The sequence below is a fragment of the Xenopus laevis genome, chromosome 1L (genome assembly GCF_017654675.1).
Source record: "Xenopus laevis strain J_2021 chromosome 1L, Xenopus_laevis_v10.1, whole genome shotgun sequence".
Taxonomy (NCBI): Eukaryota; Metazoa; Chordata; class Amphibia; order Anura; family Pipidae; genus Xenopus; species Xenopus laevis.
In genome coordinates this window covers 216396753-216468841 of record NC_054371.1, presented here as the reverse complement: position 1 = coordinate 216468841, position 72089 = coordinate 216396753, and the positions used below count along the sequence as shown (strand labels likewise).

General features: G+C 40.2%; 1 protein-coding gene and 1 long non-coding RNA gene across 2 annotated transcripts; one reads left to right on the top strand and one right to left on the bottom strand.

The window, feature by feature from the left end:
• Positions 1–14150: 14150 nt before the first annotated feature.
• prlr.L (prolactin receptor L homeolog) lies at positions 14151–51416 on the bottom strand. Its single transcript, NM_001085616.1, is given in 9 exon segments — positions 14151–15950; positions 16383–16452; positions 16906–17005; positions 20511–20652; positions 21252–21412; positions 31729–31898; positions 37240–37372; positions 41691–41818; positions 51267–51416. Coding segments are annotated over 8 exon segments (1836 nt in total). The 5' UTR covers positions 41770–41818; positions 51267–51416; the 3' UTR covers positions 14151–14969.
• On the top strand, positions 24939–39600 carry LOC121395634. Its single transcript, XR_005962603.1, has 2 exons — positions 24939–25227; positions 39086–39600. It is a non-coding gene; the product is annotated as an uncharacterized LOC121395634 (long non-coding RNA).
• Positions 51417–72089: the final 20673 nt, after the last annotated feature.

Below are 72089 nucleotides of genomic sequence, written 5' to 3'. Positions count from 1 at the left end.
AGAGATCAAACCTCTTTTCTATTGTTCTGTTCATTGGGGATTAACTTGGCTTTCAGACAACCAATGGAAACAATCTAGCAGGACCGATAATCCTCCATCCACAAGGACAGCAGAATTATTTGGTCAATTAGGCACCCAACTGGCCATTCATGACCAAATTGTTGGGCACAATGTTTGAAATTGGCCAAACTGGCTGACCACATCTGGGTATGCGTGACCTGCTTAAAGGGCATGTAAAGCCAAAAAAAATCCCATTTTTACTTTCTTCAATGAAAAAGAAACCTATCTCCAATATACTTTAATTAAAAAATGTGTACCGTTTTTATAAGAAACCTGATTGTATGCAGTGAAATTCTCCCTTCATTCACTGCTGTGGGAAGGAATTGTTAGACGGTCCCTAACTGCTGAGCAGGGAAACAATCATACTTATTATGAACAGCAGGGGGAGTCCCCGCCTTACTTCCCAGCCATGCAGAACTCAAGCTGCTTTGTTTATGACGATCCCTAAGCAGCCCAGACCACACTGAGCATGTGCACAGTCTTGTTCTTGCAAAGATGTTTAACAAAGTTACAAGATGGTGACCCCCTGTGGCCAACTTTGAAAGCATAAATTATTTGTTTGATTAGGCTTGGGGTGCAGTAAGTTCAAGTTTATATTTTATATACAAAATACAGCATTTCTAGCCTTATTCTATTTTAGACTTTACATGCCCTTTAAAGGGATTGCTCACCTTTAAATTAAATTTTAGGATGATATTCTGAGACAATTTGCAATTTGTTAATTTTTTATTATTTGTGTGTTTTTTTTTAAGTTATTTAGCTTTTTATTCAGCAGCTCTCTAGTTTGCAATTTCAGCAATCCGGTTGCTGAGGTCAAAATTACCCTAGCAATGCATTGAATAAGACAGGAATATGAATAGGAGAGGCCTGAATAGAAAGACAAAGAATAAAAAGTAGCAATGATAATACAGAGCATTTGTTTTTTTAGATGGGGTCAGTGACTCTCATTTGAAAGCTGGAAAGAGTCAGAAGATGAAGGCAAATAATTCAAAAAGTTTAAAAAAAGAAAAAATGAAGGAAAACAAAGTTTGCTTAGAATTGATCATTTTCAAACTTAAAGGTGAACCACCCAGTTTAGACCTGATATTGCAGCTTTTGCTTAAATTATAGCAATGACTTCCTTGTTCTAGTTTAGGGCATCTAAGGGGTAAATTTACTAAGCGGTGAGAATTTGCCAGTGACGGCTTTGCAGCCATCACAACACTTCGCTAGGCGAAAATTTGCTCAGGCAACACTAATTTACTAAAATGCGAAGTTGCGTCCAGGGCGCTGAACACTGGCGAATTCTCGCTAGCGTTACTTCGGCAATGAGAGCAAATCAAAGCGAAGATGCGCTAGCGTTCAACTCTCCCTTGCGCAACTTCGTTAGAGGTCATTCGCTCAGGCTAATTTGCATACGTGGGAAATTTAAAGCGGAATGGACGTATATGTTGCAGCAAATACATTACATTACACAAGTCCAGGGAACCTTAATAAAGAAAATAGAGTTGTTATATTGCCCTACACATGAGCCCAATGTATTGTTTATGTTCCATATGTTAGAAAATGTAGGGGGGAACCCTGTTACCCCAAAAAAAATTTAAGGACTTTTGCAGCCTATCACTCTGAAAAAAGGAAAATACGCCTGAGTTTTTTTGGACTTTTCCACTAAAAAATATGATGTAAGTAACAGAGGATTGAGGAAGATCTATGCACTCCAATGCACTTCTCCTGGTCTGAGCTGGCGAAGGCAAGTCCGGTGAAAGAGGTAACGTTCAGTAAAATCCGCATCTTAATGAACTTGCAGAGTAACGTCCATTCGCCAGAGTGAAAATTTGTCTGGCGATAGAGTGTGAATCACCGCTAGCGTCTGTCTCCTTCAATAGCGAATTTACCCCTGCGCCCCTTAGTAAATCTGTGAAGTCCCTGAAAACAGTAACGCTGGCGAATCTTCGTCAGCGTTAGTCACTTCGCCCTTTAGTAAATCTGCCGCTTAGTCTATGTTTAACTGAATTCACAGATAGATCCCATCATTTATAAACACTACATCCCGTAAGGAATCCAGGCAATGGTAGCTTGAATTGCATTGCTGGACACAAACCACTGCTTTGTTGTTTTGGTAGCAAGATACATGTTTTCCCTTTACCTATAAATGAAAATACAATCTCAAACCCTTATCACTGGGGGTGACTGCCAAAAGGTTCTTTATTACTGGTACTATCCCTATATAATGACAAAGCAGAAGAATACCTGTGTTGGGTAATTGTTATATCTCCAGTAAGTGTAACATTTTAACCCTTCTTGTGCCCAGTTGACAGCACCAGCATCCTGCAAAGTATGCTCCAAATATGCCGCAGAGCCTTCTACAAAGCTTTCTTGCCATTGTAGACTGATTGTGTGTCTCATTAACTTCCATTTTTAGATTGTGAGCTCTTTTGCACAGGGCCTTCCTCACTTTTTATACCAGTACTGGTGGCTATGTTTGTAACTCTCTATGTTCTATGTATGCAATTTCTTTGTATAAACACATTTATTTTACAGCGCTATGCAATATGTTAATATGTTATTAATAATTATAATAATAATAAAAAAAAATGTTTTCCTTTACATAATTAAGCATCTCAACAAGCTCCTACCAGCAATCTTCAGCAAACTGGTTCCCTGTGATTCTGTTGCAGCAACTCATTCCTTAATAGAGCTTTAGTGTCCTCTGCTGGATAGAACTGGGTTTACAGTAATACACTGTTACCGTTAAAATGTATGGTGATTTATATAGGTATGGGATTTATTACTTGGGAACTGAGGATTCCCACATATAGGGTTTTGCCATAATTTGAATGATGAGTGAAATTTTTCGCCAAGATTTCGTGCAAAAATGACGCCCATAGACTCCAATGGGAGAGAAAAAAAATGATGCGCGTCAACATTTTTTTGACACGAGTCAAAAACATTTGACCTCCATAGACTCTAATTTTTGAGAAACGGTCAGATTCGCCCATCACTAATCACTATACCTTAAAGGATAAGTAAACCTTAAAAATAAGTGAATGTAAAATTAACGAGGGTGATATTCTAAGCACTTTTGCAATGTACATTCATTCTTTTTTTTTTTTTTTTAAATTTGAGAAACTTGAGAAAGCTTGTGGCTTTTAAGAGAGAGAGAGAGTCTGCCCAGACCAACACCCATTTTTAAAGGCATGGGACCACCCATATTTGTATTGTAGCAGAGTTATTCTGCCAGAAGACTAGCAGTTATACTGTAGGCCAAGCTTCTATGTGGTTGTAGCACCCCCCACACGTGTCCCTTTAAATGGTGGTCCCATGCCTTTAAAAATGGGCGTTGGGCTGGGCAGTGTCTCTCTCTCTCTCTCAAAAGCCACAAGTGGGGGAGGATTAAGCCTGTGGAACCATTGCTGTGGTCTTGGCAATCCCTCTTCTAAAAGCTACTGGTGGGGGAGGACTAAGCCCTTTGACTAAAACCAATGCCCAGTTCAGGAGATACTTATCCCTAGACATGCTTCCATGCAGGGAGGTGCCAGCATTTGAATACTATGACTAGAGGTAAATAGTTAGGGACCACTATATGGGATTTACCTTGATGTGGTATGGTGGCTTATCAATTTTCAATCAATCATAACTTTGTAACTCAAAAACCCTGTTTTTGTAAATACTGTACATGCAATTGCATAGAGACTAGATTACTTATGAGACAGGGGACCCTCTTTTTCTGTATTTTTGATCACCACCAAGTGGTTCATAAGAAACAAGTTGCTCCCCAACCCCTTGGATGTTGCTCCCAGAGGCCTCAAAGCTTGGAGGCAAGTTTTGGTTGAATTAAAGGAGAAGGAAAGTCGTTAACCACTTGGGGGTTGTTAGGCACCCAATAGTGAATGTATTTACTTACCTGAAACCCCGGCCGGTGCTCCTATCACTATCAGCAGAAAACTTCTCCAGCCCGGGTTTATTCCAGTGAGCATAATGGAGCGCTTCTCTTTCAGGTTCTTCTGTCTTCAAATTTCCCTGGGCAGACACATGCGCAGTAGAATGAAAAAGCCAAATTTTTAGTTAAAGTTCAGCGTTTCACTCTAATGTGCATGTGCAGCCGCAAGAAGAAGCCGGAAGAGGATTGCGCCTTGGTGCTCGCTTGAATAACCCCTGGCCGGTGCAGTTTTCTGCTGATTGGAGCACTTGGGGGTGTCTAACATTTGGCACCCCCAAGAGGCTAACAACTTCCCTTCTCCTTTAAAACCAGGTGTACTGCCAAACAGAGCCTCCTGTTGGCTGCCAGTCCATATAGAGACTACTAAATAGCCAATCACAGCCCCAGGAACCTTTTTCATGTTTGTGTTGCTCCCCAACTCTTTTTACATATGAATGTGGTATGAAAGGTTTGAGGCCCCTGGTCTAGATGGACATACACTCCCTAGCCACGCTTATAAACATTTTTATACCCAGGGCAGCCAGTGGGAGGGAGAGGGGAAGGACAGGATTCCTATCAGAGGATCAGTCAGTATATCGCCCATGAAGGATGGAGTGTGAGCAGGTGTACACAAGGTTACATATGGGGCAATCCTGAATATACCAGTCTTTCTTCTAACCTAAAGGGATGCCCTTATGTCCTCTGGAAGGTCTGTCATTTCATACATTTACAAAGTAACAGTGAGAGGCCAATTTATCAAAGGTTGAATTTGTGTGAATTTTTTAAAATTTGAATATACTCACAATTCGACTAGGAGGTTATTTTAGAAAATTTTTTAATGGCTAATATTCGATCGAATGGTTCCAACCCGAAAATTCGAATCATATACGATTCGTGTTTTCTCCTGAAAAAAAAACTTGAATGTCAGTATGGCTATTAACATCTCCAAATGGGTCAGCGGTAGTGATGGGTGAATTAATTTGCCCGCCATGGATTCGCGGTCGAATCTTCACATTTTGCCGCACGCGAAAGTGTTTGCAAAAATTTTTCCGCATGTCAAAATTGTCATGTTCATAAAAATTACAATTATTCGGACGCCCATTGACTTTAATGCATTTGGACAAAATAGTTGCGTGCATAAAAACAGTCGCTTGTGTCGTGGGTCAAAATAATTTTGATGCCCATTGACTTCAATGCATTTGGGGATTTATTCGCCTTTTTCACAAATTTTTTCGCTGTTTCGTAAATTTTTCAGGATAGGTTCGACCATCACTAGTCAACGAACCTCTGCCATTGACTTGTAAATGAAATCGTCAGGTTTTAGGTGGAGAATATTCGAGTTAGGACTGTTTCCATGGCCGAGGCGTGATACATCTCACATTTGAATTTACATTTGAATTTACATTCGAATAGTGGAATTAAAATTCGAATGTGTGAATTTAGAAACTCTAAGGGGCACATTTACTAATGGTTGAATATCGAGGGTTAATTAACCTTCAATATTCGACTATGGAAGTTAAATCCTTCGACTTCGAATATCGAAGGATTTAGCGCTATTCGTTCGATCAAAGGAATAATCGTTTGATCGAACGATTAAATCCTTCGAATCGAACGATTCGAAGGATTTTAATCCATCAATTGAACGATTTTCCTTCGATCAGAAATTTGCTAGAAAGCCTATGGGGACCTTCCCCATAGGCTAACATTGATGCTCGGTAGGTTTTAGGTGGCGAAGTAAGAGGTTGAAGTTTTTTTTAAAGAGACAGTACTTCGACTATCTAATGGTCAAATAGTCGAACGATTTTTAGTTTGAATCGTTCGATTCGAAGTCGTAGTCGAAATTCGAAGTAGCCAATTCAATGGTCGAAGTAGCCAAAAAAATACTTCGAAATTCTAAGTATTTTTTATTCTATTTCTTCACTCATGCCAAGTAAATGTGCCCCTAAAATTCAAATGTATTATTCGACCCTTGATAAATCTGCCCATAAATTTCCAGAGCAATTAAAAATTCATTGAAATACAACGAATCAAGCCAAACAAAACAAGAAGCCAGCATTTATTTCTTATATTAGGATTTTATTTTGTTTTACAACAAAAAGAATAATCTCATTTCAATGTAAAACCTGCATTTGTGGAACCCCCTGTCACCCCGTTTAAAGCCATTCATCCAACCATATACTCCCGGCCATCGATTCAGTCTCGGCATTACGTTCATCAGACCATCCACGCGCTTTAACATTTACAGAAAATAATACTTTGCCACCAAAGTGCCACAATAAAGTTCTTTTTTTTTTTTTTACATAGATGCAGGATTTTATGATGTGAAAACTATACTTTATATTCTGAATATTTATATTATATTACAACGACCTTGTACACTCTCTGAAGAGGAGATTGAAGGGACGACATCTGGTCAAACAGTTGTAAAGTGCCTTCTTACTGATAACAGACAGTCGGTACAAGCTCAAAGCATATCAAGGTTATATATTTACATTTTTACATTAATATCTGTACAATGGCAATTCATTGATAATTCAACTGAAAAACACTGACATGATTTACATTATGATCTAGGTTTGCAAGAAGGATTTATCTAGCCGTTCTTTCTTAAAGGGACTGTAAAACAGGAGGGCAAAGCTTGTAAAATATGTATTTTATATGAATATTTGGACAATACGTCTTTATGCATTATTCAATCTCTCACAGTCGCATTATTTCAAAATTGTGCATGTTGCATTTAGAAAAAAGCAATGGATGGAAAAGCTTGTATTGCTCAATTTACTGCGAATTGCACGATTTACAGTAGAAATGCATCTTCTCTACACTAAGGGGCAGATTTATCAAAGGTCGAGGTGAATTTTCGAATGAAAATTTTTTTTTTGTGTTCTTCGACTAGGGAATAGTCCAAATTTGATTTGAATTTGAAAAAAATTAAAAAATTTGAATTTCTGTCTCTTTAAAAATTCGAATTCGACCATTTGCCATCATAAACCTGCCGTATTGCTGTTTTAGCCTATGGGGGACCTCCTAGAACCTATTTGGAGTCAATTGGTGGACTTTGAAAAATCAAAGTTTTTTTCGGGAAAAACTTTGAATCGAATTCGATCGAATGCGCTATTCCTTCGATTCGTATTCAGACCTATATGATTGAAAACGGACCTATTCAACCATAAAAAACTTTGACTTAATTTCGGTTGGGCTTTTTGAATTCGAATTTTTCAAAGTTTTTTCAATACGAAATATGATAAATATGCCCCTAATCTTCTGCCCCTGAAAGGGGACCCCCCCCAATCTCTCTCTCTTGGCAACGATATTGTCAAAATAATTTGTCCAAAATAATTGAAAAAGGATAAAGGACATGTCAGGGGCGTAACTATAGAGGAAGCAGACCCCACAGTTGCAGGGGGGTCTGGGGAACAGGAGGGCCCCAGACTGTGAGTTCTGCTTCCTCTATAGCTAATAAAAATTCCCAGCCGCTGTCTTACTTGTGGCAGGAAGGGGGGGAACAAGTCGGGCAGGGAATGGGTGGGGCAGAGGCCGGACATGGGCGGGACAGAACGGGAAGTGGGCGGGAGGATGGGGATCAGAATGTGCCTGGCCCCACTGAAATTTCTTTGCAAGGAGGCCTGGCACACTCTAGTTACACCACTGTCTGGGGTGTTTTAGAGGAATTTCAAAAATAGAATAAATTATGGTTTTGTACATCAGATCTTCACAGCTTTTTTTTTATACAATATTAAATCACTGACCATTTTTTGAGCTTTGGATTGTCATAACAAGAGGGCAGGATCTTTTATGAAGCCCTAAAGTCACACAGTTATATAAATATTGATCCTTCTAACACGACAGTAACGAATTCAAGCAGTTCCTAAGTATTTTCCTTAATCCTTCGAAGTCGCCAATATTTATGATTTGTAGCCAATATTTATGATTGTATACAGAATAAATGTATTAAGTTTCTCTTAGAACTTTCGTGTTTATAAAAGGCATGAATGCACGATCACGAGGCACGAGTGGCAATCAAACATCGTTTATATTCTACATAAGTGCAGATACGGGTTTAGTCATGGGCGGAATTTTTTTTTTGCCAGGTTTTGCAGATTCAAAAACACCTCTAGACTCTAATATATGATTAAAAAGAAAAAGTTGCGTGCAGTGACGGGCGAATCTGACCCATTTCGATTTGCCAAAATTTGCGAAACAGCAAAAAAGTTGCCAAAATGCATTGAAGTCAATGGGCGTTTTTTTCATGCAACTATTTTTCAAACTACACAACATTTTTTTTAACTGTCAGTTATAGTCTTTGGGCATTTTTTCTTGGTGAATCAGGCCGAACTATTTCACTCGCATTTAGTTGCGTGGTTTCGAAAATTTGTGTCAAAAAACGCCCATTCAAATCTATATTTTATTTTAGCCAAAACAAGTTGTATTGGTGCGCCTCATTGTACATCTTTGATCTATTGTTAAAATCCTGCTGGTTTAATTGGAAAATAATAAAAACATTTCCCCCCAAAAAAACACCCATTGACTATAATACGTTTTGCAAAGTTTTGCGGTTTCATTAATTTTTGGTGGAGTGAACGGGAGAAATTTGCCTGCCATTACGGGGTGAGCTTAACAAAGGAAATAAACATACACTACGCTGTGTATGTATATATATATATATATACCAAAGCATAGTATAAATGGATAATTAAAGGACATTAAGGGAGGTATTTACTAAAACTCAAATCTATCCCATTTTTTTTATTAGAACAAAGTCGACCTAACTCCCATCCACAAATTTAAAGGGGTTGTTCACCTTTAAATTAACTGTTAGTATGATGTAGAGAGGGATATTCTGAGACAATTTGCAATTGGTTTTCATTTTTTACTATTTGTGGTTTTTGAGTTATTTAGCTTTTTATTCAGCATCTCTCCAGTTTACAATTTCTGCCATCTGGTTGCTAGGGTCAACATTACCCTAGCAACCATGCATTGATTTGAATAAGAGACTGGAATATGAATAGGAGAGGCCTGAATAGAAAGATGAGTAATAAAAAGTAGCATTAAGAATAAATGTGTAGCCTTACAGAACATTTGATTTTTGGGGTCAGTGACCTCATCAGTGACCTGTGAAAGAACATTGCAACAAAAATCGGACATCAATTCGAAACATGTGACTTTTTCAAATTGACGCTCCAAAAATGTGACTTAATCAAATGGACTCCGACAAAACAATCCAGTCTATACTATAATATAGAAGGCATGTGAATCAACAGTGCCACCTGCTGTTCATTTTGACTGACCGCACGAAAATGAAGTTAGCGAGGGGAGGAAGTCATGTGATATTGCTTTGCACTTCTCTGCTCACTAACTTAATTTCCCACGCAGAGCAACATCACGCGGCTTATAATTTCTCACTAACTTGATTTTCGACTGACTGTATCCATTAGGCGGAAATAAACAGCTGGCGGTGCTGTCGTTTCAAATTCATTCTGTCAGCTGTGAGAAAATGCCTAAAGAAAACTCGAATAATGTAAATGCATACTTGAGAAATTTTACCTTGATTTGTGTTTACATTTCCTTTAATGCATGAAAACATATCTTGAAATATAGGGCTACACATAACCCATATCCGTCCCTTGCTATGTTTTTTCCCAATATAGGCTCATTTCTTTTTATCTCAGTTCTACTTTGCAGAACTCTACAACAGCATGGCATAAAATGATAAAGGAACAGAATATCAGGATCTATCTGGGAATTAAGAATTAGACTTAGATGCTCTAATCTAGCACAGGGAGGTCATTGTTACAAATGATGCAAAAGCTACAATATTGGGTCATTTTTTTCTTTTTTACAGTTTTTGAATGATTTGCCTTCTTCTTTTAACTCCAGCTTTCAAATGGGGGGTCACTGACCCCATCTAAAAAACAAATGCTCTGTAAGGCTTTAACTTTATTTTTATTGCCATTTTTTATTACTCCTCTTTCTATCCAGGCCTCTCTTATTCTTATTCCAGTCTCTTATTCAAATCAACGCATGGTTGCTAGGGGAATTTGGACCCTAGCAACCAGGCTGCTGACATTGCAAACTGGAGAGCTGCTGAATAAAAAGATAAATAACTCAAAAACCACAAATAATAACTAGTTGCCGTTTGTATTAGAATATCAATCTCTACATCATACTAAGGGGTAGGGATAGGCGAATTTTTTCGCCTTGATTTGCCGAAAAAATTACGCCCATAGACTTTTATGGCAGTGTGCGTCAAAATAAAAAAACGGGCATCAAAAACATTTCGCAGCGCAACAACATTTTTTTGACGCCCATAGACTTTAATGGCCGTCGGCGACAAATTTTTGGCGAAACAAAACGGGCCAAATTCGCCCATCCCTACTAAGGGGGCCAGATAGGACATAACTGTTCAGTGAGTTTGCAATTGATCCTCAGCATTCAGCTCAGATTCAAAAGCAACAGTTATGACCCATGTGCCCCCCCCTGAAGTCTCTGATTGGTTACTGCCTGGTAACCAATCAACGAAAACCAAGAGAGCTGCAAAGCAGGAAGTAGTGTTCTGTTATGTTAGACATCCTGTTACTCCAGCCTTTATACATTACATTTTTGGCTAATTAACTATATTCCTCTTATTGGTAACATTTTTTATTTTGCACAGTTTTTATGTTTATACTGAACAATTCCTTTAATGGATGGGTTACAGCTTTCTACATCTAAATAGTATACCAATTACTGATAGATAAAGCACTACAATAACAAAACAACAAAAAAACACCATTAAGACTTGGAGTTGCCTGTCGTTTTTTTTTTGTGTTTGAAGTGCTTTACAACTGCAATTTGGAACATACACTACAATAAGATGCTGAGAGTTCCCTGTCCTTAAAGGACTTACATTCTAAAGAAGTGCAGAAGAACATACAGGTACGAGCCAGAAGTGGCCTGCATATTATAATTCATATTATGAATCCAAACATTACTTCTGTTTGTCCCTGAATTCACATTTATGTAATAGACTTCCAAAATAGAACCTTTCCAAGAGCTTCCGAGAAGAGACACAACTTGAGTGTTTCCTACTAGAGGAATACAGTGGATAAAGCTCACATTCTTTAATAGGAAGAATAAACCAAGTGGGGCAGCAGGAGGGTGACAGCAAGGAAGTAACAAAAAACAGAGGCATAGATGGAGCTGTGATAACCGGTGCACAAGGGACACCATGATTGTGACATTCATAAAACATTGTACAGGCATGAGACCTGTTATCCAGAATTATTGGGGTTTTCTGGATAAGGAGTCTTTCCTTAATTGCAATTAAGTCTTCTTGCCTTAAGTCTACTAAAAATCATTTAGGGGCAGATTTATCAAGAGTCAAAGTGAATTTGAGGGCATTTTCGAAGTTAAAAAATTTGAAATAACTTTTTGGATACTTCGACCATCGAACAGGATACTAAGACTTTGATTCGAAGTAAAATAGTTAGAATATTCGACCATTCGATAATCGAAGTACTGTCTCTTTAAAAAAACTTCAACTTTAATACTTTGCCAAATGAAACCTGCTGAAGTGCTATGTTAGCCTATGGGGACCTTCTACAGCATTTTTCTACGTTTTTTGAAGTCGAAGTAAAATCGTTCGATCGTACGTTAAAATCGACCGAACGATTTTACTTCGACCGCAGAATACCCAAATTCGATGAAAAAAATATTTTAAGAGTATTTTAATTCGATGGTCGAAATCCGAAGTATTTTTTACTTCGAAATTCGACCCTTGATAAATCTGCCCCTTAGAGTCAGGGCACACAGGCAAATTCTCCTCTTCTTCGGGCGACTAATCTCACTGAATTGCATCCCCTGCCTTTCCACCGGCTAAAATGTAAATTGCCAGTGGGAGGGCACTCAGTGCGATTTGTTTTCTGAAGTCGCCTGAAGTTTCCACTTCGGGAAGGTCAATTCAGGAAGATTAGTCGCCCCGAAGAAGAAGAGATTTGTCGTTGGGCGTCTAATCTCCCTGAATCTGTCAGTGTGCCCTGACCCTTAAACATTTCTTAAACCCAAAAAGGGTTGATTAATTATATCTTAGTTGAGATCAAGCACAAAGTACTGTTTTAGGCAGAGAAAAAGGAAATCATTTTCAAAAATTTTAATTACTTGATTAAAATGGAGTGTAAGGGAGACGGCCTTCCTGTAATTCACAGCTTTTCTGTATAATGGGTTTCCGGATAACGGTTCCCATCCCTGTACAAATACCCTTGTATAAACAGTGCTCCATCTGTAGCAAAACAGGGAAATGAACGATACGGGTATCGGCGCTTCACTTCAAACTTCAATTCACTTTTTTTGACTAGTTGAAAACACCAGACGGTATATGCGTGTCTCATATTAATCACAGAAATACAAATATTGTATGCGTGTTGCATGCAAGTTGACCAAGTAACATTTGCATTAACTATAAGTTCCCTGATATCTAGAAGTTGGCAACCTGCTCCTCACCAAAAATCTGGTTCATAAATTATTATGAACCAGAAAGGCCCTGATTTCAGCATAATAGAAAATAATATATATATATATATATATATATATATATATATATATATATATATATATATATATATATATATATATATATATGTGAGTGTATTAGCTGTACAAAAATAGTCTCTAGTTCCCCTTGAGAGGCTAATTTCTTAAAACTGGATTTACAATAAGGCATTATGTTATTGACTAACGTTTGTTTCTCTTTTAGAGTGTAAAAGTCAGAACAATGGAAAAGGTATTATGCTCCCTGAAAGTAGGACTGAATTCTGACCAGTGTTGGGGAGTCCAGTAACCACAAACTATGAGTTTTTAAGGTCTACTAAAGAGGCTTTCCAGGTTACCCTTCCTTGAGTCTGTGAAGTATTCTGTATATTTCATAATCATAAAAAAATAGTTCTTAATATTATTTCTTGTTAAAATAATCCTGGCAGGCTATACTCCAAGAATAAAAATAAATAGATTTAACTTTATGGATTCATAACTAACGACAATCCTATATTTTCAAGTCATGGCAGGGGGTTGTTTATGTGATATCAGGAGGCAAGTCTGCTTCATGCCTGGTGACACAGCGCAACCAATCAGATATTTGCTTTCATATTTGCTATGTAGTAAATCTATTATTGGCTTCATCCTTGGATGGGATGTTTTATTTGAATTCAAGATCCTAAGAAAACAAAACCCATTTAACTGTTCCCTGGGTTGTCACTTAAATCAGCCTTCGGATTGTAGCTGGGGAGGCCCATTTATCAAAGGTGGAATTTCGAATTCATGCATTTTTTTTTAAATTCGAATATACTCACAATTTGACTGGGAGTTTATTTAAGAAAAGAATAGAATGGCTAATATTCGATCGAATGGTTCCGACCCGAACATTCGAATCGTGTACGGATCTTATTCGATTCGTACGAATCTAATTTTTCTCCCTAAAATAAAAACTTGAATGTCAGGAAGGCTTTTAACTAGGGATGCACCGAATTCACTATTTTGGACTCGGTCGAACCCCTGAATCCTTTGTGAAAGAAAAGGCCGAATACCGAACCGAATTTGCATATGCAAATTTGGGGTGGGAAGGGGAAAACATTTTTTACTTCCTTGTTTTGGGTCAAAAAGTCACACAATTTCCCTTCCCACCTCTAATTTGCATATGCAAAGTAGGATTCGGATTCGGCCGAATCTTTCACGGCCGAATCCTGCTGAAAAAGGCTGAATCCTGGCCGAATACCGAACCAAACCCTGGATTCGGTGCATCCCTACTATTACCATCTCCAAATGGCTCAACGGACCTCTGCCATTGACTTGTACATGAACTCGGCAGGTTTTAGGTGCCGAATATTCGAATTAGGACTGTTCCATGGCCGAAGTGTGATTTATATTCGAATAGGGGGATTACAATTCAAATGGGTGAATTTTTAAACTCAGAAATTCGATTGACTATTCGACCCTTGATAAGTCTGCCCCTTAGTGTTACAGCTGCAGACAAAATGGTATAATTGTATTTAATATATGGTTCTTATTAAACAATACCATGAACTTGTCATCTACTCTCCATTCTGATCTTCTATCCTGAGGAATGTTCCTTCTAAGAAGAACAGGATCCTGTCTTTTGCTGTTATAAGGCTTTTGTAAACGAAAATGACCAAGCAAAAGCACATTGATTTCAAATATATTCTGTTGTTGAAAAGTAAAAGCTTTATACTGTATATATATATAAGAGGAACATATACTTTAGCCATGGAAAGACATTCAGTCTATACAGCTGAAATGAAATACCTGGCAGCTTTCATAGGCAACCAATCCAAGAAAAATAGCAAATCTGCATATATATATATTAAATATGAACAAATAAAATGGTTTCTGTATCTTACCACATGGCACTTCAGTTATTTTGCCGTATAAAGTGCTTTAGTTAGAGTTAGTGATTTAGATGAAAATTTTCATTTGCACGTGAAGAGGAAAGGAACAACGCCACTAAAATCATGAAAGAATAGCAAATAAAGATACAACCTCTCGGCTTTCGGGGTTTCACATTTCTAAAATTCTGTTATTCATTTTCATTGTGTGAGTGACAGTTCTAGGGCAGAAAACGACTGAAATATGTAACATTTTCACGCCTGGCTGTACAGAAAAATAAAACCATATATATTGCTATACACAGTCGTATTTCTTTTTGTTTTTGTTTTTTTAAGTGCTTTTTTTTGTTTTTGGCGATTGCAACAATCCCTTTTATACCTCCAGTAACAGAAGAGAGTCCATCAAATTTATATAAAGTGACAAAATAATAAAAGCAGCTATGAAAGAACCAAAAAAAAAAAAAAAAATAAGATTAAATTATTCATTTGTTCTGTCTTGATCTTAAAATATCTGAGAAGTTCTAAATACGAAGCGGAGGTCTCTGTGCAAGTAGCGTTGAAGTCGTATTTAGTGCTAGGAATCCAACGGTTTTGATTACCTGATTGGGGGGGAATAGTACAAAAAAGTCTCAACTGGATTAAGAAAGAAAAGCTGAAGGATCCATGTAACCCATCCCACCAGCTTGAGTTCGACTTTCCCCATTCTGCGCTAGAGAGAACATGTTCATAGGATTCGCCGATTGGCTTTGCTGGAACTTCAGTTTTGTTGATTCGATGGTTACAGGATTGACCTGATTGACCATCTCTTGCATTAACACTAACACATTGTTACCCTCCACCCTCTCCACTTTTGTATATTCCCTGTTGGGGACAAGAACTGAATATTGGTCAGTCCTGACGCTGTTTTCATTGTGTTTTGGTATGAGTGCTAGTGCATTGTTTTGGCTGACTTTGTGGACTTCCACATAGTCCATCGTTCTAGCAGGCAGAAAGGGAGGCTTATCATTGGGTACCAAGTGCACTGTGTCTGCTTCAACACCTTTGGATCGCAAGTCTTCAAAGTCACTAGGCTTTGTGGTTTTTTCTTCATCAATGATCTCTATGGTTTTAAAGCATCTTAGCTGGTTCTTGTCATTGCATGGGATCAAAAGCTCATGCTGGCTGGCGGTCATGGCACTGATAGCCAGATTCGTAATATCTTTTATATCCTGATAGGATGACTTCGAAATTTGGTTCCCAGTCGACGGAACATCTGGCCACATGTTTGACTTGTTGTCACTAAAATTTGTAAAGGACCCATCCATCACTGTATTCTGAGGTGGCCAATGGTCATGGATTCCTCTGTCTGTACTATCAACACCTGGTTGAAGGTTCCGAAGTTCTTTACAACCTTCGGAATGGGAAAAGGGGCTGTCACAGCTTCCTCTTCCGGAGTCATTGTCTGTATCGGCCGGGCAGACTTTTATATTCTGCTTTTGTTGACTCTGATCGCGACTCGCTATGAGATGCTGCTTGCTGTCGTCTACTTCTAGGAACTCCACTAGAAGATCATCATAGTCTGAGGTTGGGGGAAAACCTTGACAGCCAAGAGCACTCAAAAGCTCATCAGATTTCCCGCTCTGTTAAATAAAAAATACTGTTACTTATATTTTTGATATTTTTCATTAATATAGCAACAGCGTCCCCAAAAGCACCCTACTCTCTGGACTTTTTAATAAACAGTGTTTTTGTTTTATATTAAATAAGTGCAGGACCGGATTTGCGGCAAGACCGCATAGGCCCGGGCCTAGGGCGGCAAAAAATAGGGGCGGCATGCCGCCCAGCCACATTATGGGGACGTGTGCGTCCCCATTCAATTACACCAGCTGCGCCGGCGCGCTGGGAAGGGGATGTGTAGGTGGGCGCTAGGACCGTGCGGCCGTCTGGTCGGACCGCGCGGCCTAGGGGCGGCCCGCAAAGAAATCCGGCGCTGAATAAGTGTCTTATACATGAATAACTAAGGTGGGATTGGTAGAAGTTAAATAGAGCATTTTGCAAAAATAAACAGTTACCTTCAGGAGCTGAGTGTCAAATCCCATAATTTTTGGTCCAGGCACAGGTGGCAATATACAAGACATCAAACTAGATGAATCAAAGAAAACAAATATATTTAAAAGAAGTCCGTTGCAGCAGAGGGAGGAAGGAGATCATTAAATAAAAAATATAACCCCAAGTTAAAGAGGGAGAGCTGCAGTGCAAGGGAATTAAAGTATTTATGAAGCAGAGGTTGGTGGGTAACACTCTGCAATTCCACTGCATGGAAACATGCCATGTTCTGTCACCCAGGCTATTCCATTAGAAAAGCCAGTTCCAAGACACTGGGTAATGTCTCAATAATCTGGTGGAAGTCATGTGCCGTGATTGGTTTGATAGATATGGTATGTTGGTTTAGAGAAGAGATGTACATTTTAGAAAAGACGGTGGCGTGTCTGTGCCCAAAGCAGACTGTAGATCCAAAACGTTTCTGATTTTAGTATTGTAGGGTCAGGCACTATACACAAGAGATGGGTTACCATATAGAAACTCTCAATTTACCTGCATCTTTTTAATGCCATAGTCCAGATCATTGTCAAGCAAATCACAGCTGATAATGCACCAATTGATATCCACAGTGTCAAGTCAGTTTTCTTTCCCCCTGTACAAACAGATGGAGGGATACAAACTTATTTTGTGTCAGTGCAATGATTAGCACATAGAAGGATATTTTGTGAGTCTTGATTAGACATTAAATAGAGCAGGGCAAGATAGACATCTGGCACAAACAACCAGCAGTGAAACTCAACCCATGTTAAAATTTTGGGGAACCTCCAATTCCTTCTGGGGCATGACTTTTCTTGGCCCCTATATACCGGTGCCCCAACTACCTTAGGATCTATTTCCCCATTGTTACGCACCTGTAAGAAGCCATAACTTATAACTTTCACTGCATATAGGGTCACCCTTCACACCTTGTGGTTCTTGTAGATAATAAACTTACAAGTAACAAGCAATGCCAATCAGCAGATGCATGGGCAACAAGGTTCTGAGCTGTGTTATAAGGGACATAGATTTGTGGGAGAAGAGGGTCTTTTTCCACTTTACAAAGTAATGGTTAGGCCCCATCTAGAATATGGTCTCCAGTGCTCAAACAGGTATTATTGAATCAGAGACAGAGTCAAAATAAGGGCTGTTAAAGGGTACGGAAAGTTTCAGTTATGAAGAAATACTGGCTAAGTTGGGGTTGTTCAATCAACTAGCTGACACTTTTATTTACTAGTAAATTCTTCCAACTGACACAAAGGAATTCATTCATATTAGATGAAAGGAGGTTCCATCTTAATATTTGTAAAGGGTTTTTTTTACAGTGAAGTTAAATTGAGGAATTATCAACCTGAATTGGTTGTACTGGCAGAAACATTAGATTAGTTGAAAGAAGGTTCCGATGCCATTTTTAGCATATGAGGAAATACAGTGTTGCTGAAATAGATTAGAACAAAACTGATACAGGGACTGGTCCGATTGTAAGCTTGGAATCAGAAAGAAATAATCCCCCCCCCCTCTGAAGCAAATTGGAGAGGCTACAGACAGGTTTTATTTGCTTTCCTCTGGATCAGATTGGCAGGTTTCACTTAAAGGAGAAGGAAAGTCATCTTGCACTTGGGGTGCCAAATGTTAGGCACCCCCAAGTGATTGTATTTACTTACCTGAAACCCTGGGCCAGTGCTCCTATCAGCAGAAAACTGCACCGGCCCGGGGTTATACCAGTGAGCACCACGGAGCGATCCTCTTCCGGCTTCTTCTTTCTTCATATTCCTGGGGCAGACGCATGGGCAGTAAAACGAAATAGTCGACTTTTTATTTAAAGTTCGACTTTTCGCTCAACTGCGCATGTGCAGCCGCGCAAAGAAAGAGTATGTCTCCATGGTGCTCGCTGGAAGAACCCCGGGCCGGTGAAATTTTCTGCTGATAGGAGCACTGGCCCAGGGTTTCAGGTAAGTCAATACCATCACTTGGGGATGCCTAACATTTGGCACCCCAACTGCAAGATGACTTTCCTTCTCCAGGAGCACTGGCCGGGGGTTTCAGGCAACTAAATGCTAAGATTTGGCCCCCAAGTGCAAGAACACTTTCCTTCTCCTTTAAGGCCGAGTCGGCAGCTTATTGGCCTGTGTGTGGGGCCCTCCGTCGGGCTTTCCCGATTGATATCTGGCAGAAAGTCGTCCAGATGTCGATCGGGCAGGGTAAAAAATCCTGTTGGAACGCGTCCACATCTGTTTGCTGATGCAGTCCCGTGATCCGACCGATCAGCCCGATATCGCCCACCTCAATATGGGCATATAGCAGAGAGATCCCCTCATCTGGCGAAGTTGCCAAACAAGCGGATCTCCCTGTGTATGGCCACCTTAAGACATAAAAGGTTGAACTCGATGGACAAGTGTCTTTTTTTTTAAAACTATGTTACAAAGTACTAAGCAAATAAACAATATGCTGTGTGTTTTCAGCACATCAGATACATCAGGTCTGCTCCATCTGTATAACTCTCATCAGCATTTGCATTAAAGAATATGCCATGATCATGGGAGCTGCCTGAAGCCTAATCCCTACTCATCTGGAATGCTGTAATACAGGTATCTACTGCCTTTCACACCCTAGAGAGATATAGTGAACAAGGTAGATGTGTTTCTTTTAACAGATTGCTGAGCAACACCCTTCTTAATACATGAGTTGTAAACATTTTATACGCATCTTAAAGAAAGACAACACCAGCTTTTGTTTCCTTTATGCAATCTGAAACCAACTGCAATGCTTAAACGCCTGTGATTTCACAGATAATTTGTGATCACACTTAAATTCTAATAATTTAAAACATTGCTTTCTGTGGTTACCATGTGAAATAGGTTTTGGGTTTTTTAACTTTGAGCAATAAACAACTTCCAAACAGACAGAGAAGACATAGGAACGAATTTGAATATCCTCTGGATATCTTACTATGAAGCAGTAGAGGTACAGCACCAAGAAACCAAAAATGTTATCTTTATTTTCTACTGCATAAAGGTTATATAGTGAATAAAGTACCCCCTCTTGTAAATTATAAGGATAACTATATAAAAACACGAGGCCGAAGGATAAATGCACTGGCTAAATGCACAGGCCTCTGTATGACATTTTATACTTTAAACACAAGGAGAATAATTTTCCAAATTGATTTTAAGGGGCAGATTTATCAAGGGTCGAATTTCAACGTAAAAAATACTTCGAAATTCGACCATCGCATTGAAATACTTCGAATTCTAATATCGAATTCAAACTTTTTTCATCGAATTTGGATATTCTGCGGTCGAAGTAAAATCGTTCGATCGAACAATTAAATCTTTCGAATCGAACGATTTTATCGTACGATCGAACAATTTTACTTCGACTTCAAAAAACTGTAGAAGGTTCCCATAGACTAACGTAGCACTTCGGCAGGTTTAATTTAGCAAAGTATTGAAGTCGAAGTTTTTTTAAAGAGACAGTACTTCGATTATTGAATGGTCGATTATTTGAACTATTTTACTTCGAATCGAATACGAAGTAGTAGTATCCTATTCGATGGTCGAAGTATCCAAAAAATTACTTTGAATTTCAAATTTTTTTTCCTTCGAAAATTCCCTCGAATTCACTTCGACCCTTGATAAATCTACCCCCAAGAGTAGTCTAACTGACCCCTTTCTTGCTGTGTCACTGAATGAATTTCACTCTTCATCTGAGACAGGCATGTTCAACACTACAATTGGGGATTAACTCCAGTTTAGGCACAAGCAGGCCAGGGAAATATCTATAGAGTACATGGTGGTGGAGGCTCTTACCTTGCTTCTGACCAACAACTGGGAGAGCAGTTGCAGGTCTCAAAATTACCTAACCTTGCTATAAAAGAACAATAACCATAAAACAACATGGAAGAACAGCTGGAAGATTGGGCAATGTTGCTTCAAACAAACAAGGTTGGATAACCCCGTTCCACCAATACCCGGCAGCTATCTGAAAAGCAACCAAGATGGGAAAATGGCTAGAGAGTGGAAGGATATCTAACCTTTACACACACAAACCCCCTACAACTAAATGTCAAACATAGGTCGGCAGCTGAGATATTGCTCCGTATTATTTGAAATGATACATACCACCAGGGATCTGTATATAACTTTCTGTGCTCCATTCACTCCAATGCCCTGAATCTGGTTTGCATCGGACTTGGACAACATAGTTCCCTCCTGGAGTTAAACCAAACAGCTTGAGTTTTAACTGATTGCCAACTAAATGTGCCTAAAAGACAAGCAGAAACAAGATATGTTGTAAGTGCAAGAAAATCCCATGTCTGCATTTTTATTATTGATGTTATAATGTCAGTTTATGTTTCCTTGAATGCACAATGAAGCATGAGGGTACAGTTTATTGTGTAATATCACACGGGGCATGCACAAAGCTAAGACATTGCTCAAATGAAGGAGATTACAGTTTTGGGTTCCTGATAGTAACATCCCTCAAATGATCTACAAAACCACATTTGGAAAAACAACAACAGAGAGCTGTTGTTTGTATAGTAGCTTCTTTTTAAAGGTATACATGTCAATGTGCAGCGGAGAAATACTTTGCATGCAGAAAAACTGATGCCCTCACTATTTTGGGGTAATGCCAGCCCTACATATCAAGGACAAGTAGATATTCTGTGTAAGAACCAGCCATGGTATACGTGAATCTGTGTGGCAGTTTAGCTGTTGTGAACAAAATACTTCCAGGAGCCTCAGGAAGATTCTAAGAAACGTATCTTGACAGTGCTATATAAATAAATGATGATGAAGAAACTTGTTCTCAAGAGCCACAGGAGGACAACATTTCATATCATAAAGTGCTATTGCCCTCACCTCCCATTCCTGCTCTTTCTCTTCTTTATATCTCACTTCGTACTTGAGGGTTAACCATCCTGATTGCACATCAACCATGGCAGGTGGAAGCCACTTCAATAACAGGTCATGGTGTCCACTTTCAACAGCAAGCGACACATTTGTAGGAGGGTATGGCTGAACTGGAAACAAAAAAGGAAAGAATGCGGTTTAGTTTCTCATTCCCCGGTTCTATTCTTCATGTGATTATTATGTATACAAAACTGCCATACTTTGTGCTTTGTGTCAGGAATATTTTCAAGGTGGTGACTTGTGCTATGGCATCAAATCTGTACTAGTGCACCAGGCACCCAGTGATCTCCTCAAAACAACTACTTAGCACTATGTCGGTGTAGCTGGTGCAAACAGTACAACTAGTGGTTCAACAAACCAAAATATTTATGGCAATTTCAGCAAAGTCCCACCCACATGCAGGCCTGGACTGGCAATCTGTGGGTTCTGGCATATGCCAGAGGGGCTGCTGTATGGTTCCATAGAAAGTTACCATATAGTGGGCTGGTAGGGGGCTATTTGGGCTGGTAGGGGGCTGTTTGGGCCTCTGTATACTTGGATTGGCAGGGCCTATTTTGACTCCCAGTCCAGGCCTGCCCACATGGGCGTAAAACGACAAGGAAAGGTTTAATCACTGGGCAGTGCCAAATTGTTCGGCACCCCTCGCTGATGATTATAAATAGAGATGAGTGAAATTGTTCACAAGTTTCGCTGCGACAATGACGCTGATAGACTCCAATGGGTGAAAAAAAATGTTGCTCTTTGTAGTGCGTCAAAAGAATGTTGTCGCCCATCGAATGCATTTCGGGAATTTTTGCAGTTTTTAAGCCAAGCGAAAAAGTTCATATTCACCCATCACTAATTATAATCACTAAACTCCCGGTCTGGCACTCGTCTTCACTCTTGGGTACTATTTTAGTGAATTTGCCCTCTTATTTCTTATTCCAGCTATCCCTTGCAGCAGCCCCGGTCTTTGCACACATGCAGTAAAGTATTGACTTCTACCATCTAAATTATGATTTTACTCTACTGTGCATGGACAGAGCCAAGGGCTGCCACTTGGGATAGGAGGCAAACTTACTACATAAGTACCGGTACCCCAAGCAAAGAAAAGTTCCAGGTTTGAGGTTAGTGATTATAATCACAGAGGGGAGCCTAAGATGTAATTTAACATAAATTTCTTCTTCTTCTTTTTCTTTGAGTATGGGTACCTAGTGATTACAATTAACAAAAATTCAAAAACGTAGTAATTGTAACTCGTCAAAAAAATTTGGTTCATTGACATTTGTCCATTTGCCATGCTGTTAGAAATTCACATTTATAGGCCGGATCTTAGTAAAAATGTTTTATGCAGAACAAGTCCCTCAGGGAGATAAGGGGCCCAGGCATCAGAACACGGAACCACCAGTTGGACAGTAAATTTGAGTTTACAATAAACATCATGTACTAGAGTTCTATGGAAATATTTTGGGTCATTGCAAGCAACCTCTTTCCATTCCCAGGGCTGGACACATGGCAATATGTATCCCCATGGGCTTTATGTGGAACAGAGTTGATGTTATGGGAATAAATCTGTGAAATTCTACCTTGTACAGCTTGTAAGTAAATACCCTTGTCTCTCCAGCTGTCTTGGGGTGATCAATCCTTAAAGGGATACTGTCATGGGGAAACATTTTTTTTTTCAAAATGAATCAGTTAATAGTGCTGCTCCAGCATAATTCTTTACTGAAATCCATTTCTCAAAATAGCAAACAGATTTTTTTACATTCAATTTTGAAATCTGACATGTGGCTAGACATATTGTCAATTTCCCAGCTGCCCCAAGTCATGTGACTTGTGCTCTGATAAACTTCAATCACTATTTACTGCTGTACTGCAAGTTAGAGTGATATCACCCCCCTCCCTTTTCCCCCCCAGCAGCCAAACAAAAGAACAATGGGAAGGTAACCAGATAACAGCTCCCTAACACAAGATAACAGCTGCCTGGTAGATCTAAGAACAGCACTCAATAGTAAAAACCCATGTCCCACTGAGACACATTCAGTTACATTGAGAAGGGAAAACAGCAGCCTGCCAGAAAGCATTTCTCTCCTGAAGTGCAGGCACACGTCACATGACTTGGGGCAGCTGGGAAATTGACAAAATGCCTAGCCCCATGTCAGATTTTAAAATTAAATATAAAAAAATCTATTTGCTCTTTTGAGAAATGAATTTCAGTGCAGAATTCTGCTGGAACAACACTATTAACTGATTCATTTTGAAAAATTTTTTTTTCCCATGACAGTATCCCTTTAAAGGAAACATTTCGTGTAAATGTACCAGTGCGTTATACTTATTTAGATATAGAAGAATTGCGCTTCAGGCTGGTTTATTGAATATTTCAGCCTCTCTTCCACTTCCTGTTCCCTGAATTCCGAGGCTGTGTAGGGGAGTGGCACTCAGCTCACTGCACTGTAGGACAAGAACCAATCAGCAGCTAGCAGGACCTGATAGGGAACTGAAACATATCTTTGCTTGTGTGACTGCAGGGCTTTGATTGGCTGTCCCCCTCCTACTGTGCTTCTGGCAGGGACCGTTAGGACACGCCCACTACTCATTCGAAACAGGGACCAGTGAACATCTATTGGGAGCTCCAATAAAAGGGGCCATTTTTAAAGATAATATTCATTTTTAGAAGCATGTAAAAGCGACACCATATTTTAATTATAATTGGCGACAACATTTTTTCATTCATCCTATATGTCTCCTTTAAGTACAGCAATTATCATCATGCCATGAAGAATATAAACTGTATGTCCTAAGCTGGTGATACACAGGTAAGATCACAAGCAGATATTTGACTGATTTGGCCACCTCTGGACAGGAGCAAGTTATGTTGATCTGACTGTTGGGCCCCTCTGATGTGATTTTTAAACTTGCAGAACAAATAAGAGATAATGATTCAATTTGCCGATATCCTCTAATCGGTCAGTGAACAAAATTAGGAGCAGCCTGGAGAACAGACTAACATATCAACTTGGCACCGCTACTCCTGTTTGTAAATTTGTGAATAGTTAAACTCCAGCCCCTAGTTAATCTAAAGATTGCAAGCTCTTGGCCAGTATCTCAATTCATTTTTAGCTATCTGAGGTTTGACCATGGTTGTGAGTGCATGCATCTAGTCTAGTAATTCAACCAAACAAAATATGCTTTCAAAAAGGGGAATCTTCCCTAATGATTAGTTGCTACGGGTTACTAGACCTGGTGACATTTCTTATATTACTGCAAATGTTTCCCCTCTGCCATTACTCAGCAGGATTTGTGCTATGAGCTACATGTACTTGTGGTTAAACACTGACATGGGCTTAATGGTTAATTTATAACCTGTCATTTTTTCCAAGTATGGAATTTTCAGACACATCACAGTTGAGGGAAAAAGCAAACACTACTCCAGTACCGCCAAGCAGGCCCGGACTGGCAATCTGTGGGGTCGGGCATTTGCCCTAGGGGCCGCTCTATATTTTGCTTAAGTGGGCCGCTCCTCAGAAATAATACTAATTAGAATTTACTTTCCTTTCAATGCATCTGGAGGGCTCTAGGACCGCTCCTCCGTCCTAGCTCCCACTGTGGCTCCGCCCCTCCCACTTCTCTCGTTCTCTGCTGCTGCTGTTGCTGCTGTTGCTGCCGTTCACAGTGGAAGCCGGATGAACAGGGCCTTCAGCAGGGCATGTCAGTCCCCTGTCTCTGCGCTCCTGCATCAGCACAGACAGCTGCAGCACACTACTGGAGAGGTGCGGATTATATTTTTTATGCTGATTGCTGGCCTGCCTGTGCTGAGCCTGAACGCAATGCTCCCAAAAGCATCCAGGCACAGCAAAACCTACAGTAACTACTGCTCCACTGCAATGAGACGCAGCTTAAATATACCGTGGAAGACTACCAAATCATCTACCTCTTGCAAATTTCGGTGGGTCTCTAAATCTTAGTGTTCCTTATAGTAAATGTTTTGTACTATACATAATGGGGGGTCACTTAACAGGGAAAGGCCTTTGATATTTGAATAAACCCCCTTACTTGCTCAAGTTATATAAACAGGGTATTGCATTAGAGATAGCAGGGGCCCAGGAGTACAGCTGGCCTGCCTAATACAGTACTAAGTTTCAAAAATGTGTCAGGGTTGCGTCTTTATACCTAATCAAGGGATACCCCAAATATGTTGCAGATGACACAATGAAACACAGGGGAGCTCCCTTTAATATATTATCGTCCTGCAGAGGTTATCTATCAGAGGGGTGCTGGTCCCCCTGACTGAGCACCAGGCTATTTATTTATAGGATGCCTGGGGAGGCTGACACATAAACATTAACATAACAACTGGAGAAATAAAACTGTATGTTTACGCACAAACAACACAGTAAATTGCCAGGTTTTAATGGTTACCCTATAATCCCAAACCAAACACAAATATTGACGTAAACAGAATCTGACAGTTAATGAATAAGTATACTTTTTATTATGGGACATTAACAGAAATCCATTAAGCTTTATGGTGGTTCTATAATTCATGCTATGTATCTAGGCATTTTAACACAAATACACCAACACAGGCACAGGTCACACTCTACAGAGAATCTTCCCACACTGTTTGACCCTGCCCCATGCCACCAGCCTATTCCCTCCCGTGGCCCTATGACAGTGTGGGCTCCCTCTGCAGAGCTTGGCTGTGGCATCATACGTTTTAACAGTAAGAGCTGTCATCTTGCATCCACCAGAAGGTAGGCTCTGGGGTCATGGAGATGAGGAGTTTACTAAAGGGGCCCTGCTGAGGAAAGAGACAGGGAAGGTGAGAGTGTGTATGTTCTGCTCTGGAAAATGAAGTAATGTTCTATTCATGTGTCTTGTGGAGTTAAGAAAAATGTTTATTTTTGTGTCTACATTCATGGGAAAATCATGGTATTTAGCTGGAAGGCCCTATATTCCTTTTGTGCACAGCTTCCTGACAATTTGTCTTCTGGGCCAGGAATCAATAGAAACAGATGAAGTGAGAGTTTGGCCAGGTGGATCCCAATTGGCATGGTTTAAAGGAGAACTAAAGCTTAACTAAAGACGTTGGCTAGAAATGTTGTACATTATGTTTTGGGCTTCTGTACCGGCCCAAGGCAACCACACCCCAGTAAAGATCTGTGTCTCCAAAGATGCCCCAGTAGCTCCCCAACTTCTTTTCTGCTGATTCACTGCACATGCTCTGTGCTGCTGTCACTTACTGAGCTTAGTGACCCCCTCACAACATACAGTACATATAGACTATCAATGTCACAATATTAGACGGATTAGTAATTAATAAAGATAAATACTACAGAACTGCACAGAAACCAGTGCAATTAGCATCAGAATTAAATAATCATCTTATATAACAGGCCAACCTAATTTTCTGCTTGATAATTTGTGACAACCTCTAAGTTTAGCTTCTCAACAGCTGCTCAGAGCCCACTGAGCATGTGAGTGTCACAGACACTTTCCAAGATGGTGACCCCCTGTGACAAGTTTGAAGTCCTGCATCATTGCTGCTATTGACAAGCTGAAACTGTAGGCTGGTGTCAGAAGTCCAGTATATAAAATATGGCATTTTTTAGGGGTTAGTTCTCCTTTAAAGAAGCATTTTCCCCAGAGAGCTGTTATTTGCTCAGGTTTGTGGCAAAGCCACAAAGGCCCGGGCCTAAGGCGGCATTCCTACAGTTATAGGGGGATCGCGGGAGACAACAGAATAGGGGAAGCCGGAAGCCAGAAGCCGGCAGTACTTGGTCGGCTGGGAGAGCAGCAGAAGAGCTCAACCCACACCCTCCCGCGACCAGCACATTTTGTCCAGGGGTCGGCCTGAACCCGCCCGACCCACGGGTTCCGTGGGCCTCGGGTCGGCCCGCAACATCACTAAAAGGCAGGGTTACAGCAACAGTTAGCAGGAGAGAAGCAGAGACAGGCACTGGAGTCCCGACCAAAATAGCCCCACCAAAAGGGTTCCACACCAAAATAGCCCCACACTTGATAAGACCGGCCCTGCGGTGCTGCACTTGCATACCTTTAGAACTGCTGCCGGCTGAGTTATACAGGGAACTCTGAGTATCACTCATGTATTATAAGGGATAATGTACCCCCTACTGTAAATGATAAGGATATTAGAAGTCACTGAGGGGTTGTTCTGTGACCATATAAAGGCACAAGGCTGCAGGCTGAGTTATACAGGGAACTCTGAGTATCACTCATGTATTATAAGGGATAATGTACCCCCTACTGTAAATGATAAGGATATTAGAAGTCACGGAGGGGTTCTGTGACCATATAAAGGCACAAGGCTGCAGGCTGAGTTATACAGGGAACTCTGAGTATCACTCATGTATTATAAGGGATAATGTACCCCCTACTGTAAATGATAAGGATATTTGAAGTCACTGAGGGGTTCTGTGACCATATAAAGGCACAAGGCTGCAGGTTGAGTTATACAGGGAACTCTGAGTATCACTCATGTATTATAAGGGATAATGTATACACTAATGTAAATTATAAGGATATTAGAAGTCACGGAGGGGTTCTGTGACCATATAAAGGCACAAGGCTGCAGGCTGAGTTATACAGGGAACTCTGAGTATCACTCATGTATTATAAGGAATAATGTACCCCCTACTGTAAATGATAAGGATATTAGAAGTCACTGAGGGGTTGTTCTGTGACCATATAAAGGCACAAGGCTGCAGGCTGAGTTATACAAGGAACTCTGAGTATCACTCATGTATTATAAGGAATAATGTACCCCCTACTGTAAATGATAAGGATATTAGAAGTCACTGAGGGGTTGTTCTGTGACCATATAAAGGCACAAGGCTGCAGGCTGAGTTATACAGGGAACTCTGAGTATCACTCATGTATTATAAGGAATAATGTACCCCCTACTGTAAATGATAAGGATATTAGAAGTCACTGAGGGGTTGTTCTTTGACCATATAAAGGCACAAGGCTGCAGGCTGAGTTATACAAGGAACTCTGAGTATCACTCATGTATTATAAGGAATAATGTACCCCCTACTGTAAATGATAAGGATATTAGAAGTCACTGAGGGGTTGTTCTGTGACCATATAAAGACACAAGGCTGCAGGCTGAGTTATACAGGGAACTCTGAGTATCACTCATGTATTATAAGGGATAATGTACCCCCTACTGTAAATGATAAGGATATTAGAAGTCACTGAGGGGTTGTTCTGTGACCATATAAAGGCACAAGGCTGCAGGCTGAGTTATACAGGGAACTCTGAGTATCACTCATGTATTATAAGGGATAATGTACCCCTACTGTAAATGATAAGGATATTAGAAGTCACTGAGGGGTTGTTCTGTGACCATATAAAGGCACAAGGCTGCAGGCTGAGTTATACAGGGAACTCTGAGTATCACTCATGTATTATAAGGAATAATGTACCCCCTACTGTAAATGATAAGGATATTAGAAGTCACTGAGGGGTTGTTCTGTGACCATATAAAGGCACAAGGCTGCAGGCTGAGTTATACAAGGAACTCTGAGTATCACTCATGTATTATAAGGAATAATGTACCCCCTACTGTAAATGATAAGGATATTAGAAGTCACTGAGGGGTTGTTCTGTGACCATATAAAGACACAAGGCTGCAGGCTGAGTTATACAGGGAACTCTGAGTATCACTCATGTATTATAAGGGATAATGTACCCCCTACTGTAAATGATAAGGATATTAGAAGTCACTGAGGGGTTGTTCTGTGACCATATAAAGGAACAAGGCTGCAGGCTGAGTTATACAGGGAACTCTGAGTATCACTCATGTATTATAAGGGATAATGTACCCCTACTGTAAATGATAAGGATATTAGAAGTCACTGAGGGGTTGTTCTGTGACCATATAAAGGCACAAGGCTGCAGGCTGAGTTATACAGGGAACTCTGAGTATCACTCATGTATTATAAGGAATAATGTACCCCCTACTGTAAATGATAAGGATATTAGAAGTCACTGAGGGGTTGTTCTGTGACCATATAAAGGCACAAGGCTGCAGGCTGAGTTATACAAGGAACTCTGAGTATCACTCATGTATTATAAGGAATAATGTACCCCCTACTGTAAATGATAAGGATATTAGAAGTCACTGAGGGGTTGTTCTGTGACCATATAAAGACACAAGGCTGCAGGCTGAGTTATACAGGGAACTCTGAGTATCACTCATGTATTATAAGGGATAATGTACCCCCTACTGTAAATGATAAGGATATTAGAAGTCACTGAGGGGTTGTTCTGTGACCATATAAAGGCACAAGGCTGCAGGCTGAGTTATACAGGGAACTCTGAGTATCACTCATGTATTATAAGGGATAATGTACCCCCTACTGTAAATGATAAGCAAACATAAATTTTAAAATTGGTATGTATCTTATAGGATGCATTATTAGAAACTAAAATGTACTCCTTTTGTATTTATTTATGACTATATATATATATATATATATATTTAAAATATGCTCGTGTTTAAATAAAAGACCAGCACGCATTTCTGTGTGGGCTGCTTTGATTTTTTTTTGCCAGGGCTGCTTTTTACTCCCAGTCCGGCCCTGCCGCCAAGCAGAGTCAATATTTGTTCGGTCATTTCCCTTCTGTAAATCCATCTATCAATAAGCAGGTACTTTACTTTCCCTTGATATTCTCGCCGTCATATTTACAAGGACAAACATTCGACAGGAATGAAGTGAGAGTGGGAATAGAGACGCAGTGATATGAAGTAGACAGGTGGCAGGAGAAGTCTCTTGAGACCATGTCAATGCCTCTACTTGGTAAATCAGAGCAACAGTCTCAGAAGAAATATATATATATTCCAAACAAAATGCAACTTGTCTTAGAATAGCACTGCCTAAAAGATAATATTCATATAATATAAACTTGTAGGGGCCCTGGTCACCATTTTTCTACATAACTTGTACGGGTCCTTGCCACCAATTTTTATTTTATAAAACTTATAGGGGACCTTGCCACCAGTTTTTTTATATAACTTGTAGGGCGTTGCCAGGAATTTCCATTATTTAACTTTTTTTATACTGTATTTTTATTATTTTTAATAATTTGTAGGGGCCCAATCACTAATTTTTTTATAACTTGTAGGGGGGGTCCTGGCTAGAGTCCTGCAGCGGGTGGGGTACCCGCAAAAACCTGCGGTACCCTGCGGGTAGAAGTTTCGGGTGTGGGTATTGATGCAGATCGGGGGTTCTGTGGGTTTGCAGGTTGCGGGTCTTCTCTGTATCGATTTTTACTCCTTTTTTCTGATCACGCCTACTTCCGATGATGTCACTTCCGGTTTACAATGACAGCAGTTCCCGATTCTTGATGGTCAGCGGGTCACGGGTCTGGGTTGTGGATAAGGTACTTGTGGTCGGGTTGGAGGTCCAAGCGGGCAAGAATTAGGGTTCTGGGTCCAGGTTGCGGATTGCAGGTTCCAAAAAATGGACCCGCGCAGGACTCTAGTCCTGGCCACTAATTTTTTAATAACTTGTAGTGGCCACCAATTTTTTTTCTTTAACTTGTAGGTGGGCCTTAAATGTTATAGCACTTGTGCCTGTGTAGCCTTTGTACTGATGGGTGGGGAGGGTGAGGGTGGTCCAAAAGATTTTAATGTTTAGGGCCCTGCGATTTCTGATGGCAGCCCTGCTTCCCCTTCAAACAGACCATAATAAAGGGGCTTCAAATGCAGCCCTATGTTGATACTGGGTCCAGCTTCAGAAATAAGCATTTCTTTTATATAAATGAAGCAGGTTAACGGGGGACATGGGTCCCCAACCTTTTGTACTCATGAGCCACATTCAAATGTAAAAAGAGTTGGGGGGCAACACAAACATGCAAAACATTCCTGAGGGTACCAAATAAGGGCTGTGATTGGCTATTTAGTAGTCCCTATGTGGAGAGAGAGTCTACAGGAAATTCTTTTTGGCAGGGCAACTGTTTTTTATGCAACCAATAACTTGCCTGGAATTCAAAAATAAGCACCTGCTTTGAGGCCACTGGGAGAAACATCCAATGGGTTGGTGAGCAGCATGTTGCTCGAGAGTCACTGGATGGTGATCACTGCCTTAGGGGCAGCAGGACTGTAGAAGAGATGGGATGGATCATTTGGGATATAAACATATTCACCATGACTAGTTTAGCCTTGACAAACGTAAGCCTAGCGTGAGAGACTGGGATTTCCTGGCGCCGGCAGAGGAACAGGGCAACCTTGTGAGCTGAAAAGCTTATGATAAAGGATGTTTAGCTGAAAGAGGACTTTGTGGCTCATTAGGCTTAATCTATGGTGTTTTCATCTGGTTAGAGATAAAAGCATCTTCCATGTCAGAAATTGCACGGTACAAAGCAAACACATAAGATCCACGTGACCGCAAAGCTTGCACAACAGTTAAATCAAGCTCACCTATGTAAGTTGTATCCACGCTCTCTTCGTCAGACACATTGCTTCCCAGGGCATTGGTAGCATTCACATAGATGTGATAAAAGATCCAAAACGAGGTGTGCGCTTTGTCAAAGAAGCAAGAGTTTAGGCCGGAGGTCACGTAGTCCGGGCATTCATAAATCTTTGGGTCACTGTAAAAAACAAGAAGGACAGAGCAGGGTTACTATACAGATATTTCACATTGCTAGCTCCCTCAGCAGAAAACTGCACTGGCCCGGACTATTCCAGTGAGGACCACAGAGCGATCCTCTTTTTGCTTCTTCACTTGTCAATTTTTCCGGGGCAGACGCATGTGCAGTAGCAGTGTCGGACTGGGCCGGCGGGAAAAAGGGAAAAAACCCGGTGGGCCCCCACCGGCCCAGACCTGGTCCTAGATTGGCCCCCCCAAACGGAAAAAAGTTTTGCCGGTGCTCTATATTGCGTATGCGCACAATGGGCCTAAGGTTCGCTCATGCGCATGGTGGGCCTGGCATTCACGCAGTGCGTCTGCCATTCACACACGTGCACAAGCTTTTGCGCACGGGGCCCCCGAGGTTCAGAACCTGGTGGGGCCCGACTGCGCCAGTCCGAACCTGTGCAGTAAATTTTGACTTGTTGCTCTATTGCGCATGTGTAGCCGCGAGCTAAAGGAAGAAGCAAGGAGGAGGATCATTCCGTGGTGCTCGCTGGAAGAACTTTGGGCCAGTGCAGTTTTCTGCTCATAGGAGCACCGGCCCGGAGTGTCAGGTGAATCCAATTGCTTGGGAGTGCCTAACATTTGGCACACTCAAGTGTCAAATGACTCTCCTTTTCCTTTAATAGCCTTCATTTTTTTCGGTGGGTTTTGCTAGAAAACTCAATTTTGAGTAGGGATGCACCGTATCCAGGATTGGTTCGGGATTCGGCCAGGATTCGGCATTTTTCAGCAGGATTCGGCCGAATCCTTAAACCTGGCTGAACCAAATCTGAATTCTAATTTGCATATGCAAATTAGGAGCGGGGAGGGAAATCACGTGACTTTTTGTCACAAGGAAGTACATTTTTCCCCACCCCTAATTTGCATATGCAAATTCGGATTCGGATTCGGTTCGGTATTCGGCCAAATCTTTCTCGAAGGATTCAGGGGTTCGGCCGAATCCAAAATAGTGGACTCGGTGCATCCCTAATTTTGAGTGATTCAAGTTTTTTTTCACAGAAAACTCGATTCATTCGAGTTTTAGGGTTGTTAACCCCGAATTCACTGATTCGAGTTTTTTTGCATTCAAGTTTTTTATTAAATTAGAAACCATTCCAGTTGTGAGTTCATTCGAGGTATAAAAAACCTCACGAAGCTCTAAAATTCGACCTTTGATAAATATCCCCCTAACAGTTTATATCACAGTTGCCCAATCCATAGCTTCTCAGTTGCGGTGGGTGGCAATACACTTGAAATCCCCCTTCATTTCACTAAATGCTAATCGTCTGGAACCTGCTGATACACTTGTGGGTCAGGTAACTATTTCTCAGAAATGTTTCCCACTGATGATCGCCTGACCTGCAAGTGCACTGTGGGGTCTAAGTGATTCCAATTCAAGGCAATGGAGGGCACACACGAGTCCCTACAGCATAACCTTGTGTTTTAGACCAATCTGCTCTTTATAACTGACCAAGTATAATCTTCTTTTGGATTTATATTGTGTCAGACTAATGTGTGGCCATGTTTTACATTGACTTTACAAGATAAGGGTCCAGGGCCACATTCCTGTTTCAGAGAATTAGAAGGGATGAGTAAAAAGGACATTTTTTTCCCTAGTAAACACTAGATATAAATCGGACAAAGGTTACAATTGTACAGAAATAGCTTCTATCTACTGCAGCAGTTGCCTTGAAGGCAAATCTTTCATATGAACTGTAAGCTCTTCTCCACTGTCTATAAGCACAATGACTGCACTGCTTTTCCTCTGCTCAGAACTGAAACTGCTCTACCTGATGCACTTGTACTGGGAGATACATTAGATAGCTTCTCAGAAAGGGTTGGGTCCCTTTTCAACAAGGTAGAAAATACAAGGTTACTGAAATAAAAAAAACGGAAAGTTGATCTTCAGACAGTGAAGAATTTGTTTCCACTCTGAGGCAAAGTCTCTGAATCCGATTATACAGGTTTAATTTAGATAAAAAAGGTTCAACGTAATTGAAGTGTCTTTTTTCAGCCTCAGCTGCAATGTTATGTTTTCCAGAATGCATGGGACCTGGGGTTTTCCTGATAACGGATCTTTCTGTAATTTGGATCTTTATACCCTAAAGGAACAGTAACGTCAAAAAATAAAAGTGTTTTAAAGTAATGAAAATATAATGTAGTGTTGCCGTGAACTGGTAAAACTGATGTGTTTGCTTCAGAAACACTACTATTGTTTATATAAATAAGCTGCTGTGTAGCAATGGTGACAGCTATTTAAAGGAAAAAAAGCTCAAGTTACACAGCAGATAGCAAAAAAGCTCTGTCTGTCTAATGGTCTTATCTGTTATCCATTAGTTAACCTGACCCATATCGCTGTTTTTTCAATTTCTGCCATTGCTCCACAGCAGCTTGTTTACATGAACTATAGTAGTGTTTCTGAAGCAAACACATCGTTTTACCAGTGCAGGGCAACAGTACATGATATTTTCATTACTTTAAAACACTTACAGTTTTTGGTGTTACTGTTCCTTTAAGACTACCAGAAAATCATGGAAAGATTAAATAAACCCAATAGGCTGGTTTTGCTTCCAATAAGGATTGATTATATCTTAGTTTGGCTCAAGTACAAGCTACGGTTTTATTATTACAGAGAAAAATAATTTTTACAATTTTGGACTATTTAGATAAAATGGAGTCTATGGGAGATGGCCATAATTCGGAGCTTTCTGGATAACGGGTTTCCAGATAATGTATCCCATACCTGTACTATAGTTTCTTCCTGCTTCGCTTTTCCTGACTCACTGACAACAGCACTTTATCGTATTTACAGACTGTAAAATATATGTGTGCCGGAGCAAGCAGTGTGCACACTCATAAGTAACCCTTTCCCGCTGACCCCGGCTTGCCAGCCGAGACAGGAATGAAAATACTGGTGGACTGGCAGGGGAAGTGTTTTTCCTTACAGCAAATAAACCATTCGTATTCATTACATGTCAGCCTGGCCTCAGAAACAGACTGCTCATATGGCAAGTGCACTAGAGATTTGTGGCTGCTTGCCCCAGGGATCCTGCATGGGGTCACACACAGTGCCATATACTAGATAGCTACAAGCCAGAGACATTATACGACATTGCATTTAAAAACTCAGTTTAGCAATAGACAAAAATGCAGAAATCATGAAGCAAGCTTTTAAAGTATATCTCCCACTTTTCCTGGGTTCATCCTGTGCATCCCAGTGCCCCAACAGTTTTCCTTTTTCCAGTCACAAACATGAAAAAACAAAAAAATAAGGGGTTCATTTTTAGATACTCCACCCCTTATTATTTTTTTTTTTTTACAATCATTTGTGCCCCCCTTCATTAAATGCAACAGTCTGGGATCACTGTTCTTTCTCCTGATAACTTCCTTGACTACTTGGTGGTCAGACTGGTGGGAAAATTACCAGCAGGTGGCGCTGTTGTAACAAAATTCATTCATGTTAACAGTACATGTATCCTTTAATATCTTGCAATTAAAAATAAATAATGAATGTACATAGCAAAAGTGCTTAGAATAGCACCCTCATTAATTTTACATTCACTTATTTTTAAGGTATACTTATCCTTTAAGGGAATGTCCAATGATATTAGAAATATATATTTTTAGATTGTATTTACCAGCTATATGCCAGGTTCCATTAATATATACGTTGTTTTAGGTTTTCCAATTGTTTTTGTAGTTTAACTTTGATTTTGGTTTCGAATTACCAAACGATAGGGTTTATATTTTTGAGTTTTGTCAGTGATAAAATGCCTTGTCTGTATTCCACATGGAAGATACATTGGTTTATTAAAGGAACAGTAACACCAAAAAAAATTAAAGCGTTTTAAAGTAATTAACATGTAATATACTGTGAGCATGCACTGGTGAAAGCTGTGTGTTTGCTTCAGAAAGACAACTATAGTTTATATAAAAAGCTGTAGAGTAGCCATGGGGGCAGCCATTCAAGCACAGGATACACAGTAGATAACAGATAAGTACTACTATAGTTTATATAACAAGCTGTAGAGTAGCCATGGGGGCAGCCATTCAAGCACAGGATACACAGTAGATAGATAAGTACTACTATAGTTTATATAAACAAGCTGCTGTGTAGCCATGGGGGCAGCCATTCAAGCACAGGATACACAGTAGATAACAGATAAGTACTACTATAGTTTATATAAACAAGCTGCTGTGTAGCCATGGGGGCAGCCATTCAAGCACAGGATACACAGTAGATAACAGATAAGTACTACTATAGTTTATATAAACAAGCTGCTGTGTAGCCATGGGGGCAGCCATTCAAGCACAGGATACACAGTAGATAACAGATAAGTACTACTATAGATTATAGAAACAAGCTGCTGTGTATCCATGGGGGCAGCCATTCAAGCACAGGATACACAGTAGATAACAGATAAGTACTACTATAGTTTATAGAAACAAGCTGATGTGTAGCCATGGGGGCAATTCAAGCACAGGATACACAGTAGATAACAGATAAGTACTACTATAGTTTATATAAACAAGCTGCTGTGTAGCCATGGGGGCAGCCATTCAAGCACAGGATACACAGTAGATAACAGATAAGTACTACTATAGTTTATATAAACAAGCTGCTGTGTAGCCATGGGGGCAGCCATTCAAGCACAGGATACACAGTAGATAACAGATAAGTACTACTATAGATTATAGAAACAAGCTGCTGTGTATCCATGGAGGCAGCCATTCAAGCACAGGATACACAGTAGATAACAGATAAGTACTACTATAGTTTATAGAAACAAGCTGATGTGTAGCCATGGGGGCAATTCAAGCACAGGATACACAGTAGATAACAGATAAGTACTACTATAGTTTATATAAACAAGCTGCTGTGTAGCCATGGGGGCAGCCATTCAAGCACAGGATACACAGTAGATAACAGATAAGTACTACTATAGTTTATATAAACAAGCTGCTGTGTAGCCATGGGGGCAGCCATTCAAGCTGTAAAAAAGGAGAAAACAAACAGGTTACGTAGCACATAACATATCAGCCCTGTCCAGTACAATGGTGTTTTATTTGTTATCTGCTACATAATCTGTTCCTTTTCCAGTGCAGTCCCCTTTCGTTTTGACCAAGAACAAGTCAAAGATGTATGGCCGTACTTAGAGAATAAACTCATCCCACTGTTCTCAAACATTGAACAAAAAGACATTTGCAGGGCTAAAATGAGCATAAAATGCAGAATTGAGCTGACATTGCACTCCCAGAATCCTCTAGTTGCACAGATAGCATTTACAAATGTGACCAAAAATAGGCAAAGACCTTACTTTTCTTTTCTGTAGAGGAGGCTGTAGTTGGTCGGAAGTCCTCCATCTGAGCCTGGTTTCCACCAGCAGGAAAAAGTCACTTTTTCGTAAGAGCGGCATTTATCGATCACGGGTTTCCCAGGTAGAGACTGCGCTGTAGGATTAAATTTTGAGTATTACTGGCACATACATTCACTATCAGCAGAAGAAAATAAACATGCACTTAAAACTCATCATTATGATGTAACTTATTTATGAAGGAATATGTTGCACGACTGCTGCCATATTGATTTATTGATTGCCTCCCTAAGCACCGTAGCAGGTGTTGATAAGATGGAAAAGGTTTAAAGGGGGCTGTTCACCTTTAAAATAACTTTTAGTATGATGAGTGATATTTTGAGACAATTTGCAATTGGTTTTCATGATTTATTTGTGGTTATTTAGCTTTTTATTCAGCAGCTCTCCAGTTTACAATTTCAGCAATCTGGTTGCTAGGCTCCATAGCAATAATGCTTTGATTTGAATAAGAGACTGGAGGCCTGAATAGAAAGATACATAATAAAATGTAAAACTAACAATAAGGGGCAGATTTATCAAGTGTCGAATTTCGAAAAACTTCGAAATTCGACCATCAAATAGAATCCTCCGACATTCGAATACGAAGGATTTTATACATCGTACGATCGTATTCCAGTCGTAGTATGATCATACTCCGATATTACTTTGAATCGAACGATTTTACCGTACAATCGTACGATTTCCCCAAAAAATCCTTAGCAAAACACACATGAGGTCCCCCATAGGCTAAACAGCAATTCGGCAGGTTTAAGTTGGCAAAGTATTGAAGTCGAAGTTTTTTTAAAGAGACAGTCTTTCGATTATCGAATGGTCGAATAGTTGAACGATTTTTACTTCAAAACGAAGTCAAAGTAAATTCGAAGTCGTAGTATCCTATTCGATGGTCGACGTATCCAAAATTACTTTGAATTTAGAATTTTTTTACTTCAAAAATTCCCTCAAATTCACTTCGACCCTTGGTAAATCTGCCCCTAAATGTGTAGCCTAAGGGCTCTTACACGCGGCCGTTTTTACCTGCACTCCCCTGCGTTGCTCTTTCTTCCATTCAGCCGCAGTAGATCGCAGGAGTAGACGCAGTCAATTATTTTGAAGGGGGCTGTACTCACACATGACTTGGGGCAGCTGGGAAATTGACAATATGTCTAGCCCCATGTCAGATGTCAAAATTGAATATAAAAAAATCTGTTTGCTCTTTTGAGAAACGGATTTCAGTAAAGAATTCTGCTGGAGCAGCACTATTAACTGATTCATTTTGAAAAAAAAAAATTTTTCCCATGACAGTATCCCTTTAAGTGTTTATTTTAGGGGTATAGTTTTCCTTTAAGTATATATCCAAGAACCCCCGAGATTTTGTTTGACAACCAGTTTAAATTGCGGGTCAGTTGATACGACAGGACAATAATGAATATAGGAAATCCAGTACATGTTTTTTCTGGGAAAGGCGGTAGGTTGTAGTTGCAGCCTACTAACCCCAGGGAGATGGGGGTTAATAACTTGGCTTAGATGAAAAATATTCTGTGAATGTGCTACAACTACTCAGTGAAGGGGAAAACAAAATCACTGTCACATTCCACAGCTGCCATTGATTCTCAAAGATCCAGTACCCCCCTCCCAAGTCCCCGTACGTCCTTTCATGTTAAACCAATTGAGTGCTTAATGGGGTGTGCCTTCAGACATGGGGCCCCTCCAGAATACTTGTTTCATGGGACACAAATGCTCCTTTAAAAGCAGCCCTAGTGTAATATTAACATGAAACTGACAAGTCTAATCCAATATGATTCCTTTACAGGGGACGGCACAGGGTTTAACATGAAACTCGCTGCATTGATTCCTCCGATCACAACAGAAATACGTAACAGAATTACTTCTTCCATATTTCCCCTGTCTCCTAATAGCCGCCATGTACCCTGTCGGAGCATTGGATCGCTGCTTGAGTCGGCAAAGAGAATGAACATCCACAACCCAAAAAGTATTTTTATGTCCCCAAGTTTGTCCAAGGCTTTCAAAGACTTCCATGAGTGACTAAGCAAAACAAATCTATTTTATTTGCTTAAATGGATATTTAAGAGACTAGTAGGGGCAGCCTCACCATTAGCCAGGGCATCAACTTGAGGGGATTACGTCCTACTGAGGATTATTATCTATAAAAGAGTGAGGTGAGACAGCCAGGAAGTATCAGAGGTTCTGAGTCAATGTCATTGTTCCAATACGGTCAACCAGCTTATTAAGTAGCAAATAATAGCATTTAGTTTGCAGTTCCCCCTGTCACGCTTGGTTTATCATTTCTAAAAGATTAACTCCTCAGGTGGTGCAACAGGGTTTTGTCTGTCTTTTTTCTCTGCTCGACTATATTTGGTGCTGGTCGGAAACAACACATGTCCCTAAAGTTCTTTAGCTTCCGCCTGAGCAGCCTTTACTGGGGATAATAGCACCTAGGAATGGGGCTGTGGGATAGCAGGTATAGTAGGGAGAGATGGTGCCTATAGTAACAGTGGATAATAGTCTCTGGGAAGGGAGTGTGACTGTGGGATAGCAGGTATAGTAGGGAGAGATGGTGTCTATAGTAACAGTGGATAATAGTCTCTGGGAAGGGAGTGTGACTGTGGGATAGCAGGTATAGTAGGGAGAGATGGTGCCTATAGTAACAGTGGGATAATAGTCTCTGGGAAGGGAGTGTGACTGTGGGATAGCAGGTATAGTAGGGAGAGATGGTGCCTATAGTAACAGTGGATAATAGTCTCTGGGAAGGGAGTGTGACTGTGAGATAGTAGGTATAGTAGGGAGAGATGGTGTCTATAGTAACAGTGGATAATAGTCTCTGGGAAGGGAGTGTGGCTGTGAGATAGCAGGTATAGTAGGGAGAGATGGTGTCTATAGTAACAGTGGATAATAGTCTCTGGGAAGGGAGTGTGGCTGTGAGATAGCAGGTATAGTAGGGAGAGATGGTTCCTATAGTAACAGTGGATAATAGTCTCTGGGAAGGGAGTGTGACTGTGGGATAGCAGGTATAGTAGGGAGAGATGGTGCCTATAGTAACAGTGGGATAATAGTCTCTGGGAAGGGAGTGTGACTGTGGGATAGCAGGTATAGTAGGGAGAGATGGTGCCTATAGTAACAGTGGGATAATAGTCTCTGGGAAGGGAGTGTGACTGTGGGATAGCAGGTATAGTAGGGAGAGATGGTGCCTATAGTAACAGTGGATAATAGTCTCTGGGAAGGGAGTGTGACTGTGGGATAGCAGGTATAGTAGGGAGAGATGGTGTCTATAGTAACAGTGGATAATAGTCTCTGGGAAGGGAGTGTGGCTGTGAGATAGTAGGTATAGTAGGGAGAGATGGTGTCTATAGTAACAGTGGATAATAGTCTCTGGGAAGGGAGTGTGGCTGTGAGATAGCAGGTATAGTAGGGAGAGATGGTGCCTATAGTAACAGTGGATAATAGTCTCTGGGAAGGGAGTGTGACTGTGGGATAGCAGGTATAGTAGGGAGAGATGGTGTCTATAGTAACAGTGGGATAATAGTCTCTGGGAAGGGAGTGTGACTGTGGGATAGCAGGTATAGTAGGGAGAGATGGTGTCTATAGTAACAGTGGATAATAGTCTCTGGGAAGGGAGTGTGACTGTGGGATAGCAGATATAGTAGGGAGAGATGGTGTCTATAGTAACAGCGGATAATAGTCTCTGGGAAGGGAGTGTGACTGTGGGATAGCAGGTATAGTAGGGAGAGATGGTGCCTATAGTAACAGTGGGATAATAGTCTCTGGGAAGGGAGTGTGACTGTGGGATAGCAGGTATAGTAGGGAGAGATGGTGTCTATAGTAACAGTGGATAATAGTCTTTGGGAAGGGAGTGTGACTGTGGGATAGCAGGTATAGTAGGGAGAGATGGTGTATATAGTAACAGTGGGATAATAGTCTCTGGGAAGGGAGTGTGACTGTGGGATAGCAGATATAGTAGGGAGAGATGGTGTCTATAGTAACAGTGGATAATAGTCTCTGGGAAGGGAGTGTGAGTGTGGTATAGCAGGTATAGTAGGGAGAGATGGTGCCTATAGTAACAGTGGATAATAGTCTCTGGGAAGGGAGTGTGACTGTGGGATAGCAGATATAGTAGGGAGAGATGGTGTCTATAGTAACAGTGGATAATAGTCTCTGGGAAGGGAGTGTGAGTGTGGTATAGCAGGTATAGTAGGGAGAGATGGTGCCTATAGTAACAGTGGATAATAGTCTCTGGGAAGGGAGTGTGACTGTGGGATAGCAGGTATAGTAGGGAGAGATGGTGTCTATAGTAACAGTGGGATAATAGTCTCTAGGAAGGGAGTGTGACTGTGTGATAGCAGGTATAGTAGGTTAAATTTGAATATATATATATATAAAAGAAGCACAGTTCTACTTACCGTTCAGTGACACCGTGTAGAGAAAGAGAAGAAATGTGACAGCAACTGATGGGGTCGTAGGTGCCAAGTTCTGCGGCATACTGATCTCCTACTTCAACTCCAACACAACATGGAGGATCAAAGGTTCACTGAAAAATAAATGGGAATGATGTTGACGTACTCAGAAAAATTCAGCATGGGATTAGCAGACAAAACCCCAGATTTGCCTCACCCCAGACAGGCAACATTTTTCATGAAAAGTGGAAGGTCGTCAAAGAAATACAACTGATCTGTATTGCTCAAGTGAATGCTCAGCTACAAACACCCGGCACCCTCCTTGGCTTTTAGAAAGAAATATGCAGGATGGAGATCACTGCCATGCAAATAACTGGTGTTACTGGTCCTTTAATGGATAATAAAATGAATCCCCTATAATCGTTAGGCAGCTCCTCCCAAATTAAAATATCTACACTACACACATTAGAGATCAGATAGGCTATGGGGATAGTTGAAGGACACAGACATGAATTGATACTTGACACCCCAGATGGTGATGGACTACAACTCCCAGCAACTTTAACCTTTTGATTGGGAGTTTGTTAAGAAAAACTCCCAATGCCAGTGGGGAGAGGTGGGCACTTGTGTCCTTAAAATGCCCTGCCTTCATTTCCAGCCACCCCAGCTCTTTCTTGCCAGCAAAATCATACTGCCTATTAATTCAGTGAGAAAACGAAAGTCTTGTGAGGCTGCTCGGCTCAAATGACCAGCAGATGGAGCTGTGGTTTGAAAATCTTTTTATTAACAGTTTAAAAACTGCTTCTGTCTTTAAAACACACAAAAAAAAACCAATGTAAATTGAATAACAGAGTACGCCATTTGTTTTTCGTTTTTTGGTTTCGTTTAAAGGAACAGTAACACCAAAAAATTAATGTGTTACAAAGGAATGACAATATAATGTGCTGTTTCCATGCAGTGGTAAAACTGGTGTGTTTGTTTTAGAAACTCTACTATAGTTTATATAAACAAGCTGCTGTGTAGCCATGGGGGCAGCCATTCAAGCACAGGATACACAGTAGATAACAGATAAGTACTACTATAGTTTATATAAACAAGCTGCTGTGTAGCCATGGGGGCAGCCATTCAAGCACAGGATACACAGTAGATAACAGATAAGTACTACTATAGTTTATACAAACAAGCTGCTGTGTAGCCATGGGGGCAGCCATTCAAGCACAGGATACACAGTAGATAACAGATAAGTACTACTATAGTTTATATAAACAAGCTGCTGTGTAGCCATGGGGGCAGCCATTCAAGCACAGGATACACAGTAGATAACAGATAAGTACTACTATAGTTTATATAAACAAGCTGCTGTGTAGCCATGGGGGCAGCCATTCAAGCACAGGATACACAGTAGATAACAGATAAGTACTACTATAGTTTATATAAACAAGCTGCTGTGTAGCCATGGGGGCAGCCATTCAAGCACAGGATACACAGTAGATAACGGATAAGTACTACTATAGTTTATACAAACAAGCTGCTGTGTAGCCATGGGGGCAGCCATTCAAGCACAGGATACACAGTAAATAACGGATAAGTACTACTATAGTTTATATAAACAAGCTTCTGTGTAGTCATGGGGGCAGCCATTCAAGCACAGGATACACAGTAGATAACAGATAAATACTACTATAGTTTATATAAACAAGCTGCTGTGTAGCCATGGGGGCAGCCATTCAAAGTTGAAAAAGGAGAAAAGGCACAAGATACACAGCAGATAACAGATACGCTCTGTAGTTTACAATAGGATTCCTCAGAACTTATCTGTTATCTGCTGTGCATCCTGTGTCTTTTCTCCTCTTTTACAGCTAGAATGGCTGTCCCATGGCTACACAGCAGCTTATTTATATAAACTATAGTAGAGTTTCTGAAGCAAACACACCTGTTTTACTAGTGCAGAGGAGCAGTATATTATATTGTCATTCCTTCAAAATACTTTTTTATTTTTTCATGTTACTGTTCCTTTAAGTGCTGCTGTATATGGTATAATGTTGCAGCAAGCCTTTGTAACCATCATACTCAGGACTGAACTACACGAGAGCGGTTCTCATACATACGCACTTGTGGTCAGAAGGGATTGCATTCAGCGAGAAAATATCATTAGAGCTCAGGATTAAACCGCAGGCTTCAGAATCCATAGGGATTGTTGGTAAAGTATATTTGTTTAGTTGAACATGATTTTTGGTGGATTTCCCGCTGGTGCCAGAGTATTTACTAATCACAACTCCCCCACCTCTCCCCACTGCCCCGGCTCATTAGTCTAATCCCTCTTCATGGCCACAGACTGAAATACATTGATCTTTGAAGTACTGAGTGTTCTCACCCACTAATGTGATTTTATTTGTTAAGGTGCCTTATTATCCTAATCTGTTCTGAAGGGACCTCTGACATCTAACATTTCTACTATTTAAAGCCCTATAATAAGTGTTTTGGGTGGGTCGGTGGATGAGTGGGCTTGTCTTCACAATTCACATATCTTTTTTTAGGATGGATGGTCGCTTAAAATAAAAATATACAATTAGCCCCATTATCTATCAGATTCCATGTTGCTATCTCTGGGCCAGTACAGCAACAAACTCAGCAATATGGAAATTCATACCTCCCAACTGCCCCGTTTTTAGAGGGACAGTCCCTCTTTTGACAGCTCAACCTGCAGTCCCTCATTTGTCCTAGAAAGTCCTGTTTTCCTCTGCACTGAACAGCCAGAAAAAGAAACAAAGTTTCTAACTCTATTGGCTTTTGGCAGAGAGCCCAGAACAGCTACAATTGTAGATAAGATACTTTTGTTACAATTTAGACATAAGCAAATAAGTAATTATAACAATATAAGATAACAGGACCCTTGGGAAATGTTAGACTAACAGCTTAAAGGGCAATTCACCTTCATTAGCAAAACTGTAATAACTGGAAAAAAAAAAACAGAAATATGTTCAAACTTTCATAAACTGTCAAATTTTGTAAAATGAACATGATAATTAGGGGGTGTGGCCACAATAATGGGCGTGGTCAAAACTGTTGCCGCGCTACGTACAGCAACTTTTTTGTCCCATTTTTTACTTCCAAAATGTTGGGAGGTATGGAAATTTACTATAATTTTTATACCATTTTAGAGATACTTTAGACAAATAGAACCCCTTCAGCACCCCTATGTGTGACACCCAAACAACTTCTGGGTCAGGTCTTGGGTGCAGGGTTCCGTATTTCTGCTACATCCATCCACACAGAATTTAATGCAATCTGAGCCATTTATTAGAAATGATGGAGACATTACGCACATCTGCAACTGTGTATGAAATATGCACCCCGTTCTGCCTCCAGTCATCTAATACAGTCAATAAGGCTTATAGAATATGGCATGTCCTATTTACCTGCCCTGCTGTGATCTAAATTCAATCAAGATTCCGCCTGCCTAAAATCATATTAAGGGAGCATATCTTCATCTCTTAATCATGAATACGGGCCAAGGGTTGGGACAAATATTATGCTTTTGTGAGTTCCTCTTTGAGCAAGAATTAAAGGGGTCGTAGAGTCATGGAAAAATTCTTAAATGACAAATACACCCATCAATGGAGCCTGCCCAGTATATCCTATGCACAAAGCTGGTGTAGAATTCTCATTTGCGCCAACTCTTCCTACAGTGCATCAAGAGCACAACGCTCCTTGAATAAAGGGGGGGGGGGCAGAGAGTTATGGTAAACTGCTTAAAGGGCATGTAAAGGCAAAAAAATAAAATCCCATTTTTACTTTCTTTAATGAAAAAGAAACCTATCTCCAATATACTTTAATTAAAAAATGTGTACCGTTTTTATAAGAAACCTGACTGTATGCAGTGAAATTCTCCCTTCATTTACTGCTGTGGATAGGAATTGTCAGACGGTCCCTAACTGCTGAGCAGGGAAACAATCATACTTATGAATAGCAGGGGGAGCCCCCGCCTTACTTCCCAGCCATGCAGAACTCAAGCAGCTTTGTTTATGACGATCCCTAAGCAGCCCAGACCACACTGAGCATGTGCACAGTCTTAGTCTTGCAAAGATGTTTAATAAAGTTACAAGATGGTGACCCCCTGTAGCCAACTTTGAAAGCATAAATTATTTGTTTGATTAGGCTTGTGGTGCAGTAGGTTCATGTTTATATTTAGTATACAAAATACAGCATTTCTAGCCTTATTCTATTTTAGACTTTACACGCCCTTTAATACAGATAATTACTACATGGCAGCACAGAAACCAGTACAACTTGGATCGGAATTTAATAATCAGCCCTGTAGCATCAGCTTATATTACAGGGGAACCTCATTTTCTGCTGGATAATTAGTGACGACCCCTAAGCTTAGCTTCTCAACAGCCAATCAGAGCCCACTGAGCATGTGAGTGTCACAGACACTTTCCAAGATGATGACCCCCTGTGACAAGTTTGAAGTCCTGGATCATTGCTGCTATTGACAAGCTGAAACTTTAGGCTGGTGCAATAAAGTCAGTATATAAAATATGGCATTTTTAGCCCTCTGGCTTTGTGGTGGCACTTGCATGTAAGTCCAGGCTTAATGTACCGCTCTCTATAGCTGTTGTACCACTCCCAGGTTGTGCTCCCTTTATGAGAAGCACCACACCTCTTTCTTGTAAACGAATACCCTTCCATGCAAACCAAGGTAGACGAGAACAGGGCATCCAAAAGAATAGCAGGATCCCTCTCTTTCTATCCCATTAAAATGCCAATACAATCATGCCACACATCAGGGATCCAATATGCAAACTATGCGCAAATATTACAGGGGGCAAACTACCTTAAAGGAACAGTAACATCAAAAAAATGAAAGTGTTTTAAAGTAATACAAATATAATGCAGTGTTGCCCTGCACTGGTAAAATTGATGTGTTTGCTTCAGAAACACTACTATTGTTTATATAAATAAGCTGCTGTGTAGCAATGGGGGCAGCCAGTCAAAGGAGAAAAGGCTCAGGTTAGACAGCAGATAAACTCTGTAGAACATAATAGTGTTATCTGTTATCCACTGTTTAACCTGTGCCATATAGAATTTTTTCAATTTACGTCATTGCTCCACAGCAGCTTGTTTATATGAACTATAGTAGTGTTTCTGAAACAAACAGATCAGTTTTACCAGTGAAAAGCAACAGTACATTATATTTTCATTACTATAAAACACTTTCGTTTTTTGGTGTTACTGTTCCTTTAAACACTATTTATTATATTCCCCCAACTGATTGCAGAAATTTTCATCCTTGACTCTCAGCCAAAATGGGTCCCCACTCCAGCTACCGATCTGGCGCAGGGGAAATTACAGTAAAGAAATTTTCAACACTGGCAGATTCTGCCTTGTTTCAAACAGCCATTGTTTATACTCTCTTCTCAAAACACATTTTGCTTTACAAGGGGAAAGATGCAATAATATTACATAAAGGAGTGGTGGGGATGCAAAGAAGCAAAAGACAGAACTCTGTCTGTGAATTGGCTCATGTGATCCTAATTTTAGGATTCCAGGGGGCGGTCCTTATTTTTTAAAATGGCAATTTTCTATTTGTGATTACCCAATGGCACATACTACTGAAAAAGTATGTTATTATGAAATGTTTTTTTTACATGAAGCAGGGTTTTACATATGAGCTGTTTTATGCAATATCTTTTTATAGAGACCTACATTGTTTGAGAGTTATAGTTTTCATTTAAGTAACACATGCCTTATAAACAAAGGAAATGACTGAGGATAGCCTGCTTCTAATATCCTACTGGCACACAGCAAATATACCATTGCCTTCTGCATATCCTCTACAGAACTGAGGCCAGGCATCAGAGTGCAATAGTAAATTACTGTGCATTTTCCGACTGACAATCTGAAGTGAGATTAATTTAGCACAGAAGTGCTCCTCTATCACTATTTATTGCCAGTACATCAGACTGCTTGGAATAACACATACACTAAGTAACACTAAGAGCCCAATAACTTCAAAGTCTCCAGGTTTATTACCTTCAACAATTTCCAAGCTTGCCATTTTCAACATGATTCCCACTAGAGGGCACTGTTGCTCTAAACTACCCTAAAACAACTGCTGGCGTTGTAACTAAACTCAAAAATAAGGCGCTGTCATCAGTTTGGAATGACAAGCCGAAATGCTAACAAGTTGTTTAGAAAGGCATAATTTAGACGCAACTGTGCTACACCTTAACCCGGCATATTTAGCAATTAAAGGGCTCCTCCACTCAAAAATAAATTGCTTTTGCATTGTGAAAGAAAGTGCAACGATCCACAATTTTCCTATATACAGTCATTAAATGTTTCCAGTGGTTTAAAACATATTTGTAAATGTAATTGCCATTGAAAGCAGTGTTTGTTTATCCCTTTCCGTTGGAAACAAGGCAGCAGACGGGAGTTAACCTACAGATTTTAACCTACAGTAACCAGAGTTATGTTACTTAGGACAAACATAGGCAATGGGGTCCCCCAGCTGTTATTTAACTCCCAGTACCCTCCAGACTGCAACGACTTTATCAGCAGGATTGAGCTGAGCTGCAGTTCAACAACACCTGAAAGCTGTAGGTTATATAATTTGCCCAAACATATTTTCCTGCATTTTATTATAGATGCATGCGCGTATGAAGGAGGCCTTTCTCAGCAGCCAATCAGATAACTCCTTTCGTCCCTTTTAAGCCACTAGGTTCATCTGATCAAATTGATTGATTGGTTGCTATGGGTTTTTTGTATTGGTACAATGCTTACTGCTGCTAATATATTAATACATTAGGATAATGCTCCACAATTAATGAATTCTACCCTTAAACAAGCTGTGACTACAAATCCCAAAATCCTCTGCAAGCTCACTGGCAAGATACATTGTTCTGCCTATTCACAGAACCCTTGAACACAAATTCACTGCTCTAGATATTCTTAAGACTGGGGTTGAAGGGCCAGTACAGGTATGAGACCTGTTATCCAAAAAGTTAGGGACCTGGGGTTTTCTAGATATGGGAACTTTCTGTAATTTGGATGACCATACCTTAATTATACTAATAAATCATGTAAACATTAAATAAACCCAATAGGATTGTTTTGCTTCCAATAAGGATTAATTATATCTTAGTAGGGATCAAGTACATGGTTCTGTTTTATTATTACAGAGAAAAAAGGAAATCATTTAAAAAAATATGAAAATATAAATTATTTGGTAAAAAAAGGCTGCCTTCCTGTAATTTGAGCTTTCTGTTTAATGGCTTTCTGGATAATGAATCATATACCTGTCCCAGTATTATCCTTATAAATCATTTTAATATTAAATAAAACCAGCAGGATTGTTTGGCTTCCAACAGTAGTACAAGCTACTGTTTTATTATTACAGAGAAAAATATAAATTATTTGATTAAAATGGGCTCTATGTGAGACTGCCTTCCTGTAATTCAGAGCTTTCCTGATAATGGATCCTATACCTGTACCAGCATTATCCTTATAAATGAAGGAGTCAAGGTGGGGGCTCGGCCAAATCCTGGCATGAAACAACAGATGTTGGGTACGAGCCCATAATTTACCTAAACTAGCTAGCTGAACTAAACCTATGTCATTATCACTCACTGAAAACACATATTACAGCTCAGTTACAGTTATTGCTCAACTTCAACTCCCAGCATCCTCCGCACTAGCTGGATATCACAGTTTTGGATGGGAGCAGGTTGCCCTGGTAATGGTAAATGGTTAAAAGGGGAGTAAACGGACTGGGTAGCACTGAGATTTGATCCTGTGACATGCAATCCGATATAACCAGTTTAATTCCAGTTACAGTATACTGTATATATATATATATATATATGTGTATATACAGCTCTGCTTTCAGTTTCTGCCACCTTTATAAGGACATGGCAAACAAGGAGTTGCTCCTATCTTGCCTACCAGGAAACACCTGAATTTTAGGGTGTTCCAGTTCCAAAATTTGCCAGTACAGTAGGGTCAGTCATAATGACAGTGTAACTGTGCCTTTAAGCAAGCTCTCTCCATTGAGCAGTGGTGCAGTACAGACCCAGGGAAATTTCCAGCAAGACTCTACAGAGAATAGTCCAGGGGCCCCAAATTATTTTATTGGCTGCTGAATGGGCACTGGATAACAATAGCCTGGTATACAGAAAGCTTTTCCCTTTGAAGGTTCTCCTACTAATTCCTTCCAAGTCACTGGCCAAACATAAAGCTTCAGAGTGTGTTCCTTTAGCATAATAATGTGATATAATGTATCAGAGAAATAACAAGGGAGTTGTGGGAGCTGCACACACACACATACTTGTACCACGTAGCAATATTACATCAGTACATTGTGTCCTAATGAGATTACAGGGTGTATCAGCAACTTCTCAAAATAGTCATTTGCTTCACTAGTAATTATAGGGGAATTCAAGGACAACTAATCACTTATATACCCAAACAACAAGAGAGTCTGGGGGTTCCTAGGACAGCACAGGGCGCTCATGCAGTTTGATATATAATTCCAGTAGTCCAATGACAGTGTAAAGTTTTATCACAGAGTAACTTGGACACAGAGCTGACAGTTCTCTGTTACCTGATGGCAAATGTGTAGAGAAATGCAAAATAATCCCCGGGTTCCTGTGTCTGAAAGAGCTTGGTCATCTCAGCGCCCGACAGAGCGTGGGAGCCTCAGTTTTATCATCTGATCCACATTAGGTACAAAAAGCCGTGTCCCTTTCCCCCCCTTGCCCGAAATTCCCTGTCTCTGTAGCCTAATCTTTTATACTAAATCAGCTAAAATGCTGTAAGAAATAGAAATGCTGAGCCACCTTGGCAGGTTTTATATATAGATATACATATATATAAGTGTGTGTTGGAGAGGAGGTGGGTGTGTTTGAATCTTTATGTAATGTATCTATATATCACTCTCTCTATGTAGTTTCATATATATATATATATATGTGTGTGTGTGTGTTGGAGAGAAGGTGGGTGTGTTATGTATCTCTATGTACTGTATCTCTCTCTCTCTATATGCAGTTTTATATATATACACACATATATATTTATTTATCCATCTGCCAGTCGCAGTCTGCCCATCAATCGCTGGTCTCTCTTCAGATTAATGTAAAATAAAGAAGTAATTGCCTGGGCTCCTCTGTCAGGTCAGGTATATCTGCCTAGTGACAGCTCCCTTGGCACAGATGGGTGTAAGAAGGGGTTGGCAGCGCCACTGGTATAATTGTTGGGTGAGTGTAAGTATGAAGGCCACCCAGATATCCTGGCACAGATACAAGGCAAGGACAGAATCCAGAGAAAAGAGAGAGCCTGGCACAGCTGCTGCCAAGCAGGAATGGCACTCAGGTAGGATCTATACAGACTGGCAGGGAAGGATGACAGTCGTGGAGCAGACCCGGCTGGCAGTTAGGTATGACATCCCCAGGTCAGTACCAGGGTCACAGATACACACGTATTTGCAGTTGGCAGAGGAGGAGGCTGCAGTGAGACACCAGCACAGCATTCAGGAATGTCACTGACAAGCAGCAGAGAGAGAGAGAAGAGCCTTGGCATTACCTGTGCATGGCTGCCGGGGCTCAGGCTGTGTGTCACTATAATCCCAGCAATGATCCACTCGTGCAGCAATGCCCATATCGCAGTGCCCAGTTCCCCCTGCAGCAGCGACTCCCGGGCCAATGCCAGAGCGGCTAATAAACCACAGCGATCCAGACTATTCTTCGCAGCGACTTAGATTCCAGCCCCTCCTACCGGCTTTATTATCCTCCAAAGCCCCGCCCCGTTGATACGTCAGCTGGGCGGGCCAATCCTGAGACACTGCGTCAGCTGCTGCTTTGTAGCTGTATAATGCCTGGCACTCTGACTCCAGCCATCCAGCGACCCCACCTCCTACTGTTTTCCCTGGGTATCCTCCTCCTCCTCCTGCTGCTGCTGCTGCAACAACCCTGGCTGCTCTGAGTACCATGTTAGTACTGTGGGGAGGAAAGGTGCCTCCCTGCCATTGGCTGTACCCACTGTGTCTGGGTCTCATGAGCTTCTCAGACTGAGATTTATAATAGGCCTTGGCATTTCAAGTAGCCAGACATCCAAAACATCTTCCCCCAATAAGTACTGACTGGCAGTGGCATCTTATAGTTGCATTTGCCAAAATCTGCAGATTGCCAGTCTGGCCTCTATCATTTCTCCCAGCTCTGTGTGTTCTGTGCTCTCAGGTTGGGTTTCAGGTCTGGACTAGGAATCAAAAAAGGCCCTGGTGTTTCAGAGACACAGAAGCCCAAACAGCCCCCCCCACCAGCCCAATAAATAGTGACTGTCTATGGCAACTTACAACAGCCCCTCTGGCATTTGCCAGAACCCACAGATTGCCAGTCCGGCCAGTTGGGGTATCCTGTGCTCCTTTGCCCTCGGTCTAGACTCTTTTAAAGGGTTAGTTAACCTTTAAATTAAAGGGATACTGTCATGGGAAAAAATTTTTTTTTTCAAAATGAATCAGTTAATAGCGCTGCTTCAGCGGAATTCTGCACTGAAATACATTTCTCAAAAGAGCAAACAGATTTTTTTATATTCAATTTTGAAATCTGACATGGGGCTAGACATATTGTCAATTTCCCAGCTGCCCCAAGTAATGTGACTTATGCTCTGATAAACTTCAATCACTCTTTACTGCTGTACTGCAAGTTGGAGTGATATCACCCCCTCCCTTTCCCCCCCAGCAGCCTAACAAAAGAACAATGGGAAGGTAACCAGATAGCAGTTCCCTAACACAAGATAACAGCTGCCTGGTAGATCTAAGAACAACACTCAATAGTAAAAACCCATGTCCCACTGAGACACATTCAGTTACATTGAGAAGGAAAAACAGCAGCCTGCCAGAAAGCATTTCTCTCCTAAAGTGCAAGCACAAGTCACATGACCGGGGCAGCTGGGAAATTGACAACAAGTCTAGCCCCATGTCAGATTTCAAAATTGAATATAAAAAAATCTGTTTGCTCTTTTAAAAAAAGGATTTCAGTACAGAATTCTGCTGGAGCAGCACTATTAACTGATTCATTTTGATTTTTTTCCCATGACAGTATCCTATAACTTTTAGTATGATGTAGAGAGTGATATTTATGAGACAATTGGCAACTGGATTTCATTTTTTTATTATTTGTGTTTTTTTGGATTGTTTAAGTTCGTATTCAGCAGCTCTCCAGTTTGCAATTTTTAGCAATCCAGTTGCTAGGTTCCAAATTACCCTTACAACCGTGCATCGATTTCAATGAGCCTGGAATACGAATATGGGCCTGCATAGAAAGATGAGTAATAACAATAAATTGGTAACCTTACAGAGCATTTGTTTTTTTTTTATATGGGGCCAGTGACCCCCCATTTGAAAGCTGGGAAGTGTAAGAAGAACTAGGCAAATAATTAAAACACTATAAAAAAAATATTGAAGACCTATTGAAAATGTGCTTAGAATTAGCCATTCTATAACATACGAAAAGTTAATTTAAAGGCGGACCACCCCTTTAATGGGTTCTCCACATTGTTGTTGTTTTTGAAATGCTGCCAGCTTATAGGTTTTTCGGGTGGCTCCCTGCAGGAAACAATAAATCAGTGTCCCTGTGATCATCACATAGAAATAGTGCCTGCTGTGTAGTTCTGCAACCTTTTCAGCTTTGTAGAAAAAGCGGGCCCTTTTGTAAAACGGCGGGCAACTTTGGTGGTGTCCGGATCATACCATGTGATGCTTGCACACGTTATAGTAGTGACCTCTGCGCCCAATTTTGTTACGCCGCTGCCCGGAGAGTGAAACATTGATAAAACTTCTCTTTCTCAGAATTCTAGAGGTTCTTGTTGGACTTGGCTATTTTCACAGATGTCTGCCCTCCCTATAAAGCTGTTTTACTGTTACAGCTGTTTTCCCTGTCAAAATATGGATCCCACTGATCTCCTGTCTAATGGCGCACATCAGCGTCTGAGAATCTGCAGAGCTTGGGGCTCATTCCTATCACATCTATAAACAAAAATATACCTAGCTACATACACTGTATTCCCAGAATATCTCACAGTGGTGTATGCGTGTGCAAGTAGTTGGCCAAGGAGTGACCTATAATCACTAAAACAGGGGGTTATGGAAAGGCTTATTATCTTAGGGGGTTATTTATTAAACCTTGAATGCAAAAACCCCAAAATTTGTTTTTAAACTATAAAATCTGAATTTTTAGTGGAAAGTCAGAATACGAAAATCTGGCATCTCAGAACTGCCGAGGTTGCATAACAGTCAATGGAAGAAGTCCCAAAGATATCTTGGATCTGTGCTTGATTTCGTGCAAGAAGATTTTTGAATATTTTATGTTTTTTGGGCAAAAATCCGAAAATCAGAGTTTTCGGGTGAGTAATTAGTACGATTTGTTTTTTTTCAAGTTTTTTTTGTTCTTTTCCAACACAGAAAATTTTCGGGAAAAAGTATTGATAAATAAGGGGGAAAAAACACATGTGGATTTGGTCAGAGTATTCTTCAGAAAATAATGAGATAAAATTGACTTTGGTAAATGGGCCTCCCCTGGGAGTGGAGGAAGGGGCAGTGTGGGAGGCATAGAAAAGGGAAGCCCTAGCCAATGTATGAAAGCTGGAATCCCCATCACTTTAGGGTGAAATATCAAGGTTCCGGGATAGAGCCTAGGGAGAAGGGCCCCAGACCGATCACGGGGACTGTTGTATGTAGGGTTGCCACCTGGCTGGTAAAAAATATGCTTAATGCCAATTAATTATTAATAGGAAAAAACGGCAAGAATAAAGGAAGGCCGGAATTTTTTTCCAGAAAAGGTGGCAACCCTAGTAGTATGGTGCTATTCTAATTTCTTTTTAATTGCTAGCACGGAACATGCGTGCCTCTGGTGTGTGTCTTATTTCTGAAAATAAGAAGAAATGAAATATCTATAATGAATCTGCTTACAGGTGAACTAATTTAAATGTTAGGATAGATTAAGGGTAGGACTACGTGGACGTTTTCGGCACGCTGCGTCTGCATCCGACAGTCGTGTCGCATCGGATCAGTGCTGCGACACCATGCGACAATGTTTTCACTAACCTTATTTTTGTCGCAGGCGTTTTGTCGCAGCACGTCGGATTGCGCCGAAAACGTCCATGTAGTCCTACCCTAAGGCATTGTTCGTGCATTTTCCAGAATTGCCAGTTTAGTGGAATGTTAAAGCTCAGCAACACCACTGAGATCTAACATCATCCCCACCCCCATAGAACAGACTGAGGCCGGGTTGCTCAAAGCAATAGTAATATAGGTATGGGACCTGTTATCCAGAATGCTTGGGACCTGGGGCTTTCCGGATAACATCTTTCCATAATTTAGATCTCCATAGATTGTCTAATAGAAAATTATGTAAACATTAAATAAACCCAATAGGCTGGTTTTGCTTCCAATAAGGATTAATTATATCTTAGTTGGGATCAAGTACAAGGTACTGTTTTATTATTACAGAGAAAAAGGAAATTATTTTGAAAAATTTGGATTTTTTTAAATAAAATGGAGTCTATGGGAGGCGGGCATGCTGTAATTCAGAGCTTTCTGGATATCGGGTTTCCGGATAACGGGTCCCATACCTGTAGTAATCAAAATAATAATCTTATAGTAGCAATCACAATAATAATCAAAAGTCACATAATATCCCTGTTTTATCATGAATACGTATTTTGAGATACCGGGTATAATCTCAAGCATAGGGAAGGGCAGACACAGTGGCTTTATTTATATTAGGCAGCAGAAAACAAGAATAGTCGCCAACATGCAGCCTATCAGGATGATAATCCATTAAATGACACTATATAAGGCTGAAACATAAATTAGACTGAGCCCTGATACTTTCCCTTTTATTAAGTGCAGTAATTATCATCCAGTTTTCTAGCTGATCTTGTGAAATGTGTGTGATTATTCTTATATAATTTTATACTCTGCTATAAATGTTTATAGAGACATACCGGAACCTTAGCTGGACCGAGGCAGGCCCATGTATATGACTTGGCAGGTTATTTATAATTGCACACGCCACACCTATTTACAGACTTAGGGATATCTGCTGCCAAAATGTTAATTGCTTTTTTTGCAGGGTGAACACATTTCGCTCCCTGGGTGCACCGCAAGGAGTAAAACTGTACGGTTATTGTGAGCGCAGTGCAAATACTCTGCCGGCAGCACGTGTTTTTGATCAACAGCTAATGTTACTGAAGCCATGCAGAAGTGATAAGTGAGCTTGTTTATGCAGTATATATATATATATATATACTGGCTGGGATGCTTAGGATATAAGGGGATCATCCTAAAATTAGTAAATCCAACAGGATTGTTTAGCTGCCAACACTGAGCTTATAGTTTTCAGGTATGGGACCTGTTATGTATAATACTTGGGACCTGAGGTTTTTCAGAAAATGGATCTTTCTGTAATTTGGATCTTCCTACATTAAGGGGCAGCATTTCTTTTGTTCAAAACACTCAAAATCTAAAAAAATTGGGTATAATCCAAACTGGATTTGAAATGTAACTACTATTCGCCACCTAAAACCTGCAGAATTTATGAATAAGTTAATCGGAGAGGTCCAGTGACCCATTTGAAGATGTTAATAGACTTCCTGACTTTCAAGTTTTTTTTTTTGACAAAAAACTCGATTAGAGTTTAGCCTAATTTGATTCGAATTGATTTAAGTTTTCAGGTTGGAAATATTTGTTCCAGTTTTAGATATTCGATTTTTATATTAAACAACCTCTCAATCGAATTTTGTGTATATTCAAGTTTATTAGAAAAAAAGTCACATGAATACGAAATTCGACATTTGATAAATGGACCTCTAACTTTACTAGAAAATCATGTGAACATTAAATAAACCCAATAGGCTGGGTTTGCTTCCAATAAGGATTAATTATATCTTAGTTGGGATCAAGTACAAACTACTGTTTTATTATTACAGAGAAAAAGGAAATCATTTTTAAATCTTTGATTATTTGGATAAAATTAAGTCTTTGGGAGATGGTCTTTCTGTAATTCAGAGCTTTCTGGATAACGGGTTCACAGAGAGAAAAAAGAAATCATAGTGCATATATATATATATATATATATATATATATATATATATATATATATATATATATATATATATATATACTGCTTCGAATGGAAATTCTGTTCCTCTAAGCTAGAGATTCCCAACTTGTAGTTTGTGAGCAACATGCTGCTGAACAGCCCAGTACTGTAACTAGAGGGGGGCGGGCCCTGGTGCGTGACGTGCAGCCGGCCCCGTCCCACTCCGTACGGCCCGGATTTCAATGGCGCACGGGCTGCCGGGGGGGCCCTAAGAGGGTACGGCCCTGGCCCGCTCGCACCCCCTGCTCCCCCGGTAGTTCCGCCACTGGAACAGCCCATTGGATGTTGCTCCCAGTGGCCTCAATGCAGGTGCTTATTTTTGAATCCCATCAAGTTTTGGTTGTATAAAAACCAGGTGTACTGCCAAACAGAGTCTCCTGTAGGCTGTCAGTCCACATAGGGGCTACCAAATAGCCAATTATAGAATTTATTTGGCACCCCATGCTTGTGTTGCTCCAAAACACTTTTTCCATTTGAATGTGATTCACGGATATAAAAGGTTAATGACCCCTTTTCTAATCTAAAGGGCCAGCTTCTGGTTTGTTGATTGTTATGGCCTTGACAGTCTCCCCCCCCCCACACACACTTGTTTTTAGAAAATGGGATGTTGTGGAAAGTACCAATACTCCAAGGGATCCAGAGGATGGAAAAAGTACCAATCTGAAAATCCAGCATCTCAGACCTGCCGAGGTTGTATATAAATCAGTGGGAGAGGTCCCTACCCTATTTGGAAGTTTCTGTGGTCTGTGTTGGAATTAGCCTGAAAATCCGAATATTTCAGACATGTATTCAGTTATGTAAAAGGTATGTATATTATTCTATTTCTATTCAAATTTTGCAGTGCTTTACAGAGATTATACATCATTCCCATCAGTCCCTGCCCCAGTGGAGCTTACAATCTAAGGTCCCTATTTCATACTCACACTAAGGGCAATTTTATCACAAGCCAATTATTTTGTATATATGTATAATTTTGGGGAATGGAAAAAAAAACAGAGTACCCAGAGGGAGCCCATGCAGACACGGGAAGTAGTAAAACTCCCATAAGGTTTCAGCACACCGATAGCTTATAAATTCCTGAGCCGGGTGCTACCATCAGTTCAAGCTTGAATTCAGGTGCACCCACTGCACGTTTATTTTGAGTCATTTGCATGACATGAATCACTAACGTTGCATAGGTTCTGCATTGTGCCGATAACTAATGATCGTTAATGGGCGGTTAATGAAGTGGAAAGTACCATTTGTAACACAGGGAAAGGTGTTTCCTGAGGTTAATGTTTCATGCTCACCATTCATCAATAATCAGCTTTCTGTTGCCCCGTGATGTGTCTCCATACAGACATTCTGAAGGCTTTTTAGGAACCGCAAAAAAATCTAATATGAAATATTGCAGCTTTCACTCTTTATAATAGCATGTCATCAAAATGTTGTAATATATAGAGACCTATTTACTAAGGATGTACCAAATTCAGTATTGGGTTCAGTATTTAGCTAGGATTCTGCCTTCTTCTGCAGGATTCGACTGAATCCTCATGCTTGGCCAAACCAAATCCGAATCCTCCATGAAACTCCTTTGTGACTTATAATATGCCTAAATGTTATAATAGGAGGTACATTAGTCACTATATATATATTACTGTAACATACCTCCCAACATTTTGGAAACAGAAAGAGGGACAAAAAGATTTGCTGCGCAGAATGCGGTGACATTTTATTGACCACGCCCATTCTTGAGGCCACCCCCCCTAATTACCATGTCCATTTGGCAGGTTATGAAAGTTTGAACACATTGCTATAGTTTTTATATATTATTCCAGTTTTGCTAATGAAGGTGAATTGCCCTTTAATCTGTCTTCGTTCTTATCTTATCTTAAACTCTTACAAAAGAATCTTAAGTATTTATTCTGAGCTCTCTACCAAGAGCTAATTCAGTTAGAAACCTTGTATCTTTCTCTGGCTGTTCAGATCAAAGAGAAACTCTGGAAATGTCAGTACCAATCCGGGACTGCGGGTTAAGCTGTAAAAAGCGGGACTGTCCCGCTCAAAACGGGATAGTTGGTTGGTATGTGGTACATTTCCCACTGGGTATAATTGCTGACCATAATATGCACTTTCAAACAATGCTCTGTCTGTTAGCAACACTCTTCCCAATAATGCTTAAAGACACAGTGCTCACAAAAACTCTTTGAAAAATACTCAAAGGCCTATTCAATTGGCCTATTCAGTTGAAATGGAAGTGGTACTATTTTTTTTTTTGACGAGGAATCCAACTAGATTTTCAATCCTGAAAGATAAAAATAGAAATTTCAACAAATATATCGGTTGTTCATAAATGGGCTAATAAACGATTGACTTGGTCTGGAGAACTAATATCAGCCCATGTATGTCCAGGTTTTTACATCAGGGATTCAGAACAGAGAAGAATAAGGAGATTTTTTTTTTTATAAATTTTTTACTAAAATCTACAATTAGTATAGATATTGGTGTATATATCATTTATGTGAGTGTATGGAGGGGTCACTGTGTGTGTGTGGGTGCTAGGTTTCATTTGAAGGGGTTGAACTTGATAGACTTTTTTCAACCCAGAGTAACTCTACTTGGTTGAAAAAGTTTTTGTTTTTTTTACTATAAAATCCGAATTATTTGTGGAAAAAAAAACTCAAGTTTTTTGAGATTTATTATACCCCAAGGATGGAAAAAGTCAGAATCCAGCATTGCAGACCTACCGAGGTTCTATATACGTCAATGAGAGCGGTCCCTATCCTATTTGGAAATTTTTCTGTGGAATTAGCCTGAAAATCCAACTATTGGACTTTTCAGGCACAAATTCTGGCTTTTCGTGATAAATGCCGAAAAAAATTGAGCGATCCGGGAAAAAACATATATAAAAATCGTACGATTCGGATTTTCGCTAGTTTGTTTCGTGTTTGTCGCCGATTTGATTAAATCATGCTTTTTTTTAAATAATAAATAAGGTCTAATTGTGGATTCTAGTTTGTTTGGACTTTTTTTTATTTAAATAGTCAGAAAAATTCAGATTTTGATAAATAATAACCAGCAGTGTCTGCAGAGCACAGCCAGACCCTGGACAGAGGTACTGTCTTAATGAGCACTATGAGTTTTAGTAGATAACCCCATATAGTAGATAACCCCATATATATGTGTGTAAAGTATAAGGCATTTTACTTATATCTCTCCAACCTGCTGTTTCCTGTGTGTTGATACCACTTCTCTAAGTGCATATTTTAATAAGGCACCTTTAAGGTGATCCATGTGCTTTGCCAGAATGAATATGTTGTGGGGAAACAAAAGAAATTAACTGAAATTACATTGCTGAAAACTCTTAAATGTATAAAAAGTGAAACACATAATTGCACTTAATTATGGAAGGGTGTATCAACATAAAAAAGGGCTGTGAAACATAATGATAGTTCCCCCTATAATAGGAAGAGTATATGACTTAATGACTGGATCTTGTGTAACACATGGCTTACACACATTTAATGCCTACTTGCTGCAATATTACAGCACCTATTGCACATTACATTTATGATTTTATTCTTGTGCCCGATCAGTGTATGTGAATTAAAAGTCCTATAAAAAACATTATGTACAGTATATTTCTACCCCTGAAAGACATTGTAAGAAGAATTACATTTTGTGCAGATGGATCTATACGGCATAATATGGATCAAGAAGATGTTTCCCCTTGGCTTTCGCTGACATTGTTTATATATGATCCTCTGACCCGAACTAGTCCCATAGGGGTGCAGACATAAAGCAGACTTTATATTTATACATTTATCATAATTTTGTCACGTTTTGTTTTATTATAAAGTCAGTGGAAAATTACCCTTTGGATGTATGAATTTACACTTGACCAAGGTAAGGACAAATACCTGCCCTAGCCAGGACCAGATTTAAAATGTTGTCTCCCTATTCTGTCTGGCTGCTAGCACCCCCACCCGCCCACCTGCCCGCACTTACCCCCGGCTGCTGGCACCACCCTACAACCACCCCTGCCACCACCCTTTCCTATGTCATCTTCTTTAAAGGGGACTGGGCAGGCAGGTAGTTTAAGGAGATTATTTATCAAAATCTGTATTATCTGAGTATTTTATGAAAACTACTCCTATCAAATACACCCAGATTTTTCCCCCTTATTTATCAATACATTTTTCAGAAAATGTACGGTGCGTGAAGAACTTCGAATAGTACGAATGTTTCGGATTTTATGCCCGAAAACCACTTAATTTTTAGATTATTGCACAAAACCCAGAGCAAATCAGGATATCTTCGGGACTTCTCCCATTGACTTATTTTATATACAAACTTGGCAGGTCTGAGATGCCAGATTTTCGGATTCAGACTTTTTCCATCCTCAGGGTATAATAAATCCTGAAAAATTGAGGTTTATTTTCCACTAAAAATTTGGATTTTATAGTAAAAAAAAAAACTTGAGTTTTTCGAGTTTTTGGCATATAGACTTTAATAAATAACCCCCTAAATGTCTGTCAAAATCTTTGATTCACACGCAGCCCCTAGACTTTTGCCGCCATAGGCCCGGGCCTTTGTGGCCTGCCCACAGTCTGGGCCTGGCTCTAACCTTTTCCCCATAGAAATTAGTAAACTGCCTTTCCTCTTTCAGCAAGATAATGCCCCCACACACAAGTAAGGTCCATATAGAATGGATCTGCTGAGATGGGAGTGGAAGAACCTGAATGACTTGCGCCTGACTTTAACCCCTGTAGGATTAATATAAATACCAACATAAGGCAGGGCTGATTCCCAACATCAATTCCCAACATCTTATGCATGAACTGAACTGAAACCTGATCCCCATTTTCCCTTTGCTGTTGCTCCCTCACCTGCCCTCTGCCTTCACTCACCAGCTGCCTTCCCTCCCCAAAATTCGGCAAAAGTCAGCTAAGGTTTGCGCAGGTGGGGAAGGGGCTGGCTGTGGGTGAGCAGAAAGGTGACAGGGGTCCCAGAGGGGGTGTGTGGGTTCCTTGGGTATCAGCCCCAGTGGGCCTTGCACACCCCAGTCCAAACCTGAATACCATTAGTATATTTAAATTCCCTTATTGGCTGAAACTGGGCAAAGTTCACAAACTGTGCCACTTCAGATTTAATGACACAGACTACAGTAGGTGCTCACATCCCGGTTTAAAGGTCATATTTAGATGAATTTTAAAAAAACTATAACGAGGCAGCATTTTATTTATTCCGTTCTACAAAATCTAAGCCTATGTGTGCTTCATCCTAACGATTTAATTATAATGTAGGTCATGTGGAAATTATATATTATTCAGCAGTCCATGCATTACATTGATTATTCATTGCATGAACATGAGGACATACGTATGAAGATCAGGTTCAGAGCAGAATATGAAGTCACATGCTAGGTAATTGCTTGCCTCCAAGTTTTCATCCATCTAATTATTTAAGAGCTTTAACCTCACATTCCAGCAACCTTTATGTCAACATTTTTCTGTTATGGTTATGCCAAAGGTTGGCCCTCTGGATCTCTCAAATGAAACTTCTTACTCACCATCCTCTCATCCAGGAGGATTTCAACATGAACATTTAGTTCAATTAACACCCTGTCCCACCATGCAGTGACCTGCGCATCTCAGGCTCCATCTCATGGTTATTTCATTTTACCACAAATCATTCATTTTATTTCAGGAATCACCCTCATACCAGAGTACTGCGCGGAACGAATTGTTAAACGCAAACCCGACCTGCACCCGCAACCTGCATACTTACCCGCTTGGACCAGCTACCCGACCCGCAAGTACCTTATCCGCGACCCGCTGTCCATCAAGAAACAGGAAGTGCTGTCATTGTAAACCAGACGTGACATCATTAGAAGTTGGCGTGATCAGAAAAAAAGGAGTAAAACAGGAAGTGCTGTCGTTGTAAACCGGAAGTGACATCATCTGAAGTAGGCGTGGCCAGAAAAAAAGGAGTAAAACGTGATATTGAGAAGATCTGCGACCCGAACCGCGACCGAAAAACCCGGAGAAGTGCTCTGGAAACTTCTACCTGCAACTCGCAGGGTACCACAGGTTTTTGCGGGTCACCCGACCCACTGCAGGACTTTACCTCATACACATGGAGAAGGACAACAGCTACTTTTTTTATCCAAAATGCAACGGCCCCCACTCAATCTGACAGCATTCCAGAGACTATGACTAGGTGTTCAAAGGTGCTGAGCTTCAGTCTGCCACACATCTGCCTGTCCTTGGCAATGGAGATAAGGATCCACCAAACGTGCTGAGTTTCAGTCTACTATCTGCTTCCACCAAAATCACACACCTCCAATGTGACCTTTTGCAGGAAAAGATAAACCATATGTGTAGGGGTTTTCAAGGGTGATGCGCTTGGTTATGTGGATCTGTCTATTTGCCTGCAAACCTCTTTTTCTCTGTGATAATAAAACAGTAGCTTGTACTTAAGCCCAACTAAGATATAATTAATCCTTATTGGAAGCAAAACCAGCCTATTGGGTTTATTTAATGTTTAAATGATTTTTTAATAGATGTAAGGTATGAAGATCCAAATTATCTGGATCTGTTATCTGGAAAGATAACAGGTCACAGTTGGAGACCTTCTCTGTAGTGCAAGTGATTTGCTAGGCAATGATTCTATTGCAGGTATGGGACCTATTATGCAGAATGCTTGGGATCTGGGGCTTTCCGGGTTACGGATCTTTCCATGATTTGGTAATTCAAACCTTAACTACACTAGAAAATCATTTAAACATTAAATAAATCCAATAGGCTGGTTTTGGTTCCAATAAGGTTTTCAGGCTGGAAATATTTGTTCCAGTTTTAGATATTCGATGTTTATATTAAACAACCTCTCAATCGAATTTTGTGTATATTCAAGTTTATTAGAGTTAAAAAAAAGTCACATGAATACGAAATTCGACATTTGATAATTGGACCTCTAACTCTACTAGAAAATCATGTAAACATTAAATAAACCCAATAGGCTGGTTTTGGTTCTAATAAGGATTAATTATATCTTAGTTGGGATCAAGTACAAGATACTGTTTTATTATTATAGAGAAAAAGGAAATCATTTTTAAAAATTTGGAAAAAATGGAGTCTATGGGAGATGGCCTTTCCGTAATTCAGAGCTTTCTGGATAACGGGTTTCTAGATAACGGATCCCATACCTGTATTTTGAGGACATAATATCAAATACCAGGTACATCAGCCAATAAATAACACACCATAGAGATAAAATGCCCTGGGATAGTATTACATAAATGTTACATAAAACCCTTATACTAAAAGGCACAAACACCTCTCTCTGTAGTCAATATAGTCATGTAATTGTTTCGTAAAGGACAACAAATTTATCCAAAAGAAACAAAACCCTCTAGATGAAATTCCTGAATGATTGTGCCATGTGGTACAGTGTTCCGGCAATGTTTCCATGTAAACACACAAAGCTGTAGTTACGTTACAATACATTGCTGTTCTCTGTAGTATGCTAATAGGGGGCTCCTGGAATCATCCCCTATAAACCTGATTATAGTAGAACATCCATTGCTTAGTTGGACATTATCCAGCTATGTATGTAAGGTATGTAAGCTGTCAGCAATGCTAATTACTACCATACCAAGCTTTTGTTTTTGCATCAGAGATTACCAGTGCAAATTAGTGCTGAGTGCAAAACAGCTGCCCTATTTGCCATGATTTCTACCCTATCAATGAAAAATTGGTTCCTATAATTCTATCATAACTGCACACACTACTGAAAAAAACCCTACTTGGGTCTAATTTGCTAATATGGGGAAAAATTGCCACGGTACTTGTTTGTTTCCAGGGCTTGTCATTATGGGCAAATTCACTAACCTCGGAAATTCGCCAGTGACAGCTTCACTCACATCGCCAGACGAATTGATCTACTGGACGGCGGTAATCGGTTCATTTGTCCCTCTTACATACAGGGGCACATTAACTCAGTTCGAGTAAAAATAGGAAAAATAGTTCGAATTCCAAATGTTTTTTTTTTGGCTACTTCGACCATCAAATGGGCTACTTCGACCTTCGACTTTAAATCGAGCGATTCAAAAATCGTTCGACTATTCGACCATTCGATAGTCAAAGTACTGTCTAAAAAAACTTCAACCCCCCCTAGTTCGCCACCTAAAAGCTACCGAAGTCAATGTTAGCCTATGCGGAAGGTCCCCATAGGCTTCCTAAGCATTTTTTGGTTAAAGAAAAATCGTTCAATCGCTGGATTAAAATCCTTTGAATCGAACGTTTCGAAGGATTTAATTGTTTGATCGAACGAACGATTTTTCGTTCATTCTATCAAACGAATAGCGCTAAATCCTTCCACTACGATATTCGAAGTCGAAGAATTTAAATTCGACCTTAAGTAAATTTGCCCCTAAGCGTTCCGATGTGCGTCTCCCTTTTCATTTCATATAGACTTCATTTTATCTGAATAATTTAAATTTTGTAACATTTTTTCTCTGTAATAATAAAACAGTAGCTTTTACTTGAACCCAACTAAGATATAATTAATTCTTATTGGAAGCAAAACCAGCCTATTGGGTTTTTTAATAATATTTTTAATTATGTTTAAATGATTTTCTAGTAGATTTAAAGAGGTGGTTCTCCTGTACGTTACCTTTCAGTATACTATTGAACGGCAAATTCCAAACAACTTTTCAACTGGGCTTCATTATTTATTTTTTATAGGTTTTTAACATTATTTGCCTTTTACTTTTGAGTCTTTCCAGCTTTCAAATGGGGGTCACTGACCCCATCTGCAAAACAAATGCTCTCTAAGGCTACACATGTATTGCTATTGCTAATTTTTAATACTCATCTTTCTATTCAGGCCTCCCCTATTCAAATTCCAGTCTCTTGTTGAAATCAATGCATAGTTGCTAGGGTAATTTGGACCCTAGCAACCAAACTGAATAAAAAGCTAAATAACTCAAAAAACACAAATAATAAGAAAATAAAACCAACTGGAAATTGTCTCAGAATATCACTCTCTACAACAGACTAAAAGTTAACACAAAGGTGAACAACCCCTTTAAAGATATGAAGAAATTATGGAAAGATCCATTATCTGGAAAACACCAGGCTCTGGATAACAGGTCCCATACCTCAAATTTTCTGGGAAAAAACCCTGCACTTATGCCATAAATGGCACTTATTTTTCTTATGTTTCTTATGTTTCTTCCATCTTATGGAAGAAACATGATCCAATCTTTATATCCCTTATTTACAACCCCCTTCCTTGACACACTGGGGGTCATTTATTAACAATGGGCAAATTCGCCCATGGGCAGTAACTCATGGCAACCAATCAGATTCCTGCATTCGTTGTTCTACTTGCAGCTGGCTTTAAAAAGCTAATCACTGATTGGTTGCCAGGGCCGCCATCAGGGGGGGACAGGGGGGACAAGCGTACCGGGCCCGGGCATGAAGGGGGGCCCGGCAGCGCTGCATTTTTTTGAAGATCCGGGCCCCCCTTACGAGCGCCCGAGTCGTACGTCTTGCCTCTTCAGTGCCGAATGCGGAAGTGCCGAAAAGCCGAAGCCGATGCGACGAAAAGACCCGAAGTCACGGAAAAAGCCGAAGTCCCGAAGTCACGAAGAGCCGAAAAGACCCGAAGTCACGAAAACAGCCGAAGCCGAAGTCCTGAAGCAGCGCAAAGACCCGAAGTCACAAAAACAGCCGAAGCCGAAGTCCTGAAGCGGTGAAAAGACCCGAAGTCACGAAAGGAGGCGAAGTTGAAGTACTGAAGCCATGAGTTCAATTCTACTGAACACCAGTTTGTGTTTTTTTTTTTTTAATCCCCTGGCCACCAATGTATTATTTTAATATTCTATAGGCCCCTGCCACCAATCTTTTTTTAAAACTTTTGTTTTTGGGGCCCCAATTTTTTTTTTAACTCGTAAGGGGCCCCTTGCCACCATTGTTTTTTTTTGGGTTTTTTTTTAAAAAAAAAATTAATTTTCTTTTTGGTGGCCCCAAATTTTTTTAACTTGTAAGGGGGCCCCTGCCACCAGTTTTTTTTTTTTTTTTCAAAAAAAAATTATTTTTTTTTTAAATTTTTTTTGGGGCCCCAATTTGTTTTTAACTTGTAAGGGGGCCCCTGCCACCATTTTTTTTTTTTTTCAAAAAAAATTTTTTTTCTCCAAATTTTTTTTTTGGGGCCCCAATTTGTTTTTAACTTATAAGGGGGCCCCTGCCACCAATGTTTTTTTTTTTTTCAAAAAAAAATTAATTTTTTTTCAAATTTTTTTTTGGGGCCCCAATTTGTTTTTAACTTATAAGGGGGCCCCTGCCGTCAATGTTTTTTTTTTTTTTCAAAAAAAAATTAATTTTTTTTCAAATTTTTTTTGGGGCCCCAATTTGTTTTTAACTTAGAAGGGGGCCCCTGCCACCAATGTTTGTTTATTTTTTAGTTTTTTTTACATTTTTTTTGTTGGGGCCCCAAGTTTTTTTTAACAGGGGGCCCCTGCCACCAATGTTTTTAAAAAAAAAAAAATTTTAATTTTTTTTTTTTTGGGGCCCCAATTTTTTTTATAAGGGGGCCCTGACCATCAATAGCTTTTTACAACTTGTGTGGGGGGGGGGTTACTTTTTTAGCGCTGATGTCTGTGTGGTCTTTTAACTGCGATGTGGGCGGGATATGGGGCGGAGCTTGGTCGTCAGTGTGGGCGGGGCCCAGGGGGCCCCAAAAATTTTGTTGTACGGGGCCCCGTGATTTCTAATGGCGGCCCTGTTGGTTGCTATAGGTAACTGTCCATGGGCAAATTTGCCCAGTGTTGATAAATAAGCCCCTTTTATTACTATAATTATTATTAGATTATCAAACATACATATAGCATACCAATGCTGGCAGATAAAAGGGGTAAAAGGGTCCTTAGAGCTTACAATTAAAAAAGGAGAAGGGGGTAAGAGACACAAGTCTATTACCATCTTTTCCCTTGTTACCTTTTCATACTCCCTATGGGTTGAAATCTCCTAACCGAGCAGGTTACAATCGAGGCAAGGGTTGGCACGATTTGTGGAAAATAATGCTGAGCTTCCTAATTCTGCTCCATATCTTCCCTATTAATCACTGAGCCATCAGTTATAGTTGTTGCTGGCTGGAAACATACCAGCCAGATGGTAGCCCTAAATGAGTTCCCGTGTGCTTTATTACCTGGGAATCTTGTAACAAAGTGTTCTGATGTCTGTTTACCTATAGCCTGGCACATGCTACCCTGGAGCTCTTGGACTGCGCCACAGAATCTGATTGCTGTTTTTCTTGGCATTCAGTAGCCTTTCCACAAATCTCCCATAGATGAGCTTTATTATGTATACATACACTATACACGGTGCAATTCCACTTGCAAATCATTGATTTGGTATGGTTGGACCATGCAACTACTTCTAATTCAGAAGCATCTCATGCTCAGCTGTGGAGTCATCGTAATGACGATTAGAGGAACAATTTTACATTCTGATGGGTTGAGTTTTAAAGGACAAGTTTCTATTTTAACCCAAGGGACACTTTCTTTGCTGTTGGTCCCAAGTTTAGCGATGCATAAAATAGTAGCTTCCCTGGAATCTTGGATATGAAGTTCTTATGCAATGTAACTCTTTAACAAATAGCATATGGTATTTTTTTTAATAGGAGTTGGCATCACGATTCTATCAAGATTCTGTCTGTGGCAAATTTTACATGTGATTAACTTTGTTAAAAACACAGGAATTAAAGTTGCAAAAAGTAATGCAAAACTTTGGAGGTTTGTAAGTTTGTCAAAATATGTAATATTTTCTATTGGATTTCTTTATGGAATGAGAATGTAAATATGTGCATGTAAATTTAAATTTTCCTTTAATAAAAAATATGTAACAGCTTCCCTGCTGTACAAGAGAAAACAGAATTCACCCCAAATCTTATCTTGATTGATGTACATCACTAGCTGGTAGCATTCCATTTTTGTATTCTCTGATCTGTTGGCCTCAGGGCCCGGCCAAGCCCTAGGCAATCCTGCCACCCACCTCAGCGTGTGTGCGTGGCATTGACAAAGGGGGGATAGACGGAGGGGAGAGTGACGGAGAGAGGGGGGTGAGAGAAAGAGGGGAGAGCGATGAAGGGGAGGGTGACAGGAGGGAGGGGAGATCAACATAGGGAATGGTGACAGGAGGGAGGGAAGAGCAACGGAGGGGAGAGAAGGGAGGGGAGATCGATGGAGGGGATGGTGACAGGAGGGAGGGGAGAACGACGGAGGGGGAGTGACAGGAGGGATGGGGGGAGCAACAGAGGGGAAAGGAGGGAGGGAAGAGCAACGGAAGGGAGAGAAGGGAGGGGAGATCGACGGAGGGGATGGTGACAGGAGGGAGGGGAGAGCGACAGAGGGGAGAGGAGGGAGGGAAGAGTGACGGAGGGGAGGGTGACAGGAGGGAGGGGAGAATGACTAAGGGGATAGGAAGGAGAGCTACGGAGGGGAGGGGAGAGCGACGGAGGGGAGGGTGACAGAAGGGAGGGGAGAATGACGGAGGGGTGGATGACAGAGGGAAGAAAAGGGAGTAAGACTGAGGGGTGCAAAATGGGCTAGGGGTGGGCAGAAGACAATTTTAGAGGTACCTGCAACGCCCCCCTAAAGAATCACCCTAGGCAGCTGCTTCTTCTGCCTACCCCAGTTCCGGTCGTGGTTGGCATTTGTTAACCACTCACCCGGCGCAAAACCAGTGACCATTTATCGGTGAAATCAACATGTTTGTTGTATTTATTCTGTAGGTGCAACATTTCACATTTGAAACATTTAAAGATTGTTTTACACTCTGGACAAACCCTGGCTTGATCATTTATCATGTAGAACTAGACAGGTGCCTAATATACAGGGAGAGAGAGATAGAGAGACACATGGAAAGTGTTAGAAGGGTTACTGCCTGCTCTGCTACATTTCCACTACAGAAATAGGGATGGGTAGAACTATGTTGGTGGCTGATATAAAATATACTTGTAAATGCCAATACCAGTTCTAGAAAAAAACCTGAAAGGGTTTTGTATGATTTTTGTATTGTAAAGGTTAATAGCAGATGGGTCGTATTCTCTGCTAATGTAGAATTGCCAGTGGAGGAACACTGTTTCGCTGTTCTATTTCTGGATGGGATCAGCCTGTTGCTAATGCTCAATTATGAATTTTACAGTGAAATCTCTCTGTGTGTGCAGATCTCATGTCTGTCAGTGCATACAAATAGAGTGGGCGGAAAGCAGTGAATCAGCAGCAGACCCATTTGCCCGTAGCGGTTTATATAAATAAGTTGCTGTGTAGCCAATGGGACAGCGGGCTGAATAGGGCACAGTCCTTACATGTTTAACTGTTAGTGTGATGTAGAGAGTGATATTCTGAGACAATTTGCAAAGAGTTTTCATTTTTTTAATTATTTGTGGTTTTTAAGTTATTAAGCTTTTTATTCATCAGCTCTCCAGTCTGCCATATCAGCAACATGGTTGCTAGGGTCCAAATTACCCTAGCAACCATGTATTGATATGAATAAGAGACTGGAATATGAGCAGGAGAGGCCTGAATAGAAAGATGGTTAATTGAAAGTAGCAATAAAAATACATTTGTGGCTTTACAGAGAATTTGTTTTTAAAGCTGTTTGAAAGCTGCAAAGAGTCAGAGTCAGAAGAAGGCAAATAATGCAAAAACTATTTTTTAAAAAAATGAAGGCCAATTGCAGAGTTGCTTAGAATTAGCCATTCTATAACATACTAAAAGATAACTTAATAGTATACCACCCCTTTAAAGGTACACATATCCAAAGACGCTCCCTGCATCTTCCTATAGTTGTGCTTAGTACTGGGGTACTCATCCCAACTTCTGTTCCTAATCACATGCAAGTGCACCTGTTAGTTAAGGGGAACACTGGAGCTACTGACACCCTCAAACTTGCAGTTATTCCAGGGCTCCCACTGCAGCCTGGGCCGAAAAATTCACTTGCATTCGAATTTTCTGAAGCGAAATGCCAAAAATTATGCCAGCCTGACTCATTGCAAACGTATCCAGTTGTGTCAAAAGTTTCGCATTTTGATGTATCAGGTGCAACTGGTTAGGATGCAACTGCCTCATGGATGCAATTTATTTAAAAATTAAATACACCTGTAAAATATATAATGAATAATGTACCGCCATTGTAAAATATAAGGATACAAGTCACCGAGGGGTTCTGTGACCATATAAAGGCACAAGTCTGCAGGCTGAGTTATACAGGGAACTCTGAGTATCACGTATGTATTATAAGGAATAATGTACCCCCTACTGTAAAGTATAAGGATATTAGAAGTCACTGAGGATTCCGTGACCATATAAAGGCACAAGGCTGCAGGCTGAGCTATACAGGGAACTCTGAGTATCACTCATGTATTATAAGGGATAATGTACCCCCTACTGTAAAGTATAAGGATATTAGAAGTCACTGAGGGGTTCTGTGACCATATAAAGGCACAAGGATGCAGGCTGAGTTATACAGGGAGCTCTGAGTATCACTCATGTATTATAAGGGATAATGTACCCCCTACTGTAAATGATAAGGATATTACAAGTCACTGAGGGGTTGTTCTGTGACCATATAAAGACACAAGGCTGCAGGCTGAGTTATACAGGGAGCTCTGAGTATCACTCATGTATTATAAGGGATAATGTACCCCCTACTGTAAATGATAAGGATATTACAAGTCACTGAGGGGTTGTTCTGTGACCATATAAAGACACAAGGCTGCAGGCTGAGTTATACAGGGAACTCTGAGTATCACTTATGTATTATAAGGGATAATGTACCCCCTACTGTAAATTATAAAGATATAAGAAGTCACTGTGGATTCTGTGACCATATAAAGACACAAGGCTGCAGGCTGAGTTATACAGGGAACTCTGATGTATTATAAGGGATAATGTACTCTCAACTGTAAATTATATAGTGAATAAAGTACCCCTTATTGTAAAATATAAGGATATTATAGTCACAGAGGAGTTCCATGACCATATAAAAGCATGAGACAGAAGGCTGAATGCTTTTATACAGGTCATGGAACTCCGAGGTTACTTATAATATCCTTATATTTTCCAACAAGGGGTACTTTATTTATTATAATACAAACGTTTTAGTGAGTCATGTGACAAAAATGACATCACTACTCACCGTTTATAATTGATTACATCACTAGTCACTGTTTATAAGGATATCATTTAGAAGATATTTAT